At 32.9% G+C, this 72089-nt stretch overlaps 3 protein-coding genes across 3 annotated transcripts; 1 reads left to right on the top strand and 2 right to left on the bottom strand.

Moving 5' to 3' along the window:
* Positions 1-33463: 33463 nt before the first annotated feature.
* On the bottom strand, positions 33464-38522 carry LOC139872074 (probable protein disulfide-isomerase A6). Its single transcript, XM_071859877.1, has 11 exons — positions 38355-38522; positions 37656-37740; positions 37114-37211; positions 36880-36935; positions 35542-35659; positions 35314-35341; positions 35139-35230; positions 34643-34799; positions 34070-34194; positions 33798-33897; positions 33464-33668 (listed from the first exon to the last, which is right to left on the bottom strand). The coding sequence occupies exons 1-11, from the start codon at positions 38504-38506 to the stop codon at positions 33603-33605; spliced, it is 1077 nt and encodes a 358-aa protein (XP_071715978.1). The 5' UTR covers positions 38507-38522; the 3' UTR covers positions 33464-33602.
* A 2207-nt stretch (positions 38523-40729) lies between these two features.
* LOC139871056 (uncharacterized) lies at positions 40730-45206 on the top strand. Its single transcript, XM_071858803.1, has 11 exons — positions 40730-40819; positions 41799-41831; positions 42109-42189; positions 42306-42333; positions 42550-42632; positions 43401-43433; positions 43771-43849; positions 43937-43989; positions 44200-44260; positions 44705-44787; positions 44939-45206. The coding sequence occupies exons 1-11, from the start codon at positions 40730-40732 to the stop codon at positions 45029-45031; spliced, it is 717 nt and encodes a 238-aa protein (XP_071714904.1). The 3' UTR covers positions 45032-45206.
* Positions 45207-46273: 1067 nt separating this feature from the next.
* LOC139872129 (small COPII coat GTPase SAR1A-like) lies at positions 46274-48089 on the bottom strand. Its single transcript, XM_071859950.1, has 3 exons — positions 47580-48089; positions 47296-47427; positions 46274-46727 (listed from the first exon to the last, which is right to left on the bottom strand). The coding sequence occupies exons 1-3, from the start codon at positions 47865-47867 to the stop codon at positions 46404-46406; spliced, it is 744 nt and encodes a 247-aa protein (XP_071716051.1). The 5' UTR covers positions 47868-48089; the 3' UTR covers positions 46274-46403.
* Between the last annotated feature and the right edge of the window lie 24000 nt (positions 48090-72089).

Here is a 72089-nt window from a genome sequence, read left to right as displayed (position 1 = left end):
TCCCCTTCATGTTCAACTTCCACCAATGCTGAGCCAGCTGATAAAAATTGTACTGGTCAACCAGTAGTTGCTGACAAACCAGCAAAACGCAATAATGGCAAGTCAAAGGCAGCAGTCAAGATTCATACGAATCGACCGGTATCAGCTGACGGGTCAGTAACTTCCCACACTGGCTCGTTGAACAATAAAGGAAACGTAGTATATCATGATTATGGTACTGGTTCTAAAAAGAAAGCTGCCCTTAAGGGAAAAGCTAAAGTGAACCAAATTGTGGAATCATGTGCTGAGTCATCTATTACTGAGATAATGACTGTCAAGCTTGACCAGCTCATAGCTGCCATATCTGAAAGCAGACCTGATCTTACTGCACCCATTTACCAGTGTATGACCAGTCACCGATACCAAATGTGAGAAAATGCTACAAGTGTGGCATCAAGTTTTACTTAGCTAACTCGTGTACTCTAACCCTAACCACATCTGCTGCTGCCTCTTCAAGCAAACCAGCAGACAGGAAGAGTTCATCAAAGATGACCCTTCCAGAATCCATCCTTGGATGGGTTCCCAAAAAGAACTAATCTCTTAGCTACTGTGCAGTGTGACGACCCGGAAATTTCCGACCAAATTTAAACTTAATCTTTATATGAATTCGACACGATAAGCAAAGTCTGTAATGTGGCGTCTTAAAAAATTTTGAATTGTTTACATGGGTTCAGTTAACCTTTGACCATTCTCAACGATTCACGAACAACTATTTGTAAATAGATATGTATGTATATATATAAGTAATAATTCGAAATATAATTTGAAGTATTATATGTTGTTATTATTAAAATTAATAATATAAAAATAGGATATTATAATAATTATTATTTCAAATATATTTATATATATAAATAAAGTATATTAAATAAACAGTAAATGATTGTAATACTCGTTTGATGTTTCGATTGATATTAAGCAAGTTAAATTCAAACTTATGTGATTTTAAAATAAACGGTGATCCAAAAATGAGTTATACAAATTTTAGGCTTATTAAAAATATATTTAGAAGCTAATTAATAAATTTCAACAGTTTTCATATTTTACTCAGAATCGAGAGAGACAGTTGATGTAATTTTTATTTATTAAATTAATGATTGAATTTTATACCATAATGACCAAAATAAATAAATATAGTTAATTTAAAAATATGGGATTTTTCGGAATACTTTTGTCCGCCACTGATTAACAACGGAGCCCGAATTAATATCTTTATATTGTATGTCGACTGGGAAATAGTATTTAATCTCGTGAATTGAATTTATGTCAAGATTATTGTTTTTTATTTTTGTTTCATTCTCCCACATGTGATAAAAGGGTGTTAAATTATTATTATTATTATTATTATTATTATTATTATTATTATTATTATTATTATTATTATTATTATTTTTATTATTATTATTATTATTATTATTATTATTATTATTATTATTATTAATTATTAAAAGTTTTACAGCTGTGTTGTTTCCAGTTTCTCCACTCAAGATCATATATTTTATAAGTACATAAATTTGCATACAATGTTATATATATATATATAGATATGTAACCGTTGAACCATCATCACCCAACAACCTTCACTACTTGATCTTTTATCGTTTCTTGTTTCTTTCGTAAACCACCAAGGTTCCATCATCACCAATCGTTGACCATCTTAAACCAAGACTACCACCTACAAAACACCACCACTAAACAATCGCCATCTTCACCACTCGATTGAATTGTCTGTTCAAGATATCCATCATCATACACCACTTCCAACATCGAAACCTCCATTTGAAACCCACTACTATTCATCATGTTTATAAACCACCACGCACTGCTAAAGTTGCTGCACTTGTTCACTGCTACTGCGTTTTTCTTTTATTCCTTTATGTTTCTATTCGAACCCGAACAACACACAAACAACCATTCGATCATCACTTAGAAACCTTGTTGCAGCTGCTATCGCATTTAAACACTATCAAACCACCATGTAACCGTTATACATTCCTGTTTCAATTCGTCATAAAAACCTCCACTTCATCTTCACCATCCGTTTACACCCTCTAATACCACCACCCTTGAACTCTCTAACCACCATAATTCATCATCACAATAGTGCTGCTACACTTATCTATTTAATGTCTATGTAGTATACCTGTAAATCACCACCACCTGCATCGAACTCCTTTCATCACCTTCTATTTAGCCGTAATCGAATCAATACCTTCAATCACCCTATCACCACCACCAACTGCCATCGCCAACCTCCATCATAACCGTCACCTTAGCACCACCATAAAACACCAGTTATCACCACCTTGAGATCAAACCGTCACTATCATTATATTTTTTTTCTTTCTTTCTTCCTGTCGTGAATTCCTCGAGTCGCCATCTCCTTTTTCCCTCTCATTCTATTCGAAGACAGTCCAAACATCCATGGATCACTATTGCTACAGCACGTTCTATTTCTGTTTTAATGAAGTAGATATTGACAATAAGATGATGGGTTTGTGATGATTATGATCGTGATTCTTGATGAATTGAAGATAACGATATTGATGACATACGATGATGATGAGATGTTATGAATAAGAGTTATGGAGCTAAAGATAATAAAGTGATATTGATTCATAAAGTGATACTAATTATCAATGATAGAATGTTGTTGTTCCTGGTTAACACCGAACCCCACTCCCTTTTGTTCCTGTCAAGCTTTTTGGAGAAAAACCCGACTCGGTTATATTTTTGTTATTCGCTACAGCACCCATCACCGAATCCTTATTTAATGGAACTTGGGCTGTTATATTTCTTTTTCTGTTTTCAACTTGGGCCGAAGTATGATAATTTCTGTTGGGCCGAGAGTGGGAAATTGTTCTCGGTTGGGCTTGGGTTATTGTTGTTGGGCCGAAGGATTGGGCCAAGTTGTAAGATGAAAACGGGTTAAATATATTTATGATGCAGATAATATCAGAAAAGCAAGATAGTGTGAATGGTTAAGGGTGTGAAGGGTTAGCGGGAGGTCATGGGTTCGAGCCTGGGCCGGGGAGTTTATCTTTTTAATGCTTGTTTCATTAAGGTAGCTCTTTTATTATTATTATTATTATTATTATTATTATTATTATTATTATTATTATTATTATTATTATTATTATTATTATTATTATTATTATTATTATTGTTATGCTAAGTATTGTTATTATTAACATTAATATTATGATTATTATTAACATAAATATAATTTTTATTATTATTATCATAAATATTAGTATTACTATTATTAGTAGTATCATTATGATTAAAACCAATATTATTATTATTATTATTATCATTATTATTATAAACATCATTATTTCTAAAACTATCATTATTAGCATTATTATGAAAAGTATCATTTTAGTAAAAGTATTATTTTTATTAAAAATTATTATAATCAATATTATTAAAAATAACATTTTTAGTAAAATTACTATTTTTATTACTATTTTAGGATTATTATTATTATCATTATTGGTATTAGTATTATTTTTAGAGACATTATTATTATTTTTATCACTATTAGTATTATTAATATTACTATAATTAATATTATTATCAGTATTATTATTATTATTATTATTATTAATATTAACATTATAATCAAATACAACCTTTGTTACTATTATTGATATAAAAATATACTTATAATATTATTACATATAAGTATGTACAATATATATTAACATTTTTTAACAAATTAGATATTTTTAATATATATATTGATATAACTATATAAATATTAATCATTTTAAATATATACACAAATTAAATATATATAATACATAATTTAAGATATAATATATAAATCTGTTCGATTACGAATATATGTGTTAATATATATACAAATGATATAGGTTCGTGAATCTGAGGCCAACCATGCACTGTTCAGTATCATCGTATGCATATTTTTACTTCAAAATATCGTATAGTGAGTTTCATTACTCCCCTTTTAAATGCTTTTGCAATATATATTTTGGAACTGAGAATACATGCGCTGCTTTTATAAATGTTTTACGAAATAGACACAAGTAATCGAAACTACATTCTATGGTTGGATTATCAAAATTGAATATCACCCTTTTAGCTTGGTAGCCTAAGAGTTAGGGAACAGACCCCCTAATTGACGCGAATCCTGAAGATAGATCTATGGGCCTAACAAACCCCATCCAGGTTATGGATGCTTTAGTACTTCGATTTTATATACGGATGAGTGTACCTGTATATTTGGGGATATTCTATATGCATTTATTAATGTCGGTTACCAGGTGTTCACCATATGAATGAATTTTATACAGATGAGTGTTCCTGTATTAATTTTTTTTTTTTTTTTTTTTTTTTTGCAGATGAGTGGTCCTGCAGTTAACTATGAAAATTAAATCTTGTGGTCTATTAAAATTATGGAAATGATTATTATGATAAACTAATGAACTCACCAACCTTTTGGTTGACACTTGAAAGCATGTTTATTCTCAGGTACTAAAGAAATCTCCCGCTGTGCATTTGCTCATTTTAAAGATATTACTTGGAGTCATTCATGGCATATTTCGAAAGACGTTGCATTCAAGTCATTGAGTTCAATAAAGATTATTATTAAATAAATAACAGATTAAGTCATTTATAGTTTGGATATTATGAAATGGTATGCATGTTTGTCAACTTACGATGAAATGAAAGTTTGTCTTTTCAAAAAAAATGCAATATTTGTAAAATGTATCATATAGAAGTCAAATACCTCGCAATGTAATCATATGTTATTGTATTCGTCCTTAAGGATTAGGACGGGTCGTCTCATGCAGGGCATTCAAAACAAGCAAATCTGGTATCTCGATAGTGGATGTTCGAGACATATGACTAGAAGTAAGTCCCTGCTAATGGACTATCAAGAAAAGGATGGTCCAGTTGTTTCATATGGAGATAATCCATTGGGTTACACAAAGAGTTTTGGTACTTTAACAAATGAGAATGTTACATTTTCAAATGTAGCATATGTCATTGGGCTTAAACACAACTTACTCAGCATAAGCCAACTGATAAGCAAAAGTAAGATAGTTCAATTCAGAAGGAAAATTGGCACTATTTTTGATAAGACAGGGAAGCCACTGCTGACAGCTAAAAGACATGAGAGCATGTATTAAATTGACATGAACACAACAGTCACAACAACTGATACTTGTTTTTATTCAAAGGTAGCAGACAACCTCAAATGGTTATGGCACAAGAGACTCTCACATCTCAACTTTAAAGATATTCACAAATTATCTAGTAAAAGTTTGGTGTCTAGGCTACCCACAATGTCTTATGTGAAGGACAAATTGTGTCCTGAATGTGAATAGGGAAGCATCACCATGCCTCCTTCAAGTCAAAGCAGATTTTATCTATTGAGAAACCATTTCACCTACTTCAGATGGATCTTTTTAGTCCTGTTAATATAGCCAGCTGTAGTGGGAAGAAGTATACACTGGTGATTGTTGATGAATATTTCAGATTCACTTGGGTATTCTTTTTGAAGCAAAAGAGTGAAGCTGCTGATGAAATTATCAATTTTATCAAAAGAATGGAACTACTGAATGGGCAACTGGTGAAGCAGCTTAGAAGTGATCATGCTACAGAATTCAGAAATGCTACATTGGAAGAATTTTGTGCTGACAAAGGTATTTCACAGAACTTCTCTGCTGTGAGAACACCTCAACAGAATGGTGTTGCAGAAAGAAGAAACAGAACTCTCATTAAAGCAGCAAGATCTATGTTGGCTGAGTCTAGGCTGAAAAATTCATACTGGGAAGAAGCTGTGAACACTGCTTGTTTTAGACAGAATAGATCTTTAATAGTGAAAAGACATCAGAAAACTGCTTATGAAGTTCTCAAAGGCAGAAGACCCTCAATTTCATTTCTTCATGTATTTGGCACTCCCTGTTTCATTCTAAATAATAGGGATCAGCTAGCCAAGTTTGATGCTAAGGCTGATGAAGGTATATTTCTTGGATATTCCAACATGTCAAAGGCATATAGGGTTTTAAATAAAAGAAGGGGTTGTTTTGAAGAATCTATTAATGTCACATTTGATGAAACTGCCTCTACTTCGTCTTCTGGTCAAGAAGATGAGGAGTTACTGTTTGAAGAGCCAACTCAGCAAGCTCTAGATGATGATGAAGAACCAATAGCAAATCCCTCACCAATCCATGTTGATGGGTTCTCTGATGATGAGATGGAACACTCTGTTCCATCTGTATCTAAACCAGGTGGACCTACTAGCTCTACTGAAGTTTTACAACTTGAGAAAAGGTCTACTGGTTCCGAAGGATCTCAACCTGGTACTGGTTACACTCATAATGAATAGCTGTCTCCCGCTGCTGCTCATTCCTCTGAGCCAGCTGATGATCAAGATGTTGTGTGTTCCACAACAAGCTCACCTGTTCATAACACTAGATGGACAAAGGAGCATCCGATTGAACAAGTTATTGGTAATCTGGCCAGTGGTGTTAAAACAAGAAGACATGCAACCAGCAATTTTTGTATGCATGTAAACTTTGTATCTACCATTGAACCTACATATCCTGAAGAAGCAATCAAAGATCCAAGCTGGGCAGGAGCTATACAAGAAGAGATCTCCCAGTTTGATAGGAATAAGGTTTGGACATTCGTACCTCAACCTGGTGATGAAACTAAAAAGATCTTTGGTACCAAGTGGGTTTTCAAAAATAAGATGGATGAAAATGGGATTGTGATCAGAAACAAAGCTAGATTGGTAGCTCAAGGTTTCAAACAGGAAGAAGTATTGGATTATGGAGAGACATATGCACAGTGGCTAGGATGGAAGCTATCAGATTGTTCTTGGCATATGCTGCTAAAATGAACTTTAGGTATTCTAGATGGATATTAAGTCTGTATTTCTAAATGGGAAGCTGCAAGAAGAAGTTTATGTCAAACAGCCTCCTGGTTTTATAAGCAGTAAATATCCAGACCATGTCTACAAGCTAGACAAAGCTCTTTATGGCCTCAAACAGGCACCAAGAGCATGGTATGAGACACTTCATGTGTATCTCACTGGTATAGGTTTTAAAGTTGGAACAATTGAAACCACTCTATTCTCAAAAGAGATAGATGGTGATCTCTTGCTGGTACAGATATGCGTGGATGATATTATTTATGGATCTAAAAATGAGAAACATTGTCAAGTTTTTTCAAAACTTATGTCAAAGATATATGAAATGAGCTTACAAAGAGATTTGCAATACTTTTTAGGATTGCAAATTAAACAACTTGATGATGGAATTTTTATAAGTCAAGAAAAATATATCAAAGATATGTTAAAGAAATTTGGTCTAACCTGTTTAAAAGATATAGGGACTCCAATGGCAGCATCTACCAAAAATGATGCTGATCCCAATGGTGAACCAGTCAATATCACTGAATATAGAGGTATGATTGGGTCCCTACTTTATCTCACATCCAGCAGACCATATATTATGTTTGCCACTTGTCTCTGTACCGATATCAAGCTGATCCTAAAGAGTCACATTTGCTAGCAGTAAAAAGGATATTTAGGTATCTTAAAGGTACTGCTAAACGTGGTCTTTGGTATCCCAAAGACCAGGATTTTGAGCTAATAGGGTATTCAGATGCTGATTTTGCAGGGTGTAAAATAGACAGGAAAAGTACTACTGGTGATTGCCAGTTACTGGGTGGTAGGTTAGTCAGCTGGATGAGCAAAAAGTAAAATAATGTGTCCACGTCTACTGCTGAGGCAGAATATGTTTCTGCTGGTAGTTGTACAGCTCAAGTACTATGGATGCAAAGCCAGCCGAAAGACTATGGTGTTCATATTACAAAAACTCCAATCTACTGTGACAACACAAGTGCAATTGCTATTACCAACAATCCTGTGATGCATTCAAGGACAAAGCACATTGACGTTCGTTATCACTTCATAAGGGATCATGGTCAAAAAGGAGATGTGGAGCTACATTTTATTTCAACAGACTAGTAGTTAGCAGATGTATTCACAAAGCCCTTAGATGAGAAACGTTTTAACTATCTCATTTCTGAGCTGGGTATGCTTGAACTTTAAAATAAAAGACAATTTTGTTGGTGTGCAGGTTCTACAACATGTAGGGCAACCCAGTAAGTCACAAATTCTTTACTTACTGCCTACATGTCAAATAATCAGCACAACAAGGTCTTTTATATCATGGTTATTCAATGTCTAAAATGAAATAATAAATAGCTCACAACATTAAATGATACCTTAACATAGAAACTCATTTACTACCAATGATTTAAAATCAAATTCATGACATCTTAAATGCAACAAAGAATTTTTGTATTTAATACAAACTTTATTCTATGGTCTTTAACTTCATTTTGAATTAAAACCTGCTGCATTTAATGCTTAATGGGAGGTATGAGTGTTCAAGCCGATTATACGTCATGTCAATAGTCTGTGTCCCCTCGAAAACGTGCCAGTCTGTCACATCTGCCCACGCGCCTGCAGATGACAGTTGCCATTTTTCTCTCTCCTGCACTTTTTTCACCAATCCGAAAGGTTAAATAAGGCGATCCATTTCTCATAATAACCTTCGGTTATTAACTTTTCAATTTACCTTTTAAAAACACATTCTTCTCTATAAATCCCCAAATCTTCAAATCTTTCATACATTCATCTTCAACAAAATTATCAATGGCAGACCAACAACATTCACCACCTATTGAGAACCAACCAGAAGAACAACAACAATAGCAACAACAACCTCCACCAGTTCTTGAGGAACATGTTGAACAAGGACCACTGTTCAATCTTCATCCAAGCCTTGTCAAGGCTGCTAATGCACCAGATCATGCACTCATTCGCTTATCCAGAGGCAATGCAGTACACGCTCTCTCCATTCCCAAGTCTAAAGCCAACATAGGCTATGAGACTTTGATTGACTACATCAGGCAGTGCCCTTTGGCAAGATCTATTACCGGTGTTCCTTCTCATCTTTATCCAGCATGTTTGGAAAGATTCTGGTACACCGCTACCATGGACACCACTCAACAGAATGCTCCATGTATTCGTGGCATGGTTACTGAAACCCTAACCTGCTCTATCACCGCTGATACTATTCGACGGGCCCTTCAATTACCCGGTGGTCCATTTTTCAATTCACTAACTAGCGATGCATTCGGGAGGGAAGTGCTGGAAACAATTGGATATGCTGGCCCCATTGGTCATATGCCTTTAAGAAGGCACATGCCACCATTGTGGTACTACTTCTTCGGACTGCTGACCCAGTGCATCAGCCAGAAATCCGGTAGCTTCGATCAATGCTCAGACTTTGAGCTTAAGATTGGTCATGGATTGCTGTTCAATAGGAACATTGATTATGCAGCTGAGATCTACCTCAGGTTAAGGGAAATGGTGCTTGCACCCAAAAGAACATATTTAATCCCCTTTCCAAGGTTCTTGAGCCTTGTATTTGAAAACATGCTGGGTGATGCTTACCAGCAGATTGCTGACGAATCATTTGACCTGCCTTTAAAGCAAGGGGGATGCTAAAAGATAAACCAACTGCTCCATATGCTGCCTTGACACCAGCAATGCTTGAGTATCTAGCTGTTCAAGGTGGAGTTGCCCAATCGACTGCCTCTGGCATTGCACTAGCTGAGGGGGAGGGACCTCAGCGCAAGCCAGCTGTTAAAAGGAAGAAGCCAGCTACCTTAACTAGAACAACCACCGTCTCACATACTGGTAAAGTAGTAGTTGTATTAGAATCTAGTGCTCTCTGAGATAAAGAACAACCCTAGTCTTATATACTGACTACCCACTTCTAGTATTGGAATCCGTTGCTTATCTATTTCTTAGTAACAGGCAAGTCCAAACGAGCTAAAGCTGGCTCCACGCAAGCCACAGGGGAGATTGCCCCAGTCTCAACTGCTGCTTCTGAAAAGAAGGCTACTATGGAACCTGGTACGTCTCTAGACCAAACAGCAGAAATCTCTAACTTAATTAAAACTATTTTCACTACTGACTTGAAAAATGAAAGTGGAGTTAAAGGTACAACCTTGACTCCCAAGCTGACTGGTTTTAAAACTAGTGTTAAGAAGAGTAGCATCCCATACTCTTCTATCCAGGCACTTCCACATTTTTTAAAATTATCCTTCAAGAAATATCCTCTGCTGACAGTACAACCAGCAGAGAACATAACTGACCCCCAAAGCAGACTTAATCTGGCTCCTCGTCGTGTTGAATCAGCTCAGGCTACTGCACAGCCCAAATGTTACTTAGATCATGATAAGAGTCACACTCCAGCATCATTACCAGCCAAAACTCTTACATAATCTGGGTTAACATGTGTTTCCAATGAGTCAGCAAAGTCACAGCTGCACTTACAGACACCTTACTCTGTCTCAATCAAAGGGCTGACTAAATCACCAGTCTGTCCCCATAGACCAACAACAAATGTAATTGTTGAGTCAAATTTGTTTGGCTCTATAGTTGTTAACATAAAATGTTCTTTTGTTTCAGTTCTTAGCAGGGTAGATGAACAGGAAGAGGGGGAGCAAGAAAAGAATGTTATTGCTTCTACTGATGAGCTCTCTATTTGTGCTACTGGTGTTGGTGCTACTGATTTGTCTACTGGTGGTGCTGATGCTAGTGTTGTTGCCTCTACTGCTGCTGGTACTACTGGAGATATGGTGGATGCTGGTTCCACTGACCTTACTGTTAATGAGGAGTTAGCTACTACTGATATTTCTGCTACTCCTCTTGCTGTCTCTGGTATTGCAACTTCAACCGCTGATTCTGAGACGGTTGATGAGATGATAACAGAACCTCCTCCTGCACTTGAAAAAGTTATTGATAATATTTTTAAGGAGGTTCTTGATTTCGATGTTACGGGTTCTACCACTGTTACTCCTCCAACTGCTGCTACTGAGGAAATTACTACAGGCGGTAACCATGATGACGTGGTGCTTACTGATGAGCTTATCGTAGTAAATGCTGCATATTCTGCACATGTCACTGGTTCTACGGAACCCAATTTAGATGCTGGTACCTCCAATGCTACTACTACTGACACTACTCAGGCTTCTGTTTCTGGTGACAAGCCCAAGTATGTGTGTCAGGTACCGGATCCAGATGAAGTTGTGCCCAACTTCATATATAAGGGAGCCTCTATCACTCTTAAGATTGCCTTTCTGGTGGATCAGCTGATAATTGATCCTCAAAGTGCTTTAGTCTCAGCCAGCAAGCTACCACATGAAGATCTGATTGAACTACTGTCTCAGCTTGATCGACCAGCAAGAGAAGAGGTATATGAGAGGCTGGATACTCTACAACCAGTCAATGAGCAGCCATACTACCATTACTTTGGTATGGCTCCAGCTGCTTCTCCATGGCCTGGTACATGGAGGCCTCTCAAGTTCATCATCGATCCTGCTACTGGTAAATGTGTCATGCAAAATGCTCCTGATTCGCCAGTACCTTCTGATTCATCAGCTTCTTCCTCATCATCTTCTTCATCTGATGATGATGCTAATAAAGGTGCTGGTAAGGACGAACCAGTCAGTCATGATAATGTGACTGGTTCCAAAGACAAACCAGTGGATCTTACTGATGATGCTGATAATGATGCTGCAAAGGATACAAGTGGTTCTAAACCTTTGGGTGAAGGTAAAAATGGTGGTGATCATGGTGATGAGTCAGATTCTGACCTTCCACCTCCACCACCCCATGGAGGTACTCCTGTTGTAACTGCCAGTGATAGCCCCTCTACCAGTAGTTTTGATCCTACTGAGGTGGCTGCCATTCTACTCTGGCTGTTTATCATACTGTAGCCAGAATCACACCAGACATCCAGCGATCCATTCGCGAAACTATTATTGATCACATGACTGAAGCCATTCGCAGAGCTGGGGACGTTACAACATCCACTATTGAAGCCCAACTCAAACAAGTATGTGCTTTTGCATATCTCGTGGTGGATGCCATTGTCCAACACCATAAGGAAGAAGAGGATCTTAAAAGGCAAATCATCTCTCATAATGAATATGCTGATCATATTGCCCGTCTTCAAGCTGATCTTGATGCTGCTAATCGAAGAATTCTTTTTCTTAATGGGGAGAATAGGGTATTGGAAGAGAGGTTGGATTCGCAGGAACAGCAAATGGCTATAATGATTCCTGCCTCTGCTTATGTTCAAATGGTGGAGGGGCTGCTCTTTAAGCTGATGTAAAGGCCAGCGTCAATCAAATGGCCATGGGTGTTGCAAGGAATGAAGTTCGTACTTCAAACCTATGCCTCAAACAATATGACGTGGATCCTGGAGCCCATCTTTCTCCAGTTGATGCTGACTGGAACAACTTTGCTTTTTCTTTTCCAGAGTCAGATAGTAACCTTGATTGCACATGTTTCCCCAGACCATCCTTCTACCCCTGCTGATGACAAAAAGGGGGAGAAGAAATCTAAGAAGCACAAATAGAGAAAACAAACTGAGGGGGAGCATGAGCATGAAAAAGCTCCAAAGCAGCAAAGGAGAGATGGTGATGATGGTGGTGATGGTGCTGATCAAGGTACTGGCACTAAGCCCAGTAACGCTCATACTGAAGCAGGTGTAAATACTGCTGGTGAATCTCAACTCAGTGTGTCTGCCACATCTGTGGATGATAATGGTTCTGGCAGTAAGACCAGTGATGTTTCTGAACTGGCTGTTGCTGAATCTTTTGTTGTCTCTCAAATGATCGAAAGAAAAATGAAAAGGAAATTGGAGAGGCATCAGAAGAGACAGTAGGAACTGAACGATGCCTTCAATGAAAAATGGGAGGCCTATATTGCTCGTAAAAGACACAGAATTGAGCATAGAAGAAGCCTAGTCCCTGAAAAGATGGATATTCATGATGAACTGCTCAGCATAAACAAATACAAGAGAGATGCTCAAAAACGAAATGCTAAGTTCTTGGTGAAATATGATAAAAAGAAGGCAAAGCTGTATGCTGAGCGAGCAGACAGGATTAAAAGAATGACACCTGAAGAGATGCAAGATTATTTGCAATCTACTGAGTCAGGAGGAGTTAGAGCTGATGTATTTATGAAATGGCTGGACGCTATGTTAGAAACCAGCCAATCCTCTCGACCAGCATCTTCTGCTCAGCCAGCTGCACACAACAGCCAGCAGAATTCATCAACCTTGATAATTATGTTATTGAGGGGGAGTATCTTGCTATTACTCCCTATCTGCCTCCACAAGAACCAGTATCAACACAAGAACCACCAGCTGAACCCAAGCCAATTGATAAACAAAGGGTAAAATCTGCCCCTAGGGATTATCAGCCCCTTAGGAAAGAGCCCTTATTTGAGGTAGCTGGTGAAGATACTATGGCAGGTGTGTCAGCTGATACTAATCAGTCAGCTGGTACTGAAGACACAGCAAGGAGTGATGTGAATGAAGACCCATCCAGAAGTGTGCGGCTGGGTGTAACAAGTGATGAAGACCCAGCCAAGGTGGCTGATTTGGGTGCTAATAAAGATGCTGATTCTGTTGATGCTACTGATTTTACAGTCTGGGGCAGAGGGAGTTCAACGTTTATTCAATTACCTACTCCTGCCTGGACTCTTGCTTACTTTGACAGGACACTAGATGAACATGTTGATTTTTATTTCGTGGGTTCTTCTGGCACAGCAGAATCACGTATGTATCCTCCATCTTCCCCAAAACGTAATGATAAACACATTACTTGGGAAGATGATCCAGCTGCACAGGGTGAGCCAGACTTAAGAAGGATGAATCCAGACGAAAGAGAGGCTTACAGGTTGGAGATCACTGTTCCAGAACTGCTTGAACAAAGAGCAGCAGCTATACCTAAAAGGATACGCCAAATCAGAATGTTGTACCATCCACTTGATCAATAATTGTACATCAATGCTTTGGAATTCGGCATTGAAGTTGGTGTATATCTATACAATAGTGGCCAAAGGCTACATACTGATGCAGAGAAAGCTCTCTTTTATGAGGCTCTATAGCTGGACATGGATCTAAAGCAATACTGTGATGCCATGACTACTAATGAAGGCAGACAGTTGATTGCTACAACAAAATCCCTCAACATTACTGCCAATGATTATCTTTTGAGTGTTCAACTTGAAAGGAAAAGATGGGAGGATGCTGATGCTGAATATGCTGAGAGGCTGAGGCTTCGGGAAGAAGAAGCTAAGTTGGCTGCTGATAGAAAACAAGAGGCTCATTCCCTCAAGTTAGCCAACGTCATCGTTGAGGAACGGGACAAGGCATTCGATGAACTGAAAGCTGCTGAGAAGGTACCTACTGTAGCTCCTATAGAAACTGAATGGACAATAGAGCTATCTAATCATTATTAAAGGAGAAAGTATGGTGATGTGATGACCAGAAGATCCAATCCTGGTAAGATCATCAAAGTACACAGAGGCATAAAAAGGGCTCAGTGTCAGCAGGGAAGGTAATGTTCAGGAGAGGATAGACTACACTGAACTAAGAACCTTAGGATTCAGTGAATGGATGGAGATACTGCAGTACTTTATTGGTAAAGGTAAAAGTGGTTTTAAAGATACACTAAAACCTAAACTTCAAGAGCTCTTCAACAAAGCAGTAAAGTATGGGAACGCACCAGTAGTGAATGTAGAAGAAGTTCTCTCTCAAAAGCCTAAAGGAAAGAAATCTACTGGTGATGGCCCACACAGAAGAGATCCCATCATTCTACCCCCTCAAATTCCAGTGTATGATCCTGCTGAGCTACCTTATTTATTCCCTGAAGCCTGGGCAGCCTGCAAAGTAAAGGAAGAAGAGCTGTCCGGTGATGAACAAGAGAAAGATAAAGATAAAGATAAAGATAGATAGCCTTCTTGAAATTGATTGTATCTTTTGTTATTTCATTCTTCATTATACTGTTTTGTAAATGTTTGTATATACTCTGCTGTAATGAAAATGAAATGAGTTTATCTTCAAAATCATATCAAATTATAAGATATCGATAACTCAGCAAAAGATCCCAAAACAAACGTAAAAAGGGACAAATTTACTGCCTATTTTTTTACGTCCCTTAGTGCTGGCTTTAGTGTTTTCTCTTTATGTCATAGGTTTTGTTATCATCAAATAGGGGGAGATTGTTGAGTCCCCAAAATAATTAAGGATTTAATTATGACAAAACTGTAATTTATTTGCACTAAAATGTTATGTGCAGCCAGCACAAGTTTATTTATGTATAGACAGCAGATATTGTTGTGTCGAGTGTTTAGTTTACTGCCTAGTCTACCAGCACAAGGTAGACAATATTCTTCAATTAAGCACATGATGTGTACTCAGCAATTCAAGAATATCAAGTGACTCAGCAATGAAGAACCAGCATAGCTGGAATGCAGCTTACTACACAAGACAGCTATGCTTCATTACAAGCATAGTGGTTTCCTGAGTGGTCTACATCAATTGTACTATTCAACAGAAGTCAAAGACAAAGTTGAACAGAAAAGGACATGTGTCGGCAGCTGACAAGTGACCTTACAAGACCACGTGGGAATGCAGAAGTTTAATGCATGTGCAGACATGTGTTATAACTTGTCAACGCCTAGGGAACACAACATTCTATTTGTTTAAACAAATAGTGGTGCCAAACCGAATTGGGGTGTTCCTGCAAATAGCTACCAAAGAGGAAAGAGGAGAGCACGGTCTCTGATGCAGTTGTCCCTACAAGTACAGACATCCTATGTACCAGTGGACAATAAAACAATTACATGGATAATAGGACTAGTATAAATTGATGTATCCACTATCGTAACAACTAGTGGTGTGGGTTTATTTATTTAGAATCCAATACGTGTAAAAGCTTAGAATATCCTCTATAGCTATACTTAGGTAAAATCAGTATCAACCAACTATCATTTCACCAATGATAGTTGTAATTCTTTGTTTTTTAATCAATAAAGAATAAACTGACATTTGACTTTATTTAAATTACATGCTTGAATGCTAAATTGTGTTTAACTGTTAAGTTAATTAAAAAGAATTGTATTCACCCCCCCTCTACAATACTCCTGTTGTTTATCAAGGGACCAACAAACACTACTAGTTATCCAGCCTAACTATTATTCATAACCAATTTGGCATTTTGCAAAATCAATAGGTAATTAACTTCCCATCCTCATACCTCAGTTGTCAGCAACAGCTTCAAACTTAAACATTTTGGTCCAAAAACTTATACCCTGATAACAGTCATCAACCACAATTAAATTCATTGGTTTTCATTACCTCATAACATTTGTTGCACAAATGTCACTCAAAATTTTTTAAGGTCCTTCACTCAATTTTACTCGATTTTTCTCCAACTTGTAACCTCCAAAATATGAATACTCTGTTTATCAAATTTTTACTTTCACTCTGCAGTCCTCTCGAAATTTTATAGATAAATATAATTAAAAAAATCTTTAATTACTACTACTCATGCAAACTTTATAAATCGTATATATATTTATATATAATAAAATAAATAAATTTACCCTACCTATTTTGGTTAATAATAAATAATAACTTCTTTTTTTTAATCAATTCTTTTATGGGTGGTTTAAGTAGCCCAAATTATTTTATACTAAGAACTTCGTTCCATTATTATTGTAACATTAAACGACTTAAACTTTTTCAAAATTTCTTCGACGCATTTTCTAAAAAAATTTAGTATTACTCTACACTATGAGAACACAACATACCTCTTTGCGTTCCTCAACTATTCTTTATAGTCAATGATTCACATCCGCACTTAAACTTATAAGTGAATCCTAGATCGACTCGCTCGTCTGTGCGAGGGCGTCTCCCTCGTTAAGAGATCACACCTTTTGTGCGGTTTATTTTTATTGTAGATTATTTTATAAGTCTATGATCCTTGCTATCCTCTCTGAAAGAGATACCTTAAATGTTTATGACATTTATGTGTTTACTCTAAGCATATCTCTCTTCATTTGTTGCAACTAGGTGTTATCCTAGTCGAGTTTTGACCTCTGTTTTGACATGTAACTGAAATCATAATCATAAAGTTACATTCTACAATGTGCTTTCAAATTTCTCCTAAAGATAAGTTCACATGTATTATAATATGTTGAACGATATCTGTTGCTCAAGACCATCCTGAGGGCATTTTAGTAATTATGGATTGCTTTGCATATAAGTGTGATTAGTGACTCCTCAGTTGGCATGTCGTTTCGTTTATTCACAATAGACAATTCTTGAAAACCAGAGGTGTCATGTCTATGGTTATTTTCCAGAATTAAAAGTCAATACCATCTGTAACAAACACAAGCCATGCATCAAATTTCATGACTGTGATCTCCACGTACTCCTCTCTGTTTTGTCTGCTCTACTATTGCGGCATAAACGCTCAAGGTTTTAAATGAGCTCAATATTGTTCATAACACATTTCAGGTGTCCAGTTTACTGAAATGCTTGTATAGCATCATCATCCTATTTGAGGAAACCTAGTCAGATGGCACTTTTGTTATCCCTTTAGATGACCTCCGCATTGTTAATAAAATGCACTTCATAGAAGAACTTTTGAAGTTATGGTTCGTAATCTAACAACCCGTCCTAATTCATCTGGACGAATACATTACATTTGGTTACATCGCGAGATACTTGACCTCTATATAATACATTTTACAAATATTGCATTCGTTTTTAAAAGAAAAACTTTCATTTCATCGAAAGTTGACTGTATGCATACCATTTCATAATATATCCAACTATAATTGACTTAATAATAATCTTGATGAACTCAACGACTCGAATGCAACGTATTTTGAAATATGTCATGAATGACTCCAAGTAATATCTCTAAAATGAGCAAATGCAAAGCGGAAGATTTCTTTCATACCTGAAAATAAACATGCTTTAAAGTGTCAACCAAAAGGTTGGTGAGTTCATTAGTTTATCATAATCAATCATTTCCATCATTTTAATAGACTACAAGATTTTCATTTTTCCATAAATATACATCTCATATCAAGCATTTCGCAAACTGCATAGAGATAAAAATCATTCATATGGATTGAACACCTGGTAACCGACGTTAACTTAATGCATAGAATATCCCTAAAACAGAACCTCTCGTCTGTATAATAATCTTGAAGTACTAAAGCATTCGTACCCCGAATGGGACTTGTCAAGGTCCATAGATCTATCTTTAGGATTCGCGTCAATCAGGGGCCATTACCCGAAATTCTTAGGTTACCAGACTTGAAGGGCGATATTCGGTTTAATAATCCAACCATAGAATGTAATTTTAAGTACTTGTGTCTATTTCGTAAAATATTTATAAAAGTAACGCATGTATTCTCAATCCCAAAAATATATATATAAAAAGGGAGTAATGAAACTCACACTACTGTATTTTGTAGTAAAAATACATATGACGACACTGAACAACTGAACAATGCAGGGTTGGCCTTGGATTCACGAACCTATATCATTCATATATATATATATATATATATATATATATATATATATATATATATATATATATATATATATATATATATATATATATATATATATATATATATATATATATATATATATATATATTAAAACATATTATTGTAATCGAATAATTCTATATATTATTACTTTATATATTATTTAATTAATTTGTATATATATTTGAAAATGATTATTATTTACATAGTTATATATATAATGTATTGAATTCAATATTTATATTTATATATATGTTCATTATTACTTATAATATCTTACAATATTTTTATACACTATATGTAATTCAGTTGTAATTATAGTTAATAATATTACATATAAAAATATAGTATGTAATATACTTTTTATATATAAATCTCTTTTGTTTGTAAAATTAATAATTATAATACTATTAAAGTAAAGATAATAATACCAATAATTAGATATAAAAAATGATAAAAATGATAGTTTTACTAATAATGATTCTTTTAATAATAATATAGTTGTAAAAATAATAATTTTTAATAATAACAATACCAATAATGATAGTGATAATATTAATAATAACAGTAACGTTAATAATAATAATAATAATAACAATACTAATAATATTAATATTAATATTAATAACAATAATACTCATTTTAATACTAATAATAATATTACTACTAATAATAACAAAATAATATTATTCAAAATCTTTAATCTATATATTTATAAAACTTTATAATATTCATAATACCCATAATCATGTTAATAATAATAATAATAATAATAATAATAATAATAATAATAATAATAATAATAATAATAATAATAATAATAATAATAATAATAATAATAATAATAATAATACTAATAACAATACTAATGATAATGCTTAATGTTATTAGTTAATAATAACTAAATGATAATAATAGTAATAACAATACATAGATTAATAATAATAACAATGATAATAATCATAATACTAGTAATAATAACATTAATAATAATACTGATAATAATAATAATAGTATTAGTAATGATAATACTAATAAGTTTTATTTGATATTACTTATAATAAATGATATTCATAATACTTAATAATACTAATAATATCATTAATACTTAATAATAATAACAATAACAATAATAATTTATATTAATAATAATAATAATAACAATAACATTAATAATTTTAATGAAGAGAACTACCTCAAAAACTTTCTCTAAAAATAAAACGCCTCAACCCGGGCTCGAACCCGCGACCTCTCGCATAATCGCAAACACCCTAAACCATCAGGCTGTTGCCTGTTTTTCGGTTTTATAATAGCACTTACTTCATATATACCGTATATCTGTGTTCCCTATTTCCTCTTCTTCCTTAGATTATCGAATCAATACCCAATAAAATTCATAACAGCGAAATTTTAATTTGGTTTAATATTTTTAACCAAACTGTAATCAATCTATAACTCTTTGCATTACTTGGAATTGTAAAAAAAATAAAAAAAAATGTAAACCTGCTGCTACTGCGTCGAGGTTTAAAAGGAAAAAAAATGATTAAGAATTTGCGAGCGTTTTGGCCAAAGATTACAACACGAACTACCCTTCAAATCATTCATATAATCTTCCTCAATTATCAATTTAACTAAAAACATCGAAACAATTTCTAATTTCGTGATGAACCCAAACTTTGACTTTTTGAAAAATCACTTTGACTCGAAAATTGGAAGTCGGTATTACGAATTTGGATTTGATATTTTGCAGAAAGTTTGGGTGTATGATTCCTAACCTAAATGCAATTCTAGTTTTTGAAATGGTTTCGAAATCGAGTTTTTGAATTAAATGAACCAGAACAGCGATGTCGACTTTATCTCTCTATATCTTTCTGTTTTTTTTTTAATTGTTGTAATGTACTAGTAGCTATGGATTATATGATGTGCAAATGAATGGTTGTAATAGGAATCAAGGACGATCGTTTTTGGTTTGTAGTATACCTTTAGTCGACAGCATCTTTAAACAGAAAAGAAATCAGAAGAAAAAAATAAAATACATAAAGTTGATTACGATAGGTACTGAATCTAAATATATCTAATATATCTTTTGTATATAATTAATAATAATTAATAAATATAAATATATAACAAATAATAATACTTGTAATATTATTAATAATAATAATAATAATACTAATAATAATATTAATAGTAAAGGTAATGATTATTATTAATACTAATGTCAAAAATGATATTAATTATAATAATAATAATAATAATATTAGTAATAGTAATATAAAAAAAATGCTAATATTAAACGTAATAAAAGTAAGGATAACAAAATTTTTAAATAAAAGTGATAATTTTTAGTAATAATAATAATAATAATAGGATTAGTAATAATAATAATAGTAGAAATAATAGTAATATTAATGATAAAAATTAATAAGTTGTTTTATAGTGATAAAAACCAAAAATTTTAATAATTTTATTAACAATGGTATTATTAATAATGTTAATAATACTATTAGTAATTATATAAATGATAATATTTAATAACAATAATAATGTTATTAATAAAGATAACACTAATAATATTGTTATAAAAAATTATACTTATAAAATCTTATATCTATATATTATATACTAAATTAGTAATATTAATAATACTGATATCAACATTAATAATGAAAGTAATATTTGTTAATATAATAACTTATATTTTAATTTGTAATTAAGTTTAAGTTATTAATATTACATGTTATAAATTTGTAATACTTATATTTTATAATAACATATATGAATATTTAATATTCTATATATATATATATATATATATATATATATATATATATATATATATATATATATATATATATATATGTATATGTTATATTATAATATACATATAATATTAATTATGTATAGAAATCATATATATATTCAATGTTCATAAACACGTTTTCAATATTATTAAAACTAAATAATTAATTATCAAGATATGAGAGGAAATCATTGTAAAGCATGTATTGAAAGTTAAGCAGGAATATCTATTAACTTTTGTCCAGTTATTGTTAATTGACATTATTATTCTTACTTGTAGATCACTTTACCATTTATTCCGAATATTGTTAAAAAGGAAGATTTCTTAAATCAACATGGACCTCACAATATAGACTCATAATCATATCATAATATTTATAAGACATATAAATGTTAAACTATCTTCTAGTTCAATCGTTTGGTATTATCTTTTACTCCATAGTTAAATATATCAAATAGATATTCAAACCAATAAATTTAATGTACGGTATCATATATTTAATATTTTGTTAACGTTTTTAATTTATATATATATATATATATATATATATATATATATATATATATATATATACATATTTGTTTACATATAATTATTCGTGAATCGTTGGGAATAGTCGAAGGGTAATTGAATATATGACATAGTTCCAAAAATTTTTGAGACTCAACATTACAGACTTTGCTTATCGTGTCAGAAACATATAAAAATCAAGTTTAAATTTGGTCGAAAATTTCCGGGTCGTCACAGTACCTACCCGTTAAAGAAATTTCGTCCCAAAATTTGATCGAGGTCGTCATAGCTAACAATAAAAATGTTTTCATGACGAATATGAGTTGATAAATAGAGTTTTATCATCATTGAGTAATATGGATAAAACAATTCGTTTACGCGAAGAGTATGAGTGAAGTTATCACAAAAGAGTGAATTGAAGAAATAAAGTTTCGTCTTAACTTTTGACGTTGTCTTGGTTGAATTTCGGAATTCAAGGGATTAAATAAAATCTTCGAAATCTATAAGATCGGATTCTTCGGGATTTAAGGGAATTATGATCTCTTTAATTAAATGCGGTCATCTATCTCGATTGTTACGTCTGATTTTCCTTTATAATTTAAACTCTTCCATTCCATTATTCTCACCATCCCTATACTTTCTTTCTTAGTTCATACATTCAAAAGATTATGAAAATGTTTAATCCAGTTTTGATCCTTGTCCTTATCCTTACTATCGCAATAATCATTCTCCTTTTCCAACTTCCACCGGAGGAATCTGTTTTCTTCTATTTCGCCCTTGGGGTTATAGTGTTTTTAATTCTCTCGTGTCTTTATGTTGCGATAAACATTGACATACACGGTTTGTAATTTATGTGTTGTTATCGGGCTTCATATTTTCCTTTATATTTCGAAGTCCCATCTTCTGTCTTCTATAATCATTGTCATCCACAGTTAATGCTCTCTCTTATTTGCTGCGATTTATACTCCGATTTCTATTTTGGAGCTTCATTCTCTTGTTTTCTCTTCCCAACTTTAAGTCAAGCGAATAATGGTCCAGAATTCATAGGTATGAATTTCGGAATGAACATAGTTAATGTTCTAAAAAGGAAATTGTAATGGCTCGATCTTGATTTGTCAAATTACCAGAATATCCAGAAAAATAGAACTATCAAGAAGATATGTTCTTAATGCGTTTGGAGATGAGGTAGAATGTAAGAGTCGTGTAACATGGCACATGATGACGTTATAATCTGTGAATCATCACGTTCCAATAGAAACTCAGCATAACTTACTGTAATATAATCACGTTGATCAAGTGTCATTATATTATATACTAACTCGTGCTTCAGTTCCCAACACTACTTCTATATCATTCATATCTTAAGTTCGAATATTTCAAAATTTAGAAACTAAAATAGTTTTCTTTCTGATGTAACACTGATAGCGCGGAGAGGTAATTAATATTGGACGAGAATATTTATGAAGGTATCTTCAGAAATATTGAAGATATTAATAAAGAAAGATATGATGATATCTTAGAATTTTTGAATCAAATTGTGATGAAGAAATTCATTCACGATGATTTAGAGCGATTAAGGAGCAAGGTATTCGTTAAGGATTTCATCAGAAACAAAATCATCAGGATTCTTTTATGTACAAGTTTAGTCCTTGTTCAGAGTCTCTTTCATGATTTGCTTGATTCAAATTTTTTTTCCAGGATCAAAATCTTTGAGCTTTTTCAACACTCCATTCTTTATCATCAAACTTTTGACCGTGTAGACCATCTACGATTTTGCTGTTTCCTCTACATTTAATGCTACCATATCTGAATCATCGGTTATCAATCCGATGTGGTTTCAAGAGAATTGTGTTTTTAGATGATTAAACGTTGATGGTAATATGGTGGAATATAAAAGGTTCCCCGGTAACAATAAAAGAGCATGCATATATATCAAGGTTATAATAAGGTTGTTTCGAATGAAAAGTCGAAGTTGACTTGTTGGAGCTGTGACAAAATTGGCTACTTTGAAAAGGGATTGAAAAGTTATTTTCGGTAATGACAACGCCAAAGAAGCTAGCACAGATACGTGTTAAACGTTTACTCAGTTTCCGAGAGTTTTTTTTTTCTTCCGTAGATGAAGTGCGGTTGATTCATCCTCTCGATTGAGGTGTTTTCAATAATCATGATAGGTTTGAATGCAGATTGTAATTGTCAAGATATAAATGAGGTTTAAGATGAAATCAAGTGGCAACTTGAAGAATTGTTTAGTTTCATATGTTATAATCAATATTTTAATTCATTTTAATTGTCCAATGTTGAGAGTCCACAGTTAGCAGTCCACAATTAGTAATTCAATAATTCATATATAGCTTAATATATAATATTCGAATTAATTAATACGTATCGTGACCCGTGTACATGTCTCAGACTCGATCACAACTCAAAGTATATATTATTGTAGAATCAACCTCAACCCTGTATAGCTAACTCCAGCATTACTGCATATAGAGTGTCTATGGTTATTCCAAATAATATATATAGATGCGTCGATATGATATGTCAAAACCTTGTATACGTGTCCCGATATTTAAAGTGCGTAAAATAAATAACAGAAATTAAATGACGATAAATAAAATTGCGAGAATTAAAATTGCGAGAAATAAATGTAATAGGAATTAACAGTTAGCTAGGAACAGTTAGCTAGGATTTTGTTAGCGTGGATTCTTAACAAAATTTCTCACAATTAATTTGTTTGTTTCTAATAAATTTTATTTTGTCCAATATTTTCTTCATTATGTCACTTGTTGGATTCTGGTAAATCAAAATTCAAATATGAAATTGGATGAAAATGGTTATTCTGTGGTGAACGGATACGTATATTTGTGGATGTAAGTATGATAGTAAATGACTGTTGAATCAAATTCGAAGAATGTACAGTGTAACTTATTAATGTGAAATCTAAATATTCCTCGGGTATTACCTACCCGTTAAAATATTTTCATCATTAACAGCTTGTACAAAAGAATTTTCAATTACATTCTTTATGAAAATATACTTACATATATATTTTCCTCAGATGTAATCATGGATTTAATGAGTTAATATGATATTAACTCATCTGATTTACCGTTAGAACAAGAATATATAATCTCTAAAACATTAGAGATTACATAATCGCCATGTCGAATGAAGATAAATGATGTAGAACGATATGTAGAATGACGATTATACTCGAGGTACAGAATGGGATGCTGAGGCGTGTGTTGTTGATGGTATGGGTGCTATTGCTGGTGGTCCTGTTGATGTCGGTGATGTTGCTAAAGCTGGTAAGTTTTGCACCATATTTTCCAAAACTATTACTCGAGCATGAAGTTCGTTGACTTTTTGTATTACTCCGGGATGATTGTCGGTCGAAACGAGTGGATGAATTTGGGATTGCTTTTTCCAATAAACGTTGGTTACATTTCTTTATGTTATTTGTACCAGTAACTGGTTTATGGATGAGTGCTCTTGGAGTAGTTGGTCTGGCCTTGAACCTACGTGCCTATGACTTCGTTTCTCAGGAAATTCGCGCCGCAGAAGATCCTGAATTTGAGACTTTCTACACCAAAAATATTCTCTTAAACGAAGGTATTCGTGCTTGGATGGCAGCTCAAGATCAGCCTCATGAAAACCTTATATTCCCTGAGGAGGTTCTACCCCGTGGAAATGCTCTTTAATGGAACTTTAGCTTTAGCTGGTCGTGACCAAGAAACCACCGGTTTCGCTTGGTGGGCCGGGAATGCCCGGCTTATCAATTTATCCGGTAAACTACAAGGTTTAGAATTTTAGATAGAATATAATCGTGGCGAGCTACCCTGGAAATGAGGCTGAAAATGGTGTTTCGGATAGGTTCGCCGGTAAGTGCTTCAGGTTCTTCACCAAGAAGGAAAGGTGGTGGATGGAAGAGATCGCCTTCTTCTTGTCTCCAATGATCAAGTTGCCTACGAACCCAGCAGATGAATTGGGGATGGTTGATTGGTTGATTCATTCTGGTGACACTGCTTTCGGAGCTTAGGTGAAACTCCATATCGGAATAGCTGTCGGAATCCGAGGAATTCGAACTGGTTGAGGGATTCATCTCCTACGATCAAATGAAGGATTTTTGATAAGAAATAGATTATAGGATGTAGATTAGTACCCTGCAATACATAATTTACATATGCATATATAATACTAAAATCCCATAAGTTACGGAAGAATCTACGGAAGCTGTCAGGCAAAGGTAACAATAACAGATACGCTAAGATATGAATTTATCTATACACTGTCTATGCAATAGAGGCAGTAAGACGTGTCTAGACTGTAAGGATGATAAGCAAATAATTTTCGACACTAAATGATAAGCAAAACTTTTGACATGCAGACACGGTCGAAGTCCAGACGCATTAATGCATCCTAACAACTACTAGTTAGACACACTAATGCAAGACCAGGTTCGCTAAGACCACCGCTCTGATACCAACTCTAACGACCCGTCCTAATCCATCTGGACGAATACATTACATTTGGTTACATCGCGAGGTACTTGACCTCTATATAATACATTTTACAAACATTGCATTCGTTTTTAAAAGACAAATTTTTATTTTATCGAAAGTTGACGGTATGCATACCATTTCATAATATATCCAACTATAATTGACTTAATAATAATCTTGATGAACTCAACGACTTGAATGCAACGTCTTTTGAAATATGTCATGAATGACTCCAAGTAATATCTCTAAAATGAGCAAATGCACAGTGGAAGATTTCTTTCATACCTGAGAATAAACATGCTTTAAAGTGTCAACCAAAAGGTTGGTTAGTTTCATTACTCCCTTTTTATATATATATTTTTGGGACTGAGAATACATGCGTTGCTTTTATAAATGTTTTACGAAATAGACACAAGTACTTAAAATTACATTCTATGGTTGGATTATTAAACCGAATATCACCCTTCAAGTCTGGTAACCTAAGAATTTAGGGAAATGGCTCCTGATTGACGCGAATCCTAAAGATAGATCTATGGACCTTGACAAGTCCCATTCGGGGTACGAATGCTTTAGTACTTCGAGATTATTATACAGACGAGAGGTTCTGTTTTGGAGATATTCTATGCATTAAGTTAACGTCGGTTACCAGGTGTTCAATCCATATGAATGATTTTTATCTCTATGCAGTTTGTGAAATGCTTGATATGAGATGTATATTTATGGAAAAATGAAAATCTTGTGGTCTATTAAAATGATGGAAATGATTGATTGTGATAAACTAATGAACTCACCAACCTTTTGGTTGACACTTTAAAGCATGTTTATTCTCAGGTATGAAAGAAATCTCCCGCTGTGCATTTGCTCATTTTAGAGATATTACTTGGAGTCATTCATGACATATTTCAAAAGACGTTGCATTCGAGTCGTTGAGTTCATCAAGATTATTATTAAGTCAATTATAGTTGGTTATATTATGAAATGGTATGCATACTGTCAACTTTCGACGAAATGAAAGTTTGTCTTTTAAAAATGAATGCAATGTTTGTAAAATGTATTATATAGAGGTCAAGTACCTTGCGATGTAACCAAATGTAATGTATTCGTCCAGATGGATTAGGACGGGTCGTTAGACGTAAGATTTAAACGCTTGAAACAAAACAATATTTCTATAATAAGGATCTGTTGGAATTCACACAAAGGCCCCGAGTATACCTGGGAATGTGAAGACCAAATGAAACGGAAATATCCTCATCTCTCTCTTCTCAAACGCTGATGTATCCGAGAAGTCTACCTAAAACTTCGGGACGAAGTTTTCTTTAACGAGAGGATACTATAACAACCCTCAATTTTCCATACTTGAAATGACTATTTTACCCCTAGTATTTTTGCATGCTTATCAAAATTAAAATTAATAAGTAATTACCCTACTTTAGTACAACGTTGACTGAATATTAATTTTTAGTCGACACTTATTGTTAATTAAAGTTTATATTATTTTATAATATACTTTAGTTAATATTAACTAGTAATAAAATAATTGTGGCACATTTGTAATATACAAAACTATAATGTAACTAAATAAATTATTTGGTTAAAGCCACAAATTGGCTATATACTTTCTCAAATGTCCCGATGTCGCCCATATACCCATTTGCGTCCTACTGTCATCTACAAACTTTCAAAAAATGTACCAATGTTAACATTTCGTTATGGTTTACCTGCTGAACTGGTAAAGTTATTTATTTAACTTTTTTTCAATTTATATGTCCCAATGTCGCCAATATACTTTCAGTTGGGTTCCGATGTCGCCCATATACTTTCAGTTTCTGTTCCGATGTATCACCGACATGTCATGACTACCTAGAAGCCACGTCATCAATTGTTTTCCTTATAGGTAAAAAAAATATAGTGGGCGATATCAGTACATTTTTTGAAAGTTTGTAGACGACAGTGGGATGCAAATGGGTATATGGGCGACATCGGGACATTTGAGAAAGTATATAACCAATTTGTGGCTTTAACCCTAAATTTTATAAATCATTATAATTATTTAATTAATTAATTAATAAAAACTGTTTATAATTATTATTATTATTAATAAATTTCTGATAAATAATAATAAAAGAGAAAATTACAAAGTAATTTCTAAAATATTTCACAGGATAGATTTACAATTAATTTGATTTATTAATTTGAATTAATTTAGTAATTATCTACAAGTATTCTAGAATTATTCAAAAATAATATGTCAAGAATATGCAAAGAATATGCCAAACTTGTTCCTAAAGAAAAAGTAATTAGTTTCCTAATCTAATTCAAACTCTTAACCCTAACCTTAAAATTTTCAACTATAAATAGAGGTCATAATCTCTTATTCCAATTTGCACCTCACAAATTTACTCTCCTTTCTTCCTCCCTCCCTCCCTCTTGGTTTCGACAACCATCACCACCGCCGACCACCACACGCCGCCTTGAGCCACCGTAGCTCCGGCCACCGCCACCGCCGCTGGATTTTCCCGTTTTTCGTTTCGTTCATCTTCTTTTGAGGTATATCTACTTTTTCAACTTGTTTTACTAAAACATCTATACATTATTATAAAGCGCGTGCCAATAATCCTTTGTGTCAACTTCTCAATTAATCTGAATTAAATTTGCACACGTGTCATTTTCTCAATTAAACTTAATTTAAATAATATTTTCCACTTAAACTTTTATATAGATTGAAATTTAGTTACCATACTTATCATGAAATTTAAATATATATATTTATAGATTCTCAATTATATTATGATTACGCCGTATGTATCTATATCTAACATCTAACATAATTATAATATTGATATTAATATCTATCAAAATTATAATCATTAAAAGATATATATTTTCCTATTTATATTAGTAATAATAATAAACGTATCAATTTAGTAAAATGACTTAGAACCAGATAAAATACATACACATTCAAAACTATAATCATATACGCATCTAAATTTATTATTTTAGTAATTAAAGAGTATTGTATTTATACTTTTAAATAAACAACCTGCCACATAAGTGAGGTCGTAATATGCGTTATTTTCAATACTAATATTTTCGATACAAATGTTATTAGTAGTAAACCGTTTTTTTTAATGTAATTGCATTATACATTCTATAAATATCAATACTAACGTTATCGAATATAGTACTAATTTATACGACTGCGGTGACGGGCTCACGTTAGTATTAATGGTCATGCTTTCAATAGAAATATATTAATAATAAATGATTTTTTCATTGTAATGTTAGTATACATTTGCTACAATATAATACTAACGTTATCGAATACTAATTTATACAAATGTCGTGCAACGCACGGGCTCATAAAACGAGTGACATATAAAGATGAATATATCAAGTATCTTTAATTATTAAACTTGCTAATCTTGTTTTAAGGATAATTAAATTCGTATTTATTAAAACCCTAATTTTTCATAAACTGAAAAATTCTTATTTTCTTATTTTGAGTTCATATTTGGATTGTTCTTTCAAAACCCTTGAAAACGCATATATGGAACATGTTTTTTCGATTTAAAACGAATTAGTTGTGATTAAAACAAGATTTTGAAATCCAATATTATATACTAGGGGTGTTCATCGGTTTGGTTAAAACCATTTAAACCGAATACTAAATCGAAACCAAACCAAAAAAATCCACACCGAATTTATAAAATAGTTTTCGGATCGAGCGAAACCGAAAACCGAATTCAAATTTGGTTTTCGGTTCGGTTTTTGGTTTTGAAATTTCTTAATTTGGTTAACCGAAAACCGATTATAAAACCGAATTTAATTTATAAATTATTAAATAAATATATTAAGTTATTAATATTATTGTATAGATGTGTTAAATATATGATTTGAGTAGATAATTTACATTTTCAAGTTAAATTTTGTTTACTCGATTTGAAATCCTATTTAAATTATTAATTCACATTATTTCTAATTTCTTTCTTTCCTCATTCTTATACATATAACAAATTCAAATGGATTGTCTCTTGGTTATTGATTTTGTTTATTTTTTTAGATATAATATGTATTCTGTTATGATATTTTATAAGCTAATATAAACTTATTGTATTTTATAAATTTGTATATATACGTTCGGTTATATATATTACTTAAGTATGATATATTACAAAGTTAATACAATAATGTTTGTTTAGGAAAAAAGGTAAAAAAAATTGATTTTGAAAGTTCGGTTTTAACCGAAACCAAACCGAAAACCGAATTTGAATTCAGTTTGGTTTTGGTTTCGGTTTTGATATTTGAATTTGGTTTTGGTTTGGTTTTCGGTTTTGATTTTACAGTTTCAAAACCGAAAAAAACCGAACCGAATAAACTGAAAAACCGAAAACCGACGATGAACACCCCTATTATATACATACGGGATTTTGTATAAATTTTCATTAAAATTATATTCTTATATCTTTATAAGGTAAGTGAAATATATTTAATTTATATATTATAATTATATTGTTTTACAAAATAAATACAAGTAATATTAAGATAAGGATACAAATTTATTTAAAGTAAGATAAAGATACAAATTTATTTAAAGTATTATATCTAAATAGATAAATACAAATATATTTAGTATATATATACAATTATATACAATAATAATATCATATGGATGATATAATGGATAATTATCATAAGTATTTGAATAATTAAAACTATTAATATATTTAATATATTAATACTATTACACATAAGTAATTATAATATATTTATAATTATTAAACTTATAATACAACGTAACTTATATTATAACTATACGTTGGTAAAATATAAACTATTATCAAAATTTCATCGCTACTCACGGTCATGAATGGATGATGTCTAGGTTACCATTATGGGAATAAGGTTTTGGATTAAACGAAAGGTTGTTGACTTATAGTCCATCTGAAAGTTCCTGACCCTCGGTTACATTTGGTCATCCCTTGGCTAACTTGATAACACCGAAGTTTGTTGCTAGTTGTATAACATCTTATCGTGAATATTAATAACCAGTACTTTCTAAAACTGGAAACTTAATATAAGTGAAAACTTTCTATAGATAGAAACTTACCATAAATGAAAACTTACTAAAAATAGAAACTTTTCTATGAAGGAAACTCACTATTAATATATTTATTATATTAATAAGACACTATTTAAATAAAAGGTTATTTATTTAAATACACCAACTTATTATAAGTTGAAACTTATTGTCTGTTAGACAACAACTGACCAAACATTATATCTCTAGGTTGAGATCACGGTCATCTAATTGCTCTTATTTCTTTTGTGAAATAATCTTCGTTGTGCTATATTAATGTGAACTTAATAGCCTCACTTTTTACTATTTTATAACTGTTTTACAACTTGGGGTGAGACACATGATTGCTTTTAAACTGATTTACGCTTTAGACACAAGTACTCAAATTATAACTATGCTGCCATGCTATGTTTCATGCTAAATCCCTGCCATGATATCATTAGTTGCAACGTATAAATGCAGGCTTAATTATTGTGAGTAGGCCTATTGAGAGTAACGTCTCTATTCAGTTGAACGATGGTCAATGGATACATAATATTGATTTAACGATACGAACGGATAAAGTGTCATGGGGTAAACTTTGTTTAGTCTCGATATCATACACCACAACATTACTTTCAAATCGATATATCTATATCAAACTGCTTTTAAACTAAATCTTGTGGTCTAAAAACTTGGTTACTATTGATAAACCTATGAACTTCACCAACCTTTTAGTTGACACTTTTAAGCATGTTTTGTCTGAGGTACTTATATATTATGCTTCCGCTGTAGAACTTTGTTGTTACTTAGATGTCAAGCCATGCACTAAAACCAGAGTTAACATCTGCGTCAATGACGATTTTGACGGGTTGTTACATCGGAAGGCGGTGGGGGAAGGAACTCCATATGTTATATTTACATCTTAGGCTGTAGAGATTATAGAATATATACTACTATATAATAAGATGATAAATTTATTTATATTTATATTGATTCAATTTGATAAACTGTAACTTAAAATTTTTAGATGTTTACGTTTTTAAGGACCAAATGCTTGAAAAGGTTTAGATATTTCTGTTTAAGTTGTTTAATTTGCATCCAGTTAAGATTAAGATTTGGTTTAAATAATTGTAAGCATGAAAACGTTTAGATATTTCTGTTTAAGTTGTTTAATTTGCATCCAGTTAAGATTAAGATTTGGGTAAAAAATTGTAAGCATGAAAACGTTTAGATATTATTGTTTATACTAGATGTTATTATTTGTTTTAAGTAATAGTACATTCCGATACATGATAATATTAGAAGTATTGAGGTTGAAAAAACAAATATAAAATCGTATCAATTGTGAATTAAAGACCAATGCAGACACTCAACTACTGGATCTAGTTTCACAATGACAAGTTCTAGATTATGAACACTTGGTTGAATTTGCGAAATACGATCTGACAACAACACTTAAAAACACTATCTTCTTTCTTTCTGTTTTTCTTTCTTCTTTCATCTTGATTTCTCTTTATTTTATTTATTTGAAAATAGTGACTTTTTATCCTTAGTCAAAATAACCGACTCGACAGGTAGTAAAACTTTGATACGTAGAGTAGTTTTCAATGTTGGTAGGGCTAAATTTATTAGTTGGCACGATTAACACATAGTTTCAAGTTTCAATTTAGTTTGTTACTATTCATAGTGCAATTAGATCGTTGAATCTATAAAACCAGACAAGTAACAAGTTAGTCTGTCATCTCAATCGATCCCTAGATCGCATGTATTTAACATCTTGTTTTTTGCCGGGGAAAAGGAAAAAAAAAAAACTTTATATTCATCATGCATATAGAGTTAGTTAAACCGCACTATAATAACTTGATGCAAAGAAAATAAAAATAAAATGACTGAAGTACATTATAACATGAAAAGCTCGATACAACCACCAACTCCTTAAATAGTCCATAATGTATGTCATCTATAAATTCCCAAATAAATGAGGTAACTATGAAAGTTTAACAAGTTTAAAATCTAAAGTAACTAGTGGCGGTGGTGGTACTACATAACGAGTGGTACTACATAACGATCATTCTCTCCCCTAAGTTAGCACGTTCCAAATGCCGAAAAATAAAGCGACCTGGGGATGCAAAGAACATGGGAGTGTACCCCAACATCGTAGTGAACTCGTAGCAACCACCGACTCCTGTCAGGTTATCAAGCAAAAGCAGATAAGATGTTCTTCTTGAGAGTGAACTCGTCAGCCTTTGAAGGACTAATTGACTGCAAAAATAAACCATTAAAAGACAGTCAGATAACTTTTACGATGGTATAAGAAGATGATAATAAATGCTACTCTGTCATAAAGTTTGAGTAAAAAGTAATGATCTAGCAGTTGTAATAACTTTATACCTTAGCAAGGATACGTTCGAGACGTTGGATCTCGTTCTTTGCATAATCACCACCTTTGCTCAAACTACTCTTGGCAGCTTTTACGTAGATCTTGCCATATCTGAAGTCACATTAAAACTTCAACTAATGAAAACGAGATGACAATACAACCAAAAAATGTAAAATCTGTAATCCATATTGCCAATGAGTTTAATAAACCACATAGTTTATGCATATATATCAATTTATCAATAACAATAATGTGTATACAAGAAGCAGAATAAAAAGTTGACCTTGCAGAAGATCCAGTGAGCTTTCCAACTTCCTCCTCAATCTTAGCATATAGCGCTTTCTTTTCATCATTACCAGCACTTACAAACTCCTTCACTAAGGTATCCAATTCTGCAATTAGACCCGCCTATATTGACCAGAAAAAAGAAAAAGATTAGGTGTATGATAACTATGTCACATTAGTTATATATGGGTCCACTTAGGTTGTGGTTTACCTCATATGGATTGAGCAAAAAAAAAAAATAATAATAATTAACTGAGGAGGGAACAGTTTGAAGCATACAACCTTCCAATTGTTATCATCAAACTTAAATAATTAAATTAGTAGAATTATTGTTTTGTAATGAAAAAAAAAAAGCACATTGATTCATTCATTGATAATATGTAGTAGGAGAACAGAAAGTGTTAGCAATTTAGCATTCACTAACCCAACCCATCATCGACCCTTGGCTGATAAAATGACCCATTTCAACCGAAGCCCGTTTTGACCCGTCATCATACTTGTGCAATCTGGCAACCTTTTAAACATTTTAAACAGAACATTTGTTTTAAGTTAAATTGGTGAGTGCACTAACATTGGAGGTAAGTTGCCCCTTGGCATCACGACTAGTGCCACACTTCTCATTGATGAAGGTCACAAAACTATCAATATCCCGTCCACCTTCATAGTCTTCGCCATCTTTGTTGTTCTTTGGGAAGAACTTTATTGTTGGGTAACCACTAACACCATACCTACATACATCAATACTTGTGATAAGTGACACAAATACATCAATGTTAACACTAAAAGTATTATAAACCACAATTTTCTATATATCTTTATCATTTAGTTCCACAAGTCACTATCATCTCTATCAGTCTTTATCACTTACATGAGATAAAGATGCAGCCTTTATTAACTTAAAAGTCTTAATCATCAAAAAGGTTGAACCTTTACTACTCCCATGTAATAAAGATGCAACCTTGGTTGACCATAGTGCATTAAATCACCAAAAGATTGAAGCTTTATTACAACTATGCAATAAAGAAACGATCTTGGTTCACCAAAATGTATAAAACTTGTAAACTTACTTCTCAGCAAGGTCCTTATGATTGTCAGCATCAAGATTAGCAATAACTACATCTTCCTCATTCTTGAATGCAGTTGCAAGAGTTTCATATATCTGTAAAGAAAACCAGTCGATTAGTATAAAGTATTTATAATCTTGATACAGCTAGAGTCAATATCAAGGGCTTAGATACATACAGGAGCAAGGCTCTTGCAATGCCCACACCTGTAACACGAAAGAAGATTGTAAGTTGCAAAAACTAACAATAATCAACAAAATGGGATTGCACCAATTTACCACTTTCGCTGATAAACGGACCCTTTATCGCTTTATAAGTACAAGGAATTATGTAGAGAATTAATCAAATATAGAAAATAGAAAATTAGAAAAACGTGAAAAATGTGACTAGATCAAACATGACTGACCAGGGTGCATAGAACTCGACCAGCACATCCTTCTTGCTATCCAAAACAATATCCTGAAAGTTATCAGAGTTTAGGACCACCACACTTGAGGGAATGGTTGTGATCTTTGCATTGGTCCCTGAAAAGAAAGAAGATATACTGATGTTAAACACAATTAAACCAAAATTTGTACTGAGAATAGATATACAGTGAAATATTGGTCTCTAATGGCTCATAATAACTTAAACATATGTGAAAGATACCATAAAGAGAGGGGAAAGTATAGATGTACATAAATTTGCAGTTGTACGTACGACGACCAGAAATTTATAATTTAACCATATCTTTTTAAAAAAATCTTCTTTCACTTATCTTTTTAATAAAATCTTTTTTCATTAATTTTAGACAAAATTTCACAGTTGGTCCTTGTGGTTTACATCAAGAAGTCGTTGGTCCGTGATCTTTTTTATTGAAGTGGTTGGTCCATGTGGTTTACAAATGTTGGTGGGTGGTCCCTAACAGGGACCACCCACGCCCATTTTGTAAACAACGATAGGGACCACTCACGCCCATAAAAAACAACCACGGGGATCACCCACGCCCATTTTTTAAACCACAAGGATCAACCACTTCAAGAAAAAAAGATCAAGGACAAACGACTTCATTTGATGTAAACCATAGGGATCAACCATGCAATTTTGTCTTAATTTAAACCTCTACAGCTACCTCAGGTGTTTTGCCAATTATAATAGCAATATGGTCACGTTCCATGTACAACTGTTCCCATTTCAGTTTCAGTTTGTCTATGGATTATGATTTTTTTATTTATTCCATAGGTATATATTTTCCGTGTTCTCTCTCAATAAAGGATATCAAAAAAGTACATTTTGTGATAAAGAGCATGCAAGTTCCCAATAGCATGCTCAACTCAGCATGGCATTGTACCGATTTAAGACTACTTAAATCTCTACATGCCATAACTAATCATCAATATCGGGTCTGTTACATTGATTATTTATAACAAGTATGAAATTAAGACGCCGGGAATTGATAACAAGTATGAAATTATGACACCAGGATTTCCCAATGACAGTATCAATGGTATTCCTTGCAAGAGTTTGCTTCAAGAAAAGCATTAGCATAAACGCACAACTCATGAAGCATGGTCAACCATAGCGGATGATACAGAGAGAGAGAGAGATAGTAATGTGTTTTTTTTTTTCTTTTTTTTTTTTAAAGACAAACTCACGCGATAGGTAGTAATGTGTACATCTATGTAAACACCCAAAACTCAGCTCAACGGTATAAAACAATTAGAAAAATTGTAATCCACAATTAAATGCCTACTATAACCATTACCTCCTTCAAGATTTACAAACTCAAGAAGTGCTTCAGCAGTACGGGCACCTTCATACCTAAATGAAAATTTGATAGACGAATATTTGTTTTAGAAATAGAGGAATGATATTATAAAGTATCGGCCCGGCAATGCACCCGGTGATTAGGCAGATGAAGACAATGTTAAAAAGGATACTTCTAGAGAAAAGGACTTAGATCGATAAACAAAGTACAACATAAAATAATAATACATACTTTTTAGGTTCCAAAGATCCCTTAGGAAACCATTGGATGGTGGGGTAACCGGAAACCCCAAATTTGCTACATACACCCTTATGCTCATCACAGTCCACCTAACAACACAACACATATACAGAGATACAAAAGCATCACAAGCCATTATTAGGATAAATCATCTAACAGATAACCAATCAACAACCAACCCTTACCATTAAGTTACTATAATTATATATACTATATTTATGGCCATGTACATCTGAATAAGAAAACTCGCACTCCCCGGGTAACGTGAACAATTTTCAGATAAGTTGATTAACCAATGGTGAAGATATATGAAGGGTTTACTTAACTCTTAGTTTTATGTTGCATACGAACATTTTCAGACAAAGTTGACATCAAGAACATCATACAACATCATGACTTCATGAGTGGTTATAATGGAGCTAATAGACTAAATTACGTGTACGAAGAAGCACTGGCAGATCCTATTATTTCTCACCATAAAATTGGATTAACGCAAAAAGAATCAACGGGATAACAAATTTATGTTTTTTTACCTTTGCGATCACGACGGATTTTGACTTTTTAAAGCTAGCACCAAGTTTTTCATATTCAGGAGCAAGCTTTTTACAGTGTCCACACCTGCCACATAAGACATGTTACAATAACTGCTATATTCACATATAAGTACTAAGCTTGACTATAATGTTCAAGATTAATACAGTAATAATTTCTAATGTTGTTCACAATTACACAGCAAAAGAGAACCGAAAAACAAGAGGCAATGAAATTATTTCAGAAGTAACCGTGTATCTAACTTATATCATTTCAGTTACATGCAGAATTAAGGTCTAGACTACCAAAACCTGATCTGATCAGTTATACACAAAAATTGCTTTTGCTACTATCGAAACAATTTCGTTGGCGCTTTTAAAACCTTAAATTCATTAACTACTACACAAATCCTGGAAAATTCTAGCTCAATCTCAAACATTCAACACAAATCATCCATCCTAGCAACTTAAATCACTCAAAACCTAAATCAGATCAATATCTGCCACATCAGCAATAAATTTAAACATAAGGACATCATTAAAACACTTAACGGAGCTGCATAATCTCTAAAACTGATACACTGAATAATCAATAGCGCAAGGCCAATCACCGGCGCTATCACAAATTTAATAACAATCACCTGGAATAATAAATAATCAGATCGATTAAATCAATAAGAGAATTGAAATCAGATAAATTACCAAGGAGCGTAGAATTCAACGAGAGCGCCGCGATCTTGACCTACTTCTTTCTCGAAATTATCTTCAGTTAAAACGACGACGTCAGCTACGGCCGACGATATGAAGATGAGAGCTAGGGTTAGTAACGTGAAACAGATCGATGATCTCCACATTTTTTTTTTCCTAATTTTCAATTATCTTTTTTATTTGTATATTAATTATTTGTTGATTGTGTTGTAACAAACTGGGAAGGGTTTATAGAAGTTGTGAGAGTGGGTTAAGAGTTGACAGTTGACTACGTTAAGGTTTTGGATCCATATTTTTACTTTTTATTTTGGTCAATATCTTTCTTTTCAAGATAAAAATAAAATAAAATAAAATAAAATAAACTAAACTAAATTAACAACTTCTAGAGAAGTATAAATTTATGGAATAAAATTTGTAAATTGTGTATGCAAGTCGTATCGAATGTGCATCTCAAGCGATCTAGAACGATCCATTAAACATTGAACTAATTGTTTACTGTATTAGATTTGGTCAATGTTACATGAATTAATTAACTAACAGCCTTGTTTATTGACTAACTAGAAAAAATCCGACCGCGCGTTACTGCGGTTGTATTCGACGCGCGGTCCAATTTGAATATACGATGTCCGTTTCGCGTATAGTTAGTCGTGTTGTATATGTATATATGTATATATATATATATATATATATATATATATATATATATATATATATATATATATATATATATATATATATATATATATATATATATATATATGTAATATAACCCGAAATATTTATTTTTTTTAACGATGTCCGTTTCGCGTATAGTTAGTCGCGTTGTGTTCGTAAAATTATTTCGAGTTGAACGGTGGTCTCGGAAAAATTTAACTCGCACCGAGCGTGAATATAGGGCCCGTTATTTAGTGTTTTTTTAACGATATCCGTTTTGCATATAGTTAGTCCCGTTGGATTCGTGAGATTTTTTCGAGTTGAACGGTGGCCTCGAAAAAATTTAACTCGCACCGAGCGAGAAGATAGGACCCGTTATAAATTCGGGTGGAGTAAGGTTTTTTTATTTTAATTAAATTATAAATTTACGGTTTTTAACCCTGAAAAAGTGTAAAGTTGAGGGGTTGTTGTGTAATTTGTGCGAAAGTTGGAGGACCATTTATAGTGTGAGCGCAAACTAAAAACGACAATTCGGTAAAACTGAAACCACCAAATTTGTGGGAGGTTTAGTATATAAGATTGATTAATTAATAATTAATAATTAATTAATAATAATTAATTAATAATAATAATAATAATTAATAATTAATAAATAATAATTAATAATTAATAATTAATAATTAATAATTAATAATAATTAATTAATAATTAATAATTATAAGTAACCTAGCAAATTCTTCTTCTTCCGGACTCTGATTTACCTTTTTCCACTTGAGAAAAGTATTTGCATAGAACCTCTACCTTCTTCCAATTGAGTAAAGTAGTTGTATGTCATTTAAGAAAATTTGAGAAGTTGAAAGAAATAAATTTATAGGATCAGTGGGGGAGGGTTTAAAAGGTTAATGGTAAATAGATTCAAAGTTCGTTTTAGAAAAGTATATAATATAATAAATAATATTCAAATATTCATTCTTTGAAGTATAACTAGGAAGTGGCCGTTGGCCCACTTCGTTGGGCCAGAAAATTTGAGCCTACTAAACGAAGTTTGTTTAAAAAAAAAAAAAAAAATTTTTTTTACTGTAGCGGGTATTGTTCATTCGTGCCGGCTGTTATATATATTATAAATAAACTCGTTGAACAGTGATTTACATATGTAGCTTTGACAATTTCGTCTCAAAAGCTCGTTCGAAAGCTTCTTCGACTTGAATTTATTGAACGAGTTTTCGATTTAGTCGAATCAATTTTTTATACCGAGTAGTTTGCCTGGAAAAAATAAGTCGAACAAATTAAGTATTATTCGAGGTCGACTCATTTTCGTTTTAAATTACCTGGGACTCCAATAATAGTCCGTTAAAAGCTTCTCGTTTAGGCCCCAAACATAGCATCAAGATAATTAATCAATTTCGATTACATTTCTAATTAGGGTTAAAACTACAAATAAGCTATATACTTTCACTGTTGTTTCAATGTAGTCTATATACCTAAATAAATACTATTGTAGGTCATAAACTTTCAAGTTATGTATTAATGTAAACATGTTGAACTTCTTAACCGGAAATAAACACACAAGGGTATTTTGGGTATTTCAAGTGTTGCTTCCCCTTTTTTCCTTCTCCTTTCTCTACGCTTACAAAACCCCATTCTTAACCACCTACAACAATTTGAGCATATACATCGAATTGAAAGGTGTTTCTTTATCACTTAATATAGAAAAAATGTCTAATCAGAGAAGGGTTAGAAATATCGTTGCTTTCAAAATCAACACCCATATCATCTTTCTTCCACATTCAACATTTCAAGATCTGGTATCACTTAACACCACCAACCTCAATGTCGTCGCCATCCTTTTCTCCACCACCGACCTTCACGTTGTCTTCGTATCACGAGCACCATTGGTCTCCACGAGACTGTTGTTCCTCACTCTCTCCGATATCACTGGCACCATTCGAGTTTTTGTTCATCTTCCTTTTTGGATTTCGATTTTACTTTTGTTTTTGTTTATCTTCCATTTCGATATCGGTTTTAGTTGTTTATTTTCTATTTTAATGCTGATTTCGATTTCGATTTTGAGTTTACTTTAGGGATAAAAATGATTGGTGTTTAATGGTGTTGAAAACCAATTCAAGTAACGAAGATACATTGGATTTAATTTAGGGCTTGGAAATGGTTGATTCCAATATAAGTTTATTTTAGAGTTTAAATGGTTGATTTCAACTTGTGTTTACATGAATAATAACAAAAAGGTAAATATTATTAAGAGGTTCTTATGTAATATGAATATGATATGAAGATGAAGATGCAAAGTTAAATGACAAAAAGAACATGACTTGTCTAATATTAATGGCTAGGTCATATTTTAAAAAATAAATAAAAAATGACATTTAATCAATTTAATCGGTTTAGCCGATAATAGGTAAACTTTTGTATAGATCATGACATTTAAGCAATTTAATCGATTTAACTCGTAACAGGTAAACTTTTGTATGTATTAATTTAATATATTTTTTATAAGTATATGACATACACTTGTATTTTTTATGGTATTATTACATTGTAAGAAAAGTAATTGTAAGAAAAGTGAAAATATATAATATACTCGTAATCCTCTATTTTATTCAATCTTTAAATCAAATCCTCCAAAATTACATTATTTGAAGCGAAGAAGTTTAAAGTACTAACGACCATCAATCGAAAATTTGGGGTTTCCTCTTCCCCCCGTTCCTGTCATCCATCGGAAATAGAATTAGGGGTTTTTAATCCCCAAATTGATTGATATTTTTGAAGCTCTTTCCTATTCTCACTTGCATAATAGCTAAGGTTGTATATCAATACAATTTTTGTGTGTTTTATTTTACTTTATTACACAAAAATCTCTCTGATCGTTAAACCCTAATTAAGTTCAACACATGGCTCAGCCCAACAATGTAAGTTTCTTCTTTTTCCAATTATAGTTAGGGTTTTTATTGTTTGATTCATAGAAAGGTTAATTATCTCACAAAATTAAGCTTATTCAAGACATCATTGAGCTAATTAGACTAATCTAATAAGTTTAGGTTATAAATTAATCCAAAGTTATTTTGATTTGTTTGTATAGACTGCTGGAGTTGATAACACTTTCAGACGCAAATTCGATAAAGAAGAATACTTGCAACGAGCCCGTGAGCGTGAAGAAAAGGTTCGTTTGCTGCTTAGACCTTTCACTTGTACTCCACTTTTTATATGTATTAATATTTAAGTTTTATTTTTTTGCTTTGACTAATGCTGTTTTATGTTATGTGCAATGCAATTCAGGAATTGGAAGGGCGTTCTAAATCTAAATGTAAGTACTCACTTTTGATTTCATACATATGAAAATAGAACATAAACTTCGTACGGTTAGAAACTGTGAAGCTAATTAACCTTGGTTTATGATTAAACCAAGATACTTTCTTTATGTTTGTATGCAATGCATTACAATTGCTTGCATAGTATTTTGATTAGATGGTATAGTGTTGATTAGTGAGGTTATTGAGAAGATATCTAACTTTGATTGCAGCGAAAGGTCCGCCAGTGCAAAGGAAACCGTTAAAACATAGGGATTATGAAGTGGACCTTGATTCTCGCCTGGGGAAGACTCAGGTTAGTCACTTGGCTTTTGTTTGTATATCTATAGGTTGCTTTTATCTTAATTATTGTTTTGAAATATAGAGGTACTTAGAAGAAATAGTGATTGTGAATTACTCCACGAATTTAGGCCTATAAGTCTCTAAACATCTAATATCAGTAGGTAATGTGTGGTAGCTGGTTGTAACATCAATTAGTTATACTAGTAGAATCAATTGGTGCCTTGGACCGAGTATTTTGCCAGTCATGTGCAGATTTGGATTCTTCTAGTGACTAGTCATTTTCTAGGTCTTCCACATATGAAGTTCTTTTATAGTTCTATCTTTTCGTTGGGCACTTTATATTCGAATCTTAGCTAATGAGGTCATATTAGAGGATATATAAAGGTTCTCGTTTTCTTATGAAAGAATGAAGTCCCTTCTTAAATAGTAGAGGTAAGCAGTTGTGTAAGTATTCAAAAATCAAAATAACTATATAGTGAAAATAAATATTCAACAGCGATTCTTTGAAGCTAAGCTGTTCTAAGCGATTCTTTAACAATAAAGTTTCATTTTTATTTAGCTGCATTTCTGGCTAAATTAAGCTTGTGCTCCTGCTTCAGTGTTTATATGTACTTACTTGCCACATATGTATTTAGTATATGTTCGTTGTTCGCATTTGTTCGCATTTGTATACGGTACATGTTAACACACATTTATCAGTGGGCCTGTTTTGTTTTGTTTTGTTTTGTATGAAATATACAACACTTTAACCTGACTTCTTCATGTCTCTCTTTTTGAATAGGTTGTCACTCCAATCGCGCCCCTTAGCCAGCAGGTATCTCCTTAACTTTTTTCTTAAACATGTTTTTGTTTTGAAGCATTCTATTCAAATGTGAGACTGGTGTTTCCTCTAATTATATATCAACTTTATTTACATTTTTTTTCCTTTCTTGTAACAGCCAAATACTTATAAAGTTTCAAGAATACTGTGAAATAATCCGAAGTTTTAAAGCTAACATATAACTTGAACTATATAATGCATAAATAGATATAGACTATAGTATGATATCCGAAGTTTCTCTTTCTTGCTGCTAATTTCTTTTCTTTTGTACATCGTCATAATTTGATTCGATAATAATTCGACATGCTTTGGTATTGTTGGTTTAATGCAGGCTGGATACTTTTGCTCTGTTTGTGAATGTGTAGTAAAAGATTCTGCAAACTATCTGGACCATATCAATGGAAAGAAGCGTAAGTAGTTAGTGTTACTCATATAAATATGTCATTTATATATTTCTTTTGCAGATATGCTTATTATTAATCATTATTGTACACCAGATCAAAGAGCTTTGGGAATGTCTATGCGGGTCGAAAGGGCATCTCTTGAACAGGTAGGGATTTATACATGCACTATTAATGCCAGCTTCTACCAATGTTATCTGAACTATCACTTGTTGAGACGTTATTTGCATAAACAATCACCAGCTTTTTGTACATGTAAAAGTTCAACTTTATGAACACATTGAACTGCATGAATCGGTTTGTTTGAAACTCGTTTTCTTTTATGTTCATTCTTATTCTTATTTCCGTATGTGGGACAGGTTCAGCAACGGTTTGAGAACCTCAAGAAGCGAAAAGATACAGGAACGTTTACTGAGCAAGGTACAAACTCTCTGAATGTATCGGATTTTGATTCAATTGCAACAGTTCTAATGTTGCTGTGGAGAGTGGCAACTTTGACCCAATTATCTCTACAGTTGGGTCTATTCGGGAAATCTTGTGTTTATTTTTTGTTGCATCTGTAAAAGGTCAAAGCTAGAATTTTTTACTGTTACTAAATTATTATTACAATACATTAATCTTTATTATAAGTATATTACAGGTAATTATTTGTAGTATATTAAAAACATAGTAAATAAAGTCTTCCAGCTCGTCTCAACCCGACCCAAACAAAGCCTGCGCCCATTTAGATCAAGGGCTGTTTTGACCTATCATCCAACGGGTTTGAACCCCCCATTTTGCCACTTTTTGTTATTTCATTGTTTACTTTTCACTAGTTTGTGTACATTTTTCTAAACCCCTCTATTGCTTATGTTGTTACGTTAGATCTTGATGAACGAGTCTTGAAACAACAGCAAGAAGAAGAGGAAAGGAAACGTCAAAAGCGAGAAAGGAAGAAGGAAAAGAAGGTTAGTAAGGAACCTGTTGCATGTTCTATAACTTTTATGGTTCTGGTTCTTTAACACCAGATCTGGTAATAAATATTCGATTCGCTTCTTATATGATAACACCATATAAAGTCTGGTTGGTGATATGGAGTATATGTTTTTTGTTGAACAGAAAGAGAAGGCCGTAGAAGAGGAAATAGAGGTAGACCCTGATGTTGCAGCCATGATGGGATTTGGAGGCTTTGGTACATCCTCCAAAAAGTAAAACAAGAAAAATCATTACTTTTTTGTTTTCTTGATCTTGAAATTGAAATAGTAGTACTCTAACAGGATATTTTTTGTACCAAGTTTATACTAGTTTTCCTTTTTATTGTGTACTTTTGAAAACATGTATTTGAAATCGTTAACAACTTCCTTCAAGTATATGCCAAACATTCAGATATTATTATCCCTATATACTATTATACAAAGCTACTACTGCCCTTGTATGGTTACTGTTTCGTTTGGCCTGGATTGTCCTTTCACACCTTTTTTAAGGGTATCTTGGTCATTTTGCCTACTTTCCCAGCCTCACACTAAGACCCGTTACTGTTTTTTACATTAAAATGTCAAAAAACACGAAAGCGAATACTTAAAACCATGGTTGCAAAAATCGGGAGAACTCGGCGAGAACTCGGAATTTAATTCCTGGCGAGAACTCGTTTTGAAATCGGTCAAAAAATCGGTCAACGACCAAAAATCGGTCAAATCTCCAAAAAATCGGTCAAATCTCGGAAAAATCGGTCAAATCTCAGAAAAATCGGTCAAATCTAGGAAAAAACTCGATAAAATCTCAAAAGTCAACGAAAGTCAACCGCCGATAACTCCCCGAGTTCTCCGAGTTCTCGTTTTGGAGACCCCGCCGAGAACTCCCCGAGAACCGATTTCTGCAACCTTGTTAAAACAGCAAACATTTATTTATATATGAGCAACAACTGAGGCACTGAGCTAGTCAGCCAGCCACCCAGCCAGCATCTATCTGTGCCAGTGGCATCATGGTCCGGTTTATCATGACGTCGTTATTGTTGAGCTCTGACAGTTTTAAAAACGGCATCGCCAAAAAAGGGCCCACCACGGCCAAAACAATCTTCAACCTTCTGTTGTATTTTATAAAATTTCAACTTTACCCGTATCATCCTTTGAGTGCATATCCATTTTACTATTGTTATCTCCTTATACGAAATGGCATGTCGGCACTATCTTGCTTCCTGGCAGCATTGTTCCCTGAACAGCTGAGCTCTGGACATAATCTTTACTTTTGTTTTTGTTTTTGTTTTTGTTTCTGTGTTGTTTAGTTTTGCGTCCACATGGCAAGGATTTAGTACACGTTTGAGTATTTGGTAAGCCAACCTATTGTTAATTTATGTCCATAGAACAAGTTTTAATTTTAATTCGCGAATCACAAACATATGGATCTTTTCATTTATTTCTCATACAATATGCTATTATTTGGGGTTAACAGTTAAACTAGATAACAACAGTTGAGAATGACACATCATCAATATGGTCAGCGAGTGTAAGATCTCAATATGTGCATCATATTAACATGTAAATGAACATAAACTCAAACTTGTTCAATTATATTAGTGTAAAAACTCCTACTTGATATACTGAGATACCCACTTAAACCCGTCACCATATCCCATTTTTCGAACTATGCTACACATGAATACCTCAAGAGGACGAACACTCGAGTTTTCCACATAAACCTTACTACTTTTGCCACAGCTGAGGCTACTCAAACCCATATGGTAACGAAGCTCCTCTTCTGAAGCCGCATACGGGTTGTCAATCTTATTGCCCAATATTAAAAATGGTACATTGGCTAAAGATTCTTCTGCGAGAAGCGCATTTAATTCGTTCCTTGATTCTGCAAATCTTTCCTTGTCATTGGCATCCACTAAGTATACAACTCCATCCACCTTCATAAATAAAAATTACACATTTTAAGAACATTAGTATCATATGATGTCTGCAAATATATGCATTTGTAGGAAGAAAACTTAAAAAACTATGGTAATATCTAAACCATACACAAACCACAAGGCACATTTTAAAACATTTAGACTTATAACTATAAAATAATAAAATTGACAAGGTGGTTTAAATCATGCAATAAAAACGATTTATTATTTTTAAGGCAAACTCACACATCCATTAACACGAATATATACAATAATTCTCGAATATGTCCATTTGTAGAACTTGAACCCCCAACCTCAAGGTTGAAATGGGACCATGATACCGCTAGGCTAATGGGCCTTTGGTCATGCAATAAAGAATATTAGCAGGCATAAAAACAAAAAGTCAAACCACATTTTCTTATCTTAAAAAATCAACCCAAGATATTCAATCATGTTTAGTTCATACTTTGGTGTAATAATCACCCAAGATATTCAATCATGTTTAAATCATACAACAACAACAATACCCAATCCCGCATATGCGAGGTAGGGGGAGGTGAGATATTCAATCATGTTTAAATCATACCTTGGCGTAATAATCTTTCCAAACTCTACGTGCGATCTGATGCCCTCCCAAATCGAAAGCTTTGAATTTTGTTTTTCCAATACTTAATTCTTCTGAAATCGGATACTGTGTTGGTTGATGCTGTACCAGTTTCTGCTTGCCAAAGATTGAAAGCATTAAAGTTATTCAACTTCATTTCAATGTTAACACCTAAATATAAATATAAAGTTGAAAACGTTTTTTTAATCTTATGATAAATTTTTAGCAGATGATAGAAAACAGATATATAAAGGAATTAAACTAACCCCTTCTTTCAACATATGAAGCAAAGTGGTCTTGCCAGAGTTATCAAGTCCTAAAAACAAGATTTTAGCATCTTTATGCCATATACCTAACCATAAAAGGACTCCATAAAACCAGTCAACCAAAGATATGATTGTAAGTCCCAAATTAAGCCTAAGTCTAACCTCTGATTCTGTTAGCAAATCTATAACAAATCCAACAACAACAAGTACAAATTGTAAAATAAAATTTAGAAATAGAATCACATATCCAACCCAATGGAGAATTTTAAAGAGGAAAGAGGTTAGCATGTATGTATGTTGACTGCTGAAGAGATGGTCAATCCTGAGAGGGGGATAATTTATCAGTTACACAAAAGAAGCAAAGGTAGTTGACTTTAGTAATCACAGTTCAAGAAACCATCTTATATTATAATTTGAAATTATTCATTTGCTAATTAAGTTATCATTAAATTAAATAATATATACTAGTTTACACTAGCGATTTCGCATAATTAATAACTAGTATTTCAATAATAGTTGTAACGAGCGAGAAGGTGTCTGTGCGTTTCGCTTTATAATTTAATAAATATAAATATTGTTTGAGGAGTATAAATCACACATGCATTGCAGCGCGAATTCGTTTGCAATTGAAAATGGTTCTGCTATATACATTAAAACAATCTTTCGGTGACAATACGTATATCAAGATTTAATTTATTTACATTAATTTTTATATATTGGTAATGTAGAAATATTTTTTAGAAAATACTATACGTCAAAACAAAAAGACGTTGATGAAAAATGATAATGTTAAACGAATTCACATTCACATATGTATAATAATACTCACCACATCTCAAAAATAAATGTCCCTTTTGACTTTTAAAGTTTGAACTTCGACTTTAACAATTTTGTTTGTGTTATATAGTATCCGATTATGATTGTATCGATGAAACACATTTCAAATATAATTCATTCATATAAATTTTATCAAAAATTATATGATACAAATAAATTTAGTGTCAGTCAAAACAGAGGAAAACATAAAGAATTGGAATACATCTCTAATTTATCTCAATAAAGACTTTTAAAAGTAAAATGGGACAATTATTTTGAAAGAATGAAGTATATATCTACATATCGCAAATAAATGCTCCAATGAATTGATAAGAATGGAAACACTAATAAATAAAATAACTTAATACAAGGTGAAAAAAATGGCAAGGGTTATAATGTAAGAAAAGTAAAAATAAAATTTGAACAATTACGAAATTAGAGTAGAAACAAAAAATAACTTTTTTATATATATATATATATATATATATATATATATATATATATATATATATATATATATATATATATATATATATATATAGGAGCGTTCAAATGAGAACGTTCTCATTTTAAAGTTTGGTGATAACACTTTTCAATCACATATTTATTTTAAATAATTAACATTTAAATTTAATTGAAAATTAATAAAAAGGCTATTCATGTCTATTTAAATCGTTGGATTAATAACCGTTTCAAAACTTTTCTTTAACTGCTTCCTAATTTAGTGGATCGTTTCAAAATATAATTATAATATCATTTATTTGTACGCACCCTTTTATTATGAATAGATGAAAACAATTTATCATCATCTCTTTGCATCCAATTGTTGATGATCTGACAATACACATACGCATGTATATAAAATGCATCACGTCGATTATTTTTATCATCTATCATCTATTCTATCTATATATACAATTACATCCTATTAATTAAGTTAAATTCATACGCATCCTAACTTAATTTTTTTTTAACTGCGCGCATCCTAACTTAGTACTCGCCTTTTTGTTATCATTTTGGATGCATGCACAAATGCATCCCTTTAAATTGAGTAGATACAAGACTAAAATGTTGGATTACGTACATAAATGATGCATCTTTTTACGTTTATTAAATAATTAAATATATTTATAATATATGACGATGATAATAACATAAATCGTAATAAAAGCTGGGAGAAGACTAAAATGTAGGATTACGCACATTACTGATGTATCCTCTTATTATTATGAATTTATGATTTTGTACAAATGAGTTCCTAATTGATTATGTACATCCTGTACGCAACCTAAAACTATTACGGTGTAATAAATTAAATAATTCAATCTTTTACTTCATGCAATGATCTAGGAACGTCAGTCAAAATGAGAGAGGAAAATCCCCCTTTTGCCCTTTGTAACTAATTTTTTGGTTGATTAAATGTGTGGCTGAAAATTGTTCTCATCAATATATAAAATGAGAACCAGGACCGGTCCCGAGAATTTGAGTGCCCGGGACGATGCGAAGCAAAAGGGCCCCGTACAAGGATAATATTTTTTTTGGGCCCAAGGATAATACAAGCAAAAAGGCCCAAAATTACATGGACTAGTATAAGGAAATTTTTTTTTTGGCCCCTTAAAAAATTGGGCCCTGGACATATGTCCACCTTGTACCTTCCATTGGGCCGCCCCTGATGAGAACATTCTCACTAGATCACTAGATCATCAATATATATATATATATATATATATATATATATATATATATATATATATATATATATATATATATATATATATATATATATATATATATATATTCAAAAGTTCAAACAAGAACCACAAAAACGACGAGAACTGCGAGAACTTTTAATTTACAAAGATTTTCACACGTGAGTAGATTGAATCACGCATAAATGTTGATGGAGAATAAAAGTGAACATAAAATAGTTTGAAAAAACTTATATTTTACCTATGTAATCAAATATATAGTTTTCCGTTCGCATGTGCATATTTGTTTGTGTTACATGTGAACAGATTATATAATTAATAATTTAACATGTAATTTGTGGTAATGAACATATGTTTGTTAATGATATGAACATTAATTAACATTTTCAAGTAATTTGTTGCATTAAAATGCATAAAAACTATTAAATTAAAAAGTTCTCGCAGTTCCCGCCCTTTTTGTGGTTCTCATTTGAACCTGCCCCCATAATATATATATATATATATATATATATATATATATATATATATATATATATATATATATATATATATATATATAATCAAGAGGGAAGCACTTTTTTGGGGGGAGGGGAAGTAAAACTTATTTATTTGAATTTTTTTCCAACATTAAGACCACACGAAAATATGAACATTTAAAAAAAGACATTTTGTGATGAATGTTTTTATTTTGGCAGGAAAACCCTCGAAAAAAACTGATAACATGTATCATGCAGAATGTTATTCTTCGAGCGTTTTTTCCATCATATGTGAATTTTTTTCAAGATTTAGCCAGATTTAGAGTTTAGGGTTTAGGGCTTAGGGTTTTGGGTTTAATCCCTAAATCCAAAATCCTAAACCCTAAACCCTAAACTCTAAACCGTTCATGTTAACATTCAATCTAAACTCTAATTTCTAAACCATAAACCCTAATTTCTAAACCCAAAATCCTAATCTCTAAACCCAAATAGCTAACCCCTAATTTTTATACCCTAATTTCTAAATCTGAATTTTTAAACCCAGAAACAAAACATTCATTGCAATGAATGTTATTATTTATTTCTTCGAGCGTTTTCCCGCAAAAATAATAACATTCATCACAAAATGCCTTTTTTAAATGTTCATATTTTCATGTGATCTTAATGTCCGAAAAGAAAATTTCAAAAAATTTTTCTTCCCCTTCCTCCAAAAAGTGTTTCCCTCTTGATTATATATATATATATATATATATATATATATATATATATATATATATATATATATATATATATAACTAAAGGTTTGGAAAAAAAGGTAGCATTTTTTGTAAAAAATCTTCAAACTCATCCCTCCTTATTCTCATTAACTTAGCGGAGATAGAGTGTAAAAACCTGAACATTTATTGAAGATTACATAACTCTTTCTGAAACACATTTCTCATCTAACAAATATGGGAAAAGAATCATATTAAAAACACTCCTAACCCAAGCCCTTCATTCGTAAAGCCATGTATTGTAAGTGATCAGGACCTAAGATTATTTAGAACTTCGGACTTCCACTCCCTCTACCACCATTCAATAGGCTTGACTTTATAGCTTCTTCTTGTTTGACCTGAGCACGTAAGCTAACCCTTCACTTACTTATTCGTAGACTTTGAGGTACTTTCTAACTATAATTAGTTAGTTTCTAATATCGAGATTTGGTTTATTTACATTAATTTTTATATATGGGTAATGTAGAAATACTTTTGAAAAAATAATGTACATCAAAATAAAAAGACATTGATGGAAATTGAGAATGCTAAACGAATACATATAACACGAGAAATATTAGGGACATATAACACGAGAAATAAATCACGTGACCTACATATGAATTCGGGCTAATTCGTGGGCATTTCGTTCGTCATAGGTAACGATCCTTCGAACGTTGAGCGATGTTTATTGAAAAACACACGCGAAAACCTGTTTTTGATCAAGAATCTCACAATTGACAATAAATGTACATGAAACAAACTTCACGTGAAATGAGAGATAATAGCGATAAAACATGCTCAAATATTATATAAAAGGACCGATGTTGCGATTATAAATATGTGTAAAATGAGCAGTATCATTTAGCCTTGGTTCCATTAGGATGTTCAACAACCAGATTCAACTCAGATACCAACTAAATATCATAGAAACGATTGAAAAGAATCGTCTTGCACTGATACCATGACCAACGTTATACAGTAATTGCACCAACAGCTTCAATGAATCATCAATTAAGGAATAAAACCAGAAACACGAATATTTAAGCAAAGTTTATTACAAATCATAGTAGCACTTTTCGATTACAAAGTATTATGGAATCAACACACTAAATCTAGATCTATTAAGAACAAGAAAGTTCTTCTTGAGAAAGAATCAGTCAGCAAAGAGAATAAATTGTATGTATAAAACGGAAAGCATTATGAAAACTACCTACATCGTGGTTAACGTAAAACCACCGATATATCAGATACACTAATGGATAAAGCCCAATACTGGTTAGCAAATTCATTTACGACCTTTTACTTTCTTCACTTGACAGCTTCAGCCCTCCTACTTATCAACATCTGCAAACTGCACATCAGTTCTAATATTTTATCACCATAAGTCCTAACAACAAATACAACAAGTTAGTCTTGCAAGATAAGATTTCTTATAACAGAATTGTACATTTTATCACACGCTTCATTTGCTTTGCTCTTCTTCGTCAGGCACATTTGACCTATGTGTCATTCTAATAGCTTATGCACTCGATCATTACACAATAACGCAATTAAAATTTTTGGATAGGGCTGTTAACGAACCGAGCCTTTAATGAGCTACTCGAGTTCGAGCTCGTTTATTTCGAATTTGAGTTTTCTCTAGTTCAATTCAAACAAACAATATTGTTCGATTAGTTTCGTGAGCCGAGTATATAAATGCTAATATTCGACTCGACTCGCTCGAAAACTCGTTCAATAATCGAACAAGTTAATCGAGCATATATGGCTCGAATAGTTCGTATACTCGTAACTAGTTTATGTTTAAACATGAGTCGAGCTAAACAAACCGAGCTAAACAAACTGAGCTACACGAACTATATTGAAAAATACAAGATTGGAGCATGAAGTAGGATTCGAACCAATGACCACATGGATATAACACTCCCATGATTTTACCACCAAGCTATGAAACAACCCTCGAATCGACCTCAAGAGATGCACGAGCCGAGTTCCCGTCAGAACCCGAGAGATAATCGCCCCTCATAAGCTAGAGCGGTGGACTAATCGAGTATCTCCAGGTTTCAACTAAAAACCATGGTGGGAGATATTAATTAGCCACAATTTTGAGCTTATAAGGGACTCACAATATCTTTCTCTAACCGATGTAGGACGGGGTATTACAAACTCCCCTACTTAAATTCCTGATGTCCTCGTCAGGCTGAAACATTGTCCCAAGATCACTCATGTGCACGGCCGATGTGGGATTCACCTAAACTCAATTTCATCGATAAGGTTTGCCCCACCATCCCGAACGGAACATGAGCAACTCTGATACCATATGAAACGACCCTCGAATTGTAGTGACCCGAACTTTTCCATGTTTATATATATTAAATGAAATTGATAATTACATGATTAAGTGTTTCCAACATGTTAAGCAATCAAACTTGTTAAGACTTGATTAATTGAAATAGGTTTCATATAGACAATTGACCACCCAAGTTGACCGGTGATTCACGAACGTTAAAACTTGTAAAAATAATATGATGACATATATATGATTATATATATAGTTAACATGATATTATGATAAGTAAGTATCTCATTAGGTATTTTAACAATGAGTTATATACATAAAATTGAGTTTATTGAATTAAGAAACTCGAAACGGTATATATAACGATTATCGTTATAACAACGTCTTACAAATACATATGAATCATATTAAGATATTGATACACTATGTTTAATCATGGTAAATGATAAGTAAACATGTCATTAAGTGTATTAACAATGAACTACATATGTAAAAACAAGACTACTAACTTAATGATTTCGAAACGAGACATATATGTAACGATTATCATTGTAACAACATTTAACTGTATATATATCATACTAAGATATATTAATATATCATAATATCATGATAATGTAATAATTTAACATCTCTTTAGATATAATAAACAATGGGTTAACAACATTTAACAAGATTGTTAACCTAAAGGTTTTAAAACAACATTTACATGTAACGACTAACGATGATTTAGCGACTCAGTTAAAATGTATATACATGTAGTGTTTTAATATGTATTCATAAACTTTTGAAAGACTTCAAGACACTTATCAAAATACTTCTAATTAACAAAAATGCTTACAATTACATCCTCGTTCAGTTTCATCAACAATTCTACTCGTATGCACCCGTATTCATACTCGTACAATACACAACTTTTAGATATATGTACTATTGGTATATACACTCCAATGATTAGCTTTTAACAGCCCATGTGAGTCACCTAACACATGTGGGAACCATCATTTGGCAACTAGCATGAAATATCTCATAAAATTACAAAAATATTAGTAATCATTCATGACTTATTTACAAGTAAACAAAATTACACATCCTTTATATCTAATCCATATACCAACGACCAAAAACACCTATAAACACTTTAATTCTTCAATTTACTTCATCTAATTGATCTCTCTCAAGTTCTATCTTCAAGTTCTAAGTGTTCTTCATAAATTCTATAAGTTCTAGTTTCATAAAATCAAGAATACTTCCAAGTTTGCTAGCTTACTTCCAATCTTGTAAAGTGATCATCCAACCTCAAGATATCTTTCTTATTTATAGTAAGATATCTTTCTAATACAAGGTAATACTCATATTCAAACTTTGATTCAATTTCTATAACTATAACAATCTTATTTCGAGTGGAAATCTTACTTGAACTTGTTTTCGTGTCATGATTCTGCTTCAAGAACTTTCAAGCCATCCAAGGATCCTTTGAAGCTAGATATATTTTTCTTATTTTCAGTAGGTTTACCTACTAAAATTAAGGTATTAATGATGTTCATAACATCATTCGATTCATACATATAAAACTATCTTATTCGAAGATTTAAACTTGTAATCACTAGAACATAGTTTAGTTAATTCTAAACTTGTTCGCATATAAAGTTAATCCTTCTAACTTGACTTTTAAAATCAACTAAACACATATTATATATCTATATGATATGCTAACTTAATGATTTAAAACCTGAAAACACGAAAACACCGTAAAACCGGACATACGCCGTCGTAGTAACACCGCAGGCTGTTTTGGGTTTGATAATTAAAAACTATGATAAACTTTGATTTAAAAGTTGTTCTTCTGGGAAAATGATTTTTCTTATGAACATGAAACTATATCCAAAAATCATGGTTAAACTCAAAGTGAAAGTATGTTTTTCAAAATGATCATCAAGACGTCGTTCTTTCAACTGAAATGACTACCTCTTACAAAAATGACTTGTTACTTATATTTTAGACTATAAACCTATACTTTTTCTGTTTAGATTCATAAAATAGAGTTCAATATGAAACCATAGCAATTTGATTCACTCAAAACGGATATAAAACGAAGAAGTTATGGGTAAAACAAGATTGGATATTTTTGATTGTTGTAGCTACGGGAAATATTGTAACAATTCTATACAAATCATATCCTAGCTAACTTATATTGTATTATACATGTATTCTAATATATTATATAATCTTGGGATACCATAGACACGTATGCAAATGTTTTGACATATCATATCGACCCATGTATATATATTATTTAGAACAACCATAGACACTCTATATGCAGTAATGTTGGAGTTAGCTATACAGGGTTGAGGTTGATTCCAAAAATATATATACTTTGAGTTGTGATCTAGCCTGAGATGTGTATACACTGGGTCGTGGATTGATTCAAGATAATATATATCGATTTATTTCTGTACATCTAATTGTGGACAACTAGTTGTAGGTTACTAACGAGGACATCTAACTTAATATACTTAAAACATTAAAACGTATTAAAAATGTTGTAAATATATTTTGAACATACTTTGATATATATGTACATATTTGTTATAGGTTTGTGAATCGACCAGTGGCCAAGTCTTACTTCCCGACGAAGTAAAAATCTGTGAAAGTGAGTTATAGTCCCACTTTTAAAATCTAATATTTTGGGATGAGAATACATGCAATTTTATAAATGTTTTACGAAATAGACACAAGTAAATGAAACTACATTATATGGGTGAATGATCGAAGCCGAATATGCCCCTTTTTAGCTTGGTAGCCTAAGAATTTGGGAACATACCCCCAAATTAACGCGAATCCTAAAGATAGATCTATCGGGCCCAATAAGCCCCATTCTGGAATTTGGAATGCTTTAGTACTTCAAAATTATCATGTCCGATGGGTGTCCCGGAATGATGGGGATATTCTATATGCATCTTGTTAATGTCGGTTACCAGGTGTTCACCATATGAATGAATTTTATCTCTATGTATGGGATGTATATTGAAATATGAAATCTTGTGGTCTATTACTATGATTTGATAATATATAGGTTAAACCTATAACTCACCAACATTTTTGTTGACGTTTTAAGCATGTTTATTCTCAGGTGATTATTAAGAGCTTCCGCTGTTGCATACTAAAATAAGGACAAGATTTGAAGTCCATGCTTGTATGATATTGTGTAAAAACTGCATTCAAGAAACTTATTTTTGATGTAATATATTCTTATTGTAAACCATTATGTAATGGTCATGTGTAAACGGTATATTTTAGATTATCATTATTTGATAATCTACGTAATGCTTTTTAAACCTTTATCGATAAAATAAAGGTTATGGTTGTTTTAAAAATGAATGCAGTATTTGAAAAACGTCTCATATAGAGGTCAAAACCTCGCGACGAAATCAATTAATATGGAGCGTTTATAATCAATATGAACGGGACATCTCAGTTGGTATCCGAGCGTTGGTCTTAGAGAACCAGAAATTTGCATTAGTGTATCTTATCGAGTTTGTTAGGATACATTAGTGTGTCTGGACTTTGACCGTGTTTTCTTTAAAAACGATTGCTTAACACTTTTGTTGGAAACTATATATTATTTACATGTAAATATTATGTGATATATTAACCTCTTAATGTGTTTGATTTTGTGTGACAGATGTCTACCACTAGTACAAATCCCATCGACTCACCTAATAATAATGAAGAGTCGAATATAATTTGGGAAGATTCACAAATTCCAGAAGAAGAACCGGAAGAGGAGGAACCGGAAGAGGAGGAGGTTTCGGAGGAAGAAATATTGATACCTATAGTAAATCGATTAAATAAAAGAAAATCATCAACCAACGGACCAAAGTTAAAAATGGTCAATGGTGTTTCCGCCGAGGAAGCAAAATATTGGGAAGATTACCAATTTTCCGATGAATCGGATCCCGATGAGGATTCCGATGATGTTATAGAAATTACCTCGACCCAATTTAATATAGCAAAAGAACAAAATAAGGGAAAAGGTATAAAAATAGAGAAACCTGATTCCAACCCCGATGAACTTTATATGTATCGGCAACGTCCGTATTTCCTAAATTGTAACAATAACCCGGGAACCTCTAAACCACCAGGTTTTTCTAAACCATTGTGGAAAACGACGGCTCGTATTAGAGGAACACCATATATTCCTAGAAAATTAGGAAAACGAACCAAGTCCGAAGAAGAAGAAATCAGTGATTCAGATTAGAGGGCTGTAATCATGTTGTGTATTATATGTATTGTAGTGTGCTTCTACTTTTATGTTCTATGTAAAAATTGCTTGTATTGTTTGTTAATTATCTTTTACGAATATAATCCTTGTCTATTTTACAGTATAAAAACAAAATGGACGTTAAGGGTAGACAACCGAATATTTTAGAAGATCTACCAAAGGATATGATTGAGGAAATATTGTCTAGAGTCGGTCAGAATTTATCAGCACAATTAATTATGGCAAAATTAACTTGTCAAACATTAGAAAGACTTTCCAGAAATGCCTTAGTTTATAAAAGGCTTTCCTTTGATAGGTGGGGTATATCACATTGGGGAGACTGTAAGTTACGTCGTGTTTTCTTTAAAGCGTTAAATGCGGGGAACCCAAATGCAATTTTACGCTACGGGTTAAGAACCTATTTTCACTCAACATATCTCAACATAGGATTTCGTGAGTTAGAAAGAGCTTCTAACATGCAACATAAAGAAGCATGTTATACTTACAGGTTAGTGATGTTCGCTTCTTACCAAAGTGATAAAAAGAATATCGGGTTACAACTTTTAAATAAAACCTTCCCACAAGTGACGGATTCAGTAGTTGGGGTGAGAAACAAGGTTTTTAGATTATTGCGAGGTTGTTGGACATTACGAAACCCTCGTCCTTTTGACGACATTACAACATGATGCCTAGCCAATGGTCATAACGGTTACTTTCCACAAGACCAAGGATGGGAAGTCGTCTTAGTAAAACCTGAATGCATGACTTGTTTCTGGACTTTTGAATTACGTGTCTTTATTTCTTTTGCTGAACAACTTGCGTATTAACTAGAATTGTCTTTATAGTTGCTGAGTAGCAAAGATATTATGTGCTATATTTCATCCTATATGTATAATAGTGGTATTGTATGTTTGTAAAATATTGTATAAAGGTTTGAACGCGAAATATTATTGTAATACGTTTTTCATATAGAAGCGTAGTAGTTGAGTTGTATAGTAGCTAGTAAGTATGAACTTAACGGGTAGGTACTACCCGAATTAAAACTATAAAATGCTAATATGAAGAAAAAGCTTTTATAAATAAGTTCATATAATGCTACAAAATACTATTGACTACTCTTAAATTCTATATGATTAACTCAATTCTTTTGGATATTTTTAAAGGAAATGGCACCGACGACTCGTCAGAATTTGAACATGAGCGAGGAAGACTTCCGTGTTTTCCTTGCAGCAAACATAGCCGCAGTACAGGCTGCGATGCAAAATAACAATAACTCTGGATCTAGCAGTGGAACTAATTCCACAAGAAATCGTGTAGGATGCTCTTACAAAGAATTCACTGCCTGCAAACCTTTGGAATTTGATGGAACTGAAGGACCAATTGGATTGAAACGGTGGGCCGAGAAAGTTGAATCGGTGTTTGCCATAAGTAAGTGTACTGAAGAGGACAAAGTTAAGTACGCCACGCATACCTTCACAGGTACTGCGTTAACATGGTGGAACACCTATCTTGAACAGGTAGGACAAAATGCTGCTTACGCACTACCGTGGTCGGCATTCAAGCAATTGATGAACGAGCAGTACCGTCCTAGAAACGAAGTCAATAAGCTCAAGGTAGAGCTTAGAGAGTTACAAACACAAGGGTTCGACATTACCACATATGAATGATGATTCACAGAGTTGTGCCTATTATGTCCAGGAACGTTCGAAGATGAAGAAGAGAAGATCGACGCGTTTATAAAAGGGTTACCAGTAAGGATTCAAGAAGATGTGAGTTCACACGAGCCCGCTTCCATACAAAAGGCAAGTAGAATGGCTCATAAACTCATAAATCAGATTGAGAGAAGAATTAAAGAGCAGGCGGCCGAAAAAGCCAACACAAAACAACTCAAGAGGAAGTGGGAGGAAAACGGTGACAAGAATCACCAGTACAACAACAATAACAATTACAACCACACTCGCAACAACTATCCCAACAACCGCAACAACAATCGCAACAATAACCGCAATCCTAACAATAACTACAACAAACGTCCCAACAACAACTACAACAACCGTTTCAACAACAATAACAATCCCAACAACAACCTCAATAACAACAACGGCAACAAAAACCAAAAATGCCAAAGGTGTGAAGAGTACCACCAGAATGGGTTCTGCACGACATTTTGCACCAAGTGTAAAAGAACTGGCCATGGTGCGAAAAAGTGTGAGGTCTACGGACCAAAGTTTAACAGAACTAAAGGGACAAATAGTGGCGAAACAAGTAATGCCGCCTTTGTTTGTTATGGATGTGGAAAACCGGGCCACATTAGAAGTAATTGCCCGAATCAGGGGAATACTAATGGGCAGGGCCGCGGAAGAGTTTTCAATATTAATACGGCAGAAGTGCAGGAAGACCCGGAGCTTGTTACGGGTACTTTTCTTATTGACAATAAATCTGCTTATGTTTTATTTGATTCGGGTGTGGATAGAAGCTATATGAGTAGAGATTTTTGTGCTAAGTTAAGTTGCCCATTGACACCTTTGGATAGTAAATTTTTACTCGAATTAGCAAACGGTAAATTAATTTCAGCAGATAATATATGTCGGGATAGAGAAATTAAACTGGGGGATGAAACGTTTAAAATTGATTTAATACCAGTCGAGTTAGGGAGTTTTGATGTAATAATTGGCATGGACTGGTTGAAAAAGGTGAGAGCAGAGGTCGTTTGTTACAAAAATGCGATTCGCATTATGCGTGAAAATGAAAAACCTTTAATGGTGTACGGAGAAAAGAACAACGCGAAATTAAATCTTATTAGTAGTTTGAAGAAGCAAAAACTAATAAGAAAAGGTTTTTACGTCATTCTAGCACACATCAAGGAAGTTAAACCTGAAGAAAAGAACATTAGTGATGTTCCCGTCACAAAAGAATTTCCCGATGTATTTTCGAAAGAATTACCGGGATTACCCCCACATCGATCCATTGAATTTCAAATAGACCTTGTACCAGGAGCTGCACCAATAGCTCATGCTCCATACAGACTCGCACCAACGAAATGAAAGAATTACAAAGTCAGTTACAGGAACTTTTAGAGCGTGGTTTCATTCGACCAAGCACATCATCGTGGGGAGCTCCTGTTTTGTTTCTCAAAAAGAAGGATGGTACATTTAGGTTGTGTATCAACTACCGAGATTTGAACAAACTTACCATCAAGAACCGCTACCCACTACCGAGAATCGACGACTTATTTGATCAACTACAAGGCTCGTCAGTTTATTCGAAGATTGATTTACGTTCTGGGTATCATCAAATGCGGGTGAAGGAGGATGATATTCCAAAGACTGCTTTTAGGACGCATTACGGTCATTACGAGTTTATGGTTATGCCGTTTGGGTTGACCAACGCACCAGCTGTGTTCATGGACCTCATGAACCGAGTGTGTGGACCATACCTTGACAAGTTTGTCATTGTTTTCATCGATGACATACTTATTTACTCAAAGAATGACCAAGAGCATGACAAATATTTGAGAAAAGTGCTAGAGTTGTTAAGAAAAGAAAAACTGGATGCTAAGTTTTCAAAGTGTGCATTTTGGTTGGAAGAAGTTCAATTTCTCGGTCATATAGTGAACAAAGAAGGTATTCAGGTGGATCCAGCAATGATTGAAACCGTTGAAAAGTGGGAAACCCCAAAAACTCCGAAACACATACGCCAATTTTTAGGGCTAGCTGATTATTACAGGAGATTCATCCAAGATTTTTCCAAAATAGCAAAACCCTTGACTGCATTAACGCATAAAGGGAGGAAATTTGAATGGAAGGATGAACAAGAGAAAGCGTTTCAATTGTTAAAGAAAAAGTTAACTACGGCACCTATATTGTCATTATCTGAAGGGAATGATGATTTTGTGATATATTGTGACGCCTCAAAGCAAGGTCTCGGTTGTGTATTAATGCAACGAACGAAGGTAATTGCTTATGTGTCTAGACAATTGAAGATTCACGAGCAGAATTATACGACGCATGATTTGGAATTAGACGCGGTTGTTTTTGCATTAAAGACTTGGAGGCACTACTTATATGGGGTCAAAAGTATTATATATACCGACCACAAAAGTCTTCAACACATATTTAATCAGAAACAACTGAACATGAGGCAGCGCTGATGGATTGAATTGTTGAATGATTACGACTTTGAGATTCGTTACCACCCGGGGAAGGAAAATGTGGTAGCCGACGCCTTAAGCAGAAAAGACAGAGAACCCATTCGAGTAAAAGCTATGAATATAATGATTCACACTAACCTTACTACTCAAATAAAGGAGGCGCAACAAGGAGTTTTAAAAGAGGGAAACTTAAGGGATGAAATACCCAAAGGATCGGAGAAGCATCTTAATATTCGAGAAGACGGAACCCGGTATAGGGCTGAAAGAATTTGGGTACCAAAATTTGGAGATATGAGAGAAATGGTACTTAGAGAAGCTCATAAAACTAGATACTCAATACATCCTGGAACGGGAAAGATGTACAAGGATCTTAAGAAACATTTTTGGTGGCCGGGTATGAAAGCCGATGTTGCTAAATATGTAGGAGAATGTTTGACGTGTTCTAAGGTCAAAGTTGAGCATCAGAAACCATCAGGTCTACTTCAACAACCCAAAATCCCGGAATGGAAATGGGAAAACATTACCATGGATTTCATCACTAAATTGCCAAGGACTACAAGTGGTTTTGATACTATTTGGGTAATAGTTGATCGTCTCACCAAATCAACACACTTCCTACCAATAAGAGAAGATGACAAGATGGAGAAGTTAGCACGACTATATTTGAAGGAAGTCGTCTCCAGACATGGAATACCAATCTCTATTATCTCTGATAGGGATGGCAGATTTATTTCAAGATTCTGGCAGACATTACAGCAAGCACTAGGAACTCGTCTAGACATGAGTAATGCCTATCATCCACAAACTGATGGGCAGGGCGAAAGGACGATACAAATGCTTGAAGACATGCTACAAGCATATGTTATTGATTTCGGAAACAGTTGGGATCGACACCTTCCGTTAGCAGAATTTTCCAACAACAACAGCTACCATTCAAGCATTGAGATGGCGCCATTTGAAGCACTTTATGGTAGAAAGTGCAGGTCTCTGATTTGTTGGAGTGAAGTGGGGGATAGACAGATTACAGATCCAGAGATAATACAAGAAACTACCGAGAAGATCATCCAAATTCAACAACGGTTGAAAACCGCCCAAAGTCGACAAAAGAGTTACGCTGACATTAAAAGAAAAGATATAGAATTTGAAATTGGAGAGATGGTCATGCTTAAAGTTGCACCTTGGAAAGGCATTGTTCGATTTAGTAAACGAGGGAAATTAAATCCAAGGTATATTGGACCATTCAAGATTATTGATCGTGTCGGACCAGTAGCTTACCGATTTGAGTTACCTCAACAACTCGCGGCTGTACATAACACTTTTCACGTCTCGAATTTGAAGAAATGTTTTGCTAAAGAAGATCTCACTATTCTGTTATACGAAATCTAAATCAACGAAAAACTTCAATTCATCGAAGAACCCGTCGAAATAATGGATCGTGAGGTTAAAAGACTTAAGCAAAACAAGATACCAATTGTTATGGTTCGATGGAATGCTCGTAGAGGACCCGAGTTCACCTGGGAACAATAAGATCAGATGAAGAAGAAATACCCGCACTTATTTCCAGAAGATACGTCAACACCTCCAACTGCTTAAAATTTTGGGACGAAATTTATTTAACGGGTAGGTACTGTAGTGACCCAAACTTTTCCATGTTTATATATATTAAATGAAATTGATAATTACATGATTAAGTGTTTCCAACATGTTAAGCAATCAAACTTGTTAAGACTTGTTTAATTGAAATAGGTTTCATATAGACAATTGACCACCCAAGTTAACCGGTGATTCACGAACGTTAAAACTTGTAAAAACTATATGATGACATATATATGATTATATATATAGTTAACATGATATTATGATAAGTAAGTATCTCATTAGGTATTTTAACAATGAGTTATATACATAAAATTGAGTTTATTGAATTAAGAAACTCGAAACGGTATATATAACGATTATCGTTATAACAACGTCTTACTAAATACATATGAATCATATTAAGATATTGATACACTATGTTTAATCATGATAAATAATAAGTAAACATGTCATTAAGTGTATTAACAATGAACTACATATGTAAAAACAAGACTACTAACTTAATGATTTCGAAACGAGACATATATGTAACGATTATCATTGTAACAACATTTAACTGTATATATATCATACTAAGATATATTAATATATCATAATATCATGATAATGTAATAATTTAACATCTCTTTAGATATAATAAACAATGGGTTAACAACATTTAACAAGATCGTTAACCTAAAGGTTTTAAAACAACATTTACATGTAACGACTAACGATGATTTAACGACTCAGTTAAAATGTGTATACATGTAGTGTTTTAATATGTATTCATACACTTTTGAAAGACTTCAAGACACTTATCAAAATACTTCTACTTAACAAAAATGCTTACAATTACATCCTCGTTCAGTTTCATCAACAATTCTACTCGTATGCACCCGTATTCGTACTCGTACAATACACAGCTTTTAGATGTATGTACTATTGGTATATACACTCCAATGATCAGCTCTTAGCCGCCCATGTGAGTCACCTAACACATGTGAGAACCATCATTTGGCAACTAGCATGAAATATCTCATAAAATTACAAAAATATTAGTAATCATTCATGACTTATTTACAAGTAAACAAAATTACACATCCTTTATATCTAATCCATATACCAATGACCAAAAACACCTACAAACACTTTTATTCTTCAATTTTCTTCATCTAATTGATCTCTCTCAAGTTCTATCTTCAAGTTCTTGAAGGTATTTCGTATGCCCGAGAGACATATTAAATTAACGTGGCTAATATGTTTTGATCCAAGTCGGGTCATACCCAATAACAAGCTTACCGACACCTTATTCATATTTGATCTTAATGATTGGATTATTGATTAAATACGCGACACTTGAAGTTTATGAAAAATAGTTTTCTAAAATAATATTACTTGATGTGTGTATATATAAATTATGGAATAATTTATATAATAAGAATTTAATTATTCATGGGTTAAGTAATTAATAAAGTTATGTTACATTTTATAAAATTGGTTTTATAAAATGTACATAACAAATAATATGCAAGTTCATAAAATGTATTTTATAAAATCTAGTTTTATATAAATCTAGTTTATAAAACTAGTTTTATAAAATCTAGTTTTATAAAAACTATTTTATATTATTATATGGGAGTGGCATGGGAGTTGAAGTAAGCATGCATTTGTTTATTTGGTTACTTCCCATGCCTTAAGCATATTAACCAAGACTTCTTGGAGACTCAATACACATAAAAATACATCAAATACACTTCAAAAAAACTGCACAAGCTCTCTTTTTCTGCTGCTGTTAGCCGTGGCCTTTTGTGTGCAAAAGGAGGTTCTTTGTTTGGTTTTTGCAAGCTTAATTCAAGTGTCAATCAAATCCTAACTAAAGGCAAGGGTGTTGGGGTTATTGCTTGGGGTATTACTTGCTTGAGGCTTCAAGTTAGAGGCTCCATTCTTCATCATCTTTATCATCATCTTGCTCACTTGAAAACAACCCTCAACTAGCTTGAGGAGGTATATATCTTACTTCCTTGTTCTTATATGTAAGCATATGTTTCAAGACTTGATAACAATATGGGATTCATCTAAAATGGTTTAACATATAAACTTGTTTTTATAAACTATCTTGCTTCCGCTTTCTTTAACTATCATAAAATGGCTTTGTGATTATGTTGACATTAAAACTTGTTGTTATGTTGAATTCCATCAATGGTATCTAGAGCCGAAGTCTATGGATTATGCTTCTTATATGGTCTTTAAACCCACTATATTTGCATTCTAAGTACATGCATGATAATGGAATGCAAAAATTTTCGAGTTTGGGAGGGTTGCATGGTTTGGCCGAAATATTGGTAACCCAAAATGGGTTCTGGGTTGTTCCACTTTGGTCAATTTTGTTGTATGTTGTTGTTCACAATTAAGCCTTGACCTTGTGTTTGAATGGTTGAATGTTTGGTTGATATAATTCATTCATTTGGTATGTAATACTAATTCATTCATTTGGTTGTAATATTCATTCAATTGGTTTGTAATATTTATTCATTTGGTTATGTAATTTATTTTATATTTGGTATGTAAAATAGATTAGGTTGTATTTTCATTTTTTAGAAAAATGTATTAGGATATATTTTTTGTAAAAATGAAGATGCAAGATGAAGACAAGGAAGATGCAAGATTAAGTGGGAGATTTGAAATCTCCTAATTTGTGTTATAACCCTTAACCGATGGCATTTGTTTTCGGCTAAACAAATGTCTACCAAATTGGCTTGATTGTGAACATATTTGTTTTGCATGCATGGTTGTTTATTGTGTTTGTATGTTTGGTTGCTACAAGTAAATTACAAATTAACAACAAGAAAAATGACAATTTAATTGGTTAAATTAGACATTAATAACGACATGCAAAACGACAATTTAATTGGTTAAATTAAAAGTGGCAAAAGGATTTAATAATTGGTTATTAAGACACAATAAAATGGTTTATTTTCAAAGTAATAAAATTGGCTTTATTACATAATATGAAAAATGGATTTTCACATGAACCACACACTAAATGCATGTTAGTGTATGGTACAATAGTTTTCTTAAACTAGAAATTATGAAAACTTAAAATCCCTAAATTAACAAGGTAAACAAGTTAAACACCATCCTTATTGTGTGACACTTAGGCATATTAGGGAACTCATGATGGGATAAAGGTCACCTAACCATTATGAGCAAACTAATATGATTAAGGTGAATTTCGCACACTTGTAGGATAAAGGTCACCTAACCACCTGTATGTTAAATTTACACGTTTACACAAGTAGGACGACTTGGTTTGGGAATCATGAACTTAGGGTCACCGAAGCATGAGGAACAAATAGGTGTTGATGGGATAAATATGCCATGCAAAAGGATTGCATGATTCCATAACTTAGAAGTTGCAAAAGGATTGCAATTGTCATATAATGACTACCTAGCTAAATCAAATGACGGGATAAAGGTCACCTAACCGAACTTTGGTTTACCGTTGGATTCTAAAATTTAATAAATATCAATTGGATTTAAAGGGTATTGATTGTTAAATTAAAATTAATACTTAAACAACTTTATTAAATTTTGTAGATGGCCGCCAATAACAACAACATTCCAAACGCTCCAATCAACTTTAACAACCTATCGTTGAGGTCAATCCTCGAAAAGGAAAAACTCAACCATACGAATTTCATGGATTGGTTTCGCAATCTAAGAATTGTCCTCAAACATGAGGATAGGGCGTATGTATTGGAAGACCCTATTCCCCAAACTTGAGGATAGGGCGTATGTGTTGGAAGACCCTATTCCCTATCAAATGGACAAGGATGATACGGAAGGCATGGCTTATTGGGAGAAATATTGCACTGATTCGATGCAAGTTTCTTGCCTCATGCTTGGGACTATGATACCAGAACTCCAAAAGGATTTCGAGCATTATAGTGCATATGACATGATCACACAATTGAAGGAGATGTTCCTTCAACAAGCTCGTGTCAAGCGCTTCGAAATGGTTCGAGCGCTTCATGCATGTCGGATGGACGACTCCCAATCCGTTTCATCTTATGTCCTTAAGATGAAGAGCCTAATTGATCAATCGAACCGTCTAAACTGCAACGTGTCTAATGAATTAGCCACGGACCTTATTCTTAATTCTTTGTCAAAGAGGTTTGACACATTTGTAATGAATTACAACATGAATGGATGGGATAAGAGCATTGGCGAATTACATGCCATGCTTAAGACGGTCGAAGCAAGCATGGGTAAAAGGGCTTCACCCATGTTTATGATCAATGAAGGTGGGTACAAAAACAATAACACTTCTAAGCCAAAGACGGCTAAGAGGAAAGGACCCGCCTACCAAGGCAAGGGCAAGGGAAAGGGGAAGATGGTTACCCCAACCAACAATAACAAGAAGCAAAAGGTTGCCGGTAAAGCTAACTCTAAGGAAGATCCATGCTTTGGTTATGGTGAAATGGGTCACTGGAAACGCAACTGCCCGGTCTACCTAAAGGAGTTGAAAGAAAAGAGGGATACAGGGCAAACCTCAGGTAATGTATATATGGTATACATTGAGCTTAGTATTACTTCTTCTAATACATGGGTATTAGACACAGGATGTGGAACTCTGATGTCAAAGCTAAGGGGTATAAAATACTATTAAATTTTAGCAGGAAATACTATTAAATACGATACAATTTTACACAAGATATTTATTTATTTAGAGAATGGATATACTTAAACCTTGCTACAACACTTATAGGCAGTGTACCTAATCGTACAGTAGTGTAGTTTTTAGTAAGTCCGGTTCGTTCCACAGGGAATCTTTTTAAACAAAGCTTAACGCTATATTAGTTTATTTTTATAAAAATACAAATATATATATAAGTAATATTATTATTATAAAGGGGGGTTTTTACCGTTTAATGACCGGTTTGTCGATTTTAAAACTTTAGTCGCAGTTAAAACCAAATGTAAAATATTAAATAAATACAAGACTTAAATTAAAGCGTAAAGTAAATAACGATAATGAAATTGCGAATAATAAAAGTGCGATAAAATAAACTTGTGATAATTAAAAAGTATGATAATTAAAAGTGCAATTAAATACAATAACAATAAAAATGCGATAATTAGAAGTGCAATTAAATATAAAATAAAGGAAATTAAATATGAAATAAAAGAATTATGCTTATTTAAACTTCCGTAATCATGATGTTTGACGTGTTGATTTTAGTTTTATGCCCATGGGTTAATTGTCCTTTGTCCTGGATTATTTAATATGTCCGTCTGGTTTTTGTCCATAACAGTCCATCAGTCATAAATATAAAGTGCGAGTATCCTCGTCAAATTATCCTTATACCCGAAGTTAAATATTCCAACTAATTATGGACTTAAACTGTAACAAGATTTTAATACTTTGTTTAATAATTACACCAGGATGTCGACTGAGTGTAACCCAAGGTTTTAATATTTTGTTATCAATTATACCAAGTATCCTTGTACATAATTTCACCCCTGTTTTAATTATTCTAGTGGCTATTAATCCATTCCCGTGTCCGGTTAAATGAACGATTATTCGTACATATAAATACCCCGCCCATCGTGTCCGATCGAGTGTATATGGTAATTTATAGGGACGCCCAATTGTAAATCTTTATATTAACATTAACAAACTATCATTTAGTTAAACAAATATAAAGCCCATTAATAGCCCATAGTCTAATTTCCACAAGTGTCATTCTTTTGTCCAAACCCCAATTATGGTACAAAGCCCAATTACTCAATTTTAGTAATTAACCCAACATTATGATTACTTCGGATTAAATAAGCATAATAATAACTTAGCTACTAGACATTAATATAAAAAGGTTGAACATAACTTACAATGATTAAAAATAGCGTAGCGTTACACGGACAGAATTTCGACTTACACCCTTACAACATTCGCTAACATACCCTTATTATTAGGATTTAAAATTAAAATTAAAATATAAATTATATATATATATATTACGTATATATTGAGAGAGAGATAGATATATTTGGTGATTTTTGCGATCAGAATTCGTTTGCTTTTATAGGGATTTTCAGACTTTGGGGCTCCGCGACTCGCGGCATTTTTGGCCTTCAAACTCCGCGAGTCGCGGAGATTGAAATTACAGCTCAGTCCCTTTTGGAGTCTTTCTTGCCGACGGTTTTAAATATAAATATAATATATTAAATAATTATAAGAATTATTTAAATAATATATTATATATTATATTTATGTGCATAGTTGACTCGTAATTTTTAGTCCGTTGCGTCGAGCGTTGAGAGTTGACTCTGGTCCCGGTTCCGGATTTTCGAACGTCCTTGCGTACAATTTAATATCTTGTACTTTGCGTTTTGAATCTTGTACTCTTGTAATTTCGAGACGTTTCTTATCAATAATTGGAACCTCTTTGATTGTCTTTTGTACTTTTGAGCTTTTTGGTCGTTTGCGTCTTCAATTCGTCGAATCTGTCTTTTGTCTTCACCTTTTATTATTTAAACGAATATAACTTGTAAATAGAACAATTGCAACTAAAAGCTTGTCTTTCTTGAGGAATAATGCTATGAAATATATGTTCGTTTTTAGCATTATCAAATATTCCTACACTTGAGCGTTGCTTGTCCTCAAGCAATATCGTCTTGAAATACTAGAATCACTTCTTTATTCTTCACACTTTGTACATCAGTGATTTCTATACGGTGGTATAAACAATGGTAGTAACGATATGATTTACAGTCCCACATGACTATAAAAATTTAGATCCATTAAGGAAATTGGATCTTTATGAAAACATTTGATCTTTTGAAAATTAAATCTAGTTTTTACCCTAGATAAGTTTTCCGGAATAACCCTTTACCGGTGTTTGCAAAATATTTTTGTGGGTTTGGTGGGTTTCAGATTTAAAAATTTTAGCTCAAAACTTGCGGTTTTGTGTCACCCACTTGCTAACCTTGTATTTGGAAAGCAACACGTCCAGTTTACTTGTCCCGTATATTACCTTTCGGTAAACTACCGTCCGGTTGTAAAGGAAAGCGTTGAACAAGCAACTGTTAAGGCAATGTCCCCTGACATGCTTTTAATTATGGTCTATAACGTGTCGGACGCAATTACTATCCTTGGTAGGAGCAATAGTAAAGCTCACCCTTATGATTTTTTGGTCTGGCACAAGGTCCTGTCTTTGACCACTATGCAACCACCGTTCTTACGGTTGACACTCGATTTAGTTTAGGTGACCTAATGAATTCCAGGTGAATTCCTAGGATTTTACGTTCAATGGTAATGAACGCATTGAAAATAGGGTTTTCAGAAAACAAATCGGTTTGTAATTTTTATCAAAATATTTTCTCGTTCAAGCTCGAGTTTAGATATCATCGAATTCCATGAGTTTGTAATTCTCAATCTTTAAGGTCAATCTCAAGGATTGAGTAATATCAGGCTTAAAAGTTGATTTTTAATCTTTAAGGAGATTATCCTTTCTGGGGATCTGATTCATTAGTCTTATCCAGCTAATTTGCATGGTGCCCCCCCATTTTACGAGATAAATCCTTCTCATGGTTAGGATAAATCTGACCACTTGGCGACCCTGTTTAATGCTGAGGTTCGTGGATTTCCTGCTGATTTTAGTGATGACTTTTCTAGATTTTTCGTCAACCTACAGCTGGTCTGGACGACAACTTCTTGACCTAAATCAAGAAGCGCGTTTTTTTTTCCGGAAGACTTTACTTCCTTTTAATGATGGAATTGATTCATCGTGTAGATCCATCTCTTCTTTTCTTTCATCGGGTAAAACAGTTTAGTTTAGTCCAAAGCAAAAGTATTTTCAGTTATTTGTACAAAAATATGTGATATATGTTTTGAATAACTTGGAGAATTTTCCCACACTTGGCTTTTATTTTCCTTTTTATCGTCCTCTATTCCATTTTAAATGAATTTTAACATTTTGGTTTGTTTCTCAATTTATGTCCTTTCTGAGGTAACAATAATTTCGGTGTTAAAACCTAGTTTTATTGTTCATAAATATGTATAAACATGATTTTGAGTTCATTTAATTGAAAATTTTGTAAAATTTTACTAGAATTGAGTAGTCAGTATATAAGACTAGGGCTGTTCTTTATTATCAGAGAGCACTAGATTCTAATACAACTACTGCTTTACTAGTATTTTTAATGGTAACCAAGTGTATAAAGTAAAAATTTTAAAATCCGAAAGAATTTAACCCCTTCCCACACTTAAGATCTTGCAATGCCCTCATTTGCAAGAAATCAGTAACAATTTAAATTATTGAGGGTGATTTGTGTGAAATTGATTAAATTTTACCAAAGTTTCCAAACATATTGGCATTTGTTTGCTGAATGATAAATGGTGCACATCATTTGTTCATTCCGTCTTGTTGTTATTTCACATATATTTTGCATCTTGTC

Source organism: Rutidosis leptorrhynchoides, chromosome 10 (assembly GCF_046630445.1).
Source record: "Rutidosis leptorrhynchoides isolate AG116_Rl617_1_P2 chromosome 10, CSIRO_AGI_Rlap_v1, whole genome shotgun sequence".
Lineage (NCBI taxonomy): Eukaryota > Viridiplantae > Streptophyta > Magnoliopsida > Asterales > Asteraceae > Rutidosis > Rutidosis leptorrhynchoides.
The sequence above is the reverse complement of the archived record's forward strand: the minus strand, read 5'-3'. Positions and strand labels throughout refer to the sequence as shown.

Bases quoted from the DNA above. Each gene is read 5' to 3' on its own strand.
- LOC139872074 (XM_071859877.1), bottom strand. From the start codon at position 38,506: ATGTGGAGATCATCGATCTGTTTCACGTTACTAACCCTAGCTCTCATC. The intron at 37,741-38,354 runs GTAATTTATCTG...CTTATGTGGCAG, and splicing joins GTTGAATTCTACGCTCCTTG to GTGTGGACACTGTAAAAAGC. The intron at 34,800-35,138 runs GTAAGTTTACAA...TGATGTATGTAG, and splicing joins CATAAGGACCTTGCTGAGAA to GTATGGTGTTAGTGGTTACC.
- LOC139871056 (XM_071858803.1), top strand. From the start codon at position 40,730: ATGTCTAATCAGAGAAGGGTTAGAAATATCGTTGCTTTCAAAATCAAC. The intron at 43,850-43,936 runs GTAAGTAGTTAG...ATTGTACACCAG, and splicing joins CCATATCAATGGAAAGAAGC to ATCAAAGAGCTTTGGGAATG. The intron at 44,261-44,704 runs GTACAAACTCTC...TTGTTACGTTAG, and splicing joins AGGAACGTTTACTGAGCAAG to ATCTTGATGAACGAGTCTTG.
- LOC139872129 (XM_071859950.1), bottom strand. From the start codon at position 47,867: ATGCTAACCTCTTTCCTCTTTAAAATTCTCCATTGGGTTGGATATGTG. The intron at 47,428-47,579 runs GTTAGTTTAATT...TTTGGCAAGCAG, and splicing joins TTCATATGTTGAAAGAAGGG to AAACTGGTACAGCATCAACC. The intron at 46,728-47,295 runs GTATGATTTAAA...TTATTTATGAAG, and splicing joins GGAAAGATTATTACGCCAAG to GTGGATGGAGTTGTATACTT.